The sequence below is a fragment of the Prinia subflava genome, chromosome Z (assembly GCF_021018805.1).
Source record: "Prinia subflava isolate CZ2003 ecotype Zambia chromosome Z, Cam_Psub_1.2, whole genome shotgun sequence".
In the NCBI taxonomy this organism is placed as follows: domain Eukaryota; kingdom Metazoa; phylum Chordata; class Aves; order Passeriformes; family Cisticolidae; genus Prinia; species Prinia subflava.
In genome coordinates this window covers 56,618,086-56,690,174 of record NC_086283.1, presented here as the reverse complement: position 1 = coordinate 56,690,174, position 72,089 = coordinate 56,618,086, and the positions used below count along the sequence as shown (strand labels likewise).

Genomic DNA, 72,089 nt, shown 5'->3' with positions numbered 1-72,089 from the left:
TGCATTCTGGCAGAAATTTTGAAGCAAATTTTAAAACAAATTTTGCTAGACAGAAAGCCCAATGGACTCACTGAAACAAAAGGGTAAAATAAAGGTCTGAGCCATGGCATTGAATACAACAGCCTTTCAATTCAAGCTCAATCTTACCTGCAGCAATGTCTGCTGAGAGGATGGTTGTCTGAGGGTGAGCAAAATTGAAATAAACTTACCCTTTAGCATCCTGCATATGATAGAGGAAACAGCTGAGGGTAAACTTAGATAAAACACAAAATAATAATCAGTGAATTAAGCTGATGCAGCTGGGTAAAAACAGAAAAAAATTGGAGAATAAAACATGAGAAATAAATGGGCTGCTGCAGGGGTTGCTGTGTTTTCTTTTGCTGGATTGACATGCAGCTGGGTACATGAAGAGCAAAGAGAATATTTTGATGGTTTTAGCAAGTGTTCAATACCATGAATGCTGGAAACAACGACAAGGACTCTACTTTAGGAGGCACAGACAGGTACAGACGGTCACTTCTGCTTCACTTGTGTGCCTACTGCTGGCTGCAGGCCAGAACCATTTAAATGCATTAGCTCAGAGCTGTACATGTGCTGAATGAGACTATTCAGTTCCTGGAAGAGGGCTGGTTTGTGTCTTGCCATCAGCAAGGGCAGACATAGCAAAGATGTATCTGCCTACACCATTTGTGTAGGTGCAGCTGAAAACAGCATTGAGACCCTCAAAGAGAATTTATGGCTTGGTTTTACAAATAGATCTTTTTACACAGATTGATGCTTTTTGACTTTTTCTGACTGTTTCTCTCACAAATTAAGTCTCCTCAGGCGACTCTTGGTTCTGACAAAGAACATGATAATCTAGTCCAGTCAAGAGTAGCCACAAAAATTTGGCACAAACATAACTGTGTTACAGTACCTACCAAAGCTATGCAATAAATGTCTCCTTGGAACTCTCTCCTTTATCTGTATCTCCTTGGAACTCAAATGCTCCCAGTATCGTGGTGATAATAACTACATTAGTTTAGAAAAAAGCAGTCAGTGCACATATTTGAACAAGACTAAGGCTTGCTGAGTGGAAAGAGAATCAACTAAGAGACAGCAAAAGAAAGAAATGTTAAATAGCATACCGCATAAAAGAAATGTATTTGGCCTAGGTAAAAAATGTATCTATATGAAGGAAGTACTCTACCTAACCTCCCTTCAAACCACGTCCTGCTCTTTGTACATTTTCAAGAGCAAAGAAAGAAAGGAAAAAACAAGGCATGGTTTGTGGGAGAAAAAGAATGGTAATATCTGTTACTAAAGCAACTGAAAAAGTTGAAAAAATACATAAGCTTTCAAGAATATTAGGACTTCTTTAACATTTTCATTATTTTATTTCCTGAAATAAATCTATATGGCAACAGAGTTTATTTCAAGGCTGATAGCACAAAGATAGATAAAATTATGCTGTGACATTTTGTCTGAAGTACCACCCTCTATAGACAAAAATCTCAGACTTCACAGGGAATGGAATTTTGCAGGTCAACCTTTATCTGTAGAATATAGGTCTGGACTTGCACTGGGAAAGAACAAAACCTACAGAGCCCTCAAAGTCATCAGTGGGCTTCTATTAAATAAGACAGTCTGAAATCTATTCATTTTCCTCCTGCACAGCCAAATTTATAAGTCAAATGAGCACAAGCTACTCCAGTTGAAGATCTCAGAGGATATATTCTGTTCTGACTTACATGATGATCACCTCTGAAAAAGCATTCCATTGCTTCCCAGTATCATTCATTACACTTTCTCCAGACTGAACTGGAACCATAAAGGGTAGAGATGCAGAGATAAACAACGAGACCATCGTACCATATCCACAGCTGGCTGTGGTAAGAATTTGGCCACTACCATTCCTAATAGAAGTAAGCACTGTCTTATTTCAGGGAGTCAGGGAATTGGTCTGGCAAAATATCTGTAGCAAATAATATGTACAGAAACTTGCACAATCCAAAAGAAAAGACCCATTTCAATGGGCCTGCATAAATGAAAGATGCCTACTGTTTATTTTTGGCAGCTGGCAGCTGCTGTTGCCAGACTCATGAAAGTTCTTGACAGCTGCCACCCCTGTGGATCAAGTAGCTGTGCTTCAATGCACTGGGCTGGGACTTTCTTGGGCAGCAGCAGTGGGTTTTGGTCTTGCAGCCTAGGTTGATAGGGTTAAAGAGGTTTCTGCTCTTGGAATGGCAATGGTGTAGGATAGATAGGCATTGTGTATTCATACTGCAAGGAAAATATACAATGGTTATTGAACTGTGTTAAAAAAATATTATCTTTCTGCTGCTATCATGATACCAACTTTGTCCCAGAATGAAAAATTACGGATAAGGAAAGTAATCTGCCCTGCACTGCCTGAGGTGATTTCTCACAGTGCCCTGGCAGCACCAAGTGTTTGTTCCATTCACAACCTTCACAATCAAATCCCATGCTGCAACATGGTCTTCAAAGTACCCAGAAAATTGTTGTCACTTTTTAAATAACCAAGGTAGAGTGGTCACTGCCTCAGTACTGTCTGTGTGAAAGAGAATCCCTCCAGCAGCATGATAGTCAAAACTCGAGCTTGCATTTGGAGCTTAGGTTTGAAAGATAAGCTTAGGTAGGAAGGCTGGGCTTCATATCTGGATGCCTACCTCCTAGTGGTGTCACTTCATTTTGGATGGCTAAATGATTGGCAAAGGCAATGCTAGATCTCTGTGGCAGAGTAGGCATTCTTTCCTCAACATTAGATCTCCTGGGATAGTTACATTCCCAATGTCAGTTATTAACAAAGCCTGACAAAGATTATTGCCACAGTATATTCTGACAACCATCTCCACTTGACTTTCATTGAAAACTTTCATTTTTCAGCTGTACCCTAGGTATAAGGTGTTATATGACCTGGTGCACCTCTGTAGAAGTCCTATGCATATGGGACTCCTCATTTGAGAACATGGAGTTTGCTTCTTGTGTCAGCAACTCTGCCACCCAAATATCATATAATCATGGAACCATAAAATTATTTGAGTTGGAAAAGACCTTAAAGATCACCTGATTTCAGCTCCACTGCCACAAGCAGGGACACCTTCTACTACACCAGGTTTCTCAAAACCCCTGGCTTTGAGCACTGCCAGAGATGGTGCATCCACAGATTTCCTGGGAAACCTGTTATCCCCCACGGTAAAGGATTATTTTCCTAATGTCTAATCTTAACCTACACTCTTTCAGTTTAAAGCCATTTCCCTTGTAAAAAGTCCTTCTGTTTTCCTGTTGACATACTGAAAGGCTGCTGTAAAGTGTACCTGGAGCCTTCTGTTCACCAGGCTGAACAACCCCAACCCTCTCAGCCTGTCTCTGTAGGAGAGAAGATATGCTCCATGATCATCTTCATGGTCTCCTCTGGACTCACTCCAGCAGTTCCATGCCCTTCCTGTGCTGGGACCCCAGAGCTGGATGCAGGGTTCCAGGTGGGGTCTCAGCAGAGCAGAGGGGCAGAATCCCCTCCCTCCCCTGCTGCCCACGCTGCTCTGGATGCAGCCAGGACACGTTTGGCTTTCTGAGCTGGGAGTGCCCATGGCTGGGTCATGTCCAGCCTCTCACCCACCAGCACCCCAAGTTCTTCTCCCCAGGGCTGCTCTCAATATAATCATCCCCCAGCCTGCAACATGAAAATATGAGACAGGGATTATCTCCTTTTTCAAAGGAAACTGAAGTAAGTGTCCTGGTCAAGTTTTCAGAGGAAGCTTGAGATCAAATAGGAGCTTCAGCCATCTATATAGTGGTTCAAGTCCTTAAACCATGGATTGATTTTTATCAAAGTGTTTGCCTCCTTAAGGTCCTCAATGTAAAAGACCGAACTGTTTGGGGGTTTGTTTTGGGTTTTTTCTGCATACCTAAAGATGTTATGTACATGACTCTGTCAAGACATGTTATTTTACATGGTGATCTGTTTTCAGTAGTGTCTACTGTCAGCTACAAAAGCAACTGAGTGTCATTACCTATTCTTCTAAGCACTATTAGAATGAAAAGCTAGGACATCTGCAGAGAAAGGTTTTATTTTTTTTAATCTGTGTGCTATTCTAATTCATGTGTTTTTGCAAACGTATAGGAAACTGACTCAGACATTTTTTTATAAATATGCACATATGGCAAATAATATGTTGCTTGAAATGAGAGGAATAACTATCTGCAGAAGCATGTTTGTATTGTCATCAATGTTACCTCATCTTTTGAGAAACAAACAAAATTATCATAATTGTTCATTCCTTTCATACCTTACCATTTTCCATTACCATCACTGTCGCTATTCACCTAAATGTTAATGATCTCATCTGGTTTTGGCTCATTGCAAGCCTCCTCTGGTTGAAAAACAAAATCTACTCTTCAAAATTTTTCAAATACTCTGCCTGAAATGTCATTTTATGCTGCTCAGCATCATGCAAATTATATTGGAGATCTTTTCATACAGTGGATTATGCAGGCTTGTCACACTGCAAGTGTCAGTGAGAGGGAAAGTTTGCCTTAAGAACAAGGAGAAAATATTTATCTTGATAGAGGAAGACAAAAGAACCGTTTGTTTAAGAAAAGCTTTGTCAGAAAGGTTTCGTAATGAAGCTAGATTTGTACAATTGTAGTCAGAATAAAAATAAAGTAAAACAGTTTGGCATGTCTTTAACTTTTCACCATCCTTGATGAATATTATCAGTGCTTTTATTTGGGCAATTCATGAATCTTGGTCTAAGTGAATATCCTTGCCTGTTATTCATCATGTTTGCCTTCTGAATAAAACCAGTTTAAAATATCCTGGGACTTTTTCAACAGCATGATCTATTCTCTTAAGAATGTGACATTAACGTCAGCCAGAATGTATCTTTTTTGTTTATTTTTGTATAATCAGGAGTTCCCTTCTTGCATGTTGGATGTTTTGAGAGGCCTGGCTGGCCCTGCTGATCTGCCATTGAAGCAAGTGTGAATGCTAAGAGAAATTTGCATTCCTTGAGGAATATACCATGGTTCTACAGAACAGAGGCTTCCAGTAGTGGAAGCTGGAGCTGATATTGATAGAAAAACTGCAACCATATGTCCTGGTTGCAGAGAAAAGGGAGTGGAGCTTTTATGGCTTTTTATTGTCATACCACCTCTTTTGTCGGTGGGGACAAGGTTTCAGCAGGAAGAGCCAAGTGTCAGAAATTCACTATCTTGCCTGGATCTCTCCAGAGAGAAGGTGCTGGGATCAGCTGGCAGCCCCAGCTCCCTCTCTACCATCACTCCTCCCTCCATCCTTCAAATCCAGCAGAATATGTGCTCCCAGGGCTGAGCCAAGCTGGGAGAGCACTGCTGAGCACAGCCAAGCACACTGGTCCAGAAGAATAGCAGGCAGCACAACACGGATGATCTAGCTCCCAAGGGAGTTGTTTTATCCAAGCTCGTTGTGGTTTGTTTGGGGTTTTTTTCAGACTTGGGGTCAAGGAAGCATTTTAAGCCATGAGAGCTCTTCTCAATGTACTGCCTTTGTCTGGAAACCACGTGGGCAGCACTGCTTTTGGGAAGCCCTTTCTTCTGTTCCCAGTGGTGAGTAACTTTTTGTGGGTTCCTCTCTCTTTTATGTACTTTTTTGCCATTAATACTGCACCGGCTATCACAAATTTACTAAGTTGTTATTCCAATTTATATTTTCTCCTCATTGTTCCTCCATCATTGGAATGGGTGGGGCAAAAGAGTGGGGCTTGTTTGAAATATACTTCCCTGCTAGTTGTTAAAACCAGCACACCATAGTAAGCGCTGCAAGGAAATTAAGGGTAAATTCAGCACCTCACTTTACACAAATACCATCTGTTAAAACTGGGACATCTTCAAAGCAGCATTATTGTCAGCGTCTCTGAACATCCCATGGCTATCATTTGCTACTTTTAATTTAACTGATGGGGATGTTAAGATGGCAAGATGGAACTGCCTCAAGAATGTCGTTCTGGTTTGCCTTATTAAAAAAGTTTAAATATCAAATTTGATCCTGGTGATTTTTTCCCTTCTTATCCCCTTATATGTCATAACTTGGCTTAATGAATTGGATGAAAGTTTATGCCACTATGTCATGTTGTTAATATCACCTTGCTGAAATATACAGACCACAGTAAGGCTTGGCAAGCAAGGAATAATTCTATTTTCTTGACCTACAGGCATTTCCTAAAAGATCATCAGGCTAACATGAGTAGATGCAATACAAAAATATCAAAAGACAGAAACAAAACTTCCAAAAAGGGAAAATGCAAGTTTAACCATCAAATTTCAAAGTTACACTTTAATGCATAAATTCTTTTCTTCCAAATGAGTTGCATCTCAGATTATTACACAGTTTGTTGAGAGGAAAGTGTTCTCCTCTCATTTTCCTAGTAGTCAAAGAAGTTGAGAAATGTTCAAACTGAGTCATCAAAATTCTGACCACACCTTTTTTTGAGGCTTTGCTCTGCATTTTAAGGACTACGTCATATTGAACCATGATAGGCAAGAGGTGACAAATCATAGTAGGGAAAACATTATATGCAATAATATTTACCTATTTTTCATTTGCAGCTGCCACCTTATTATTCAAGATATGATCATGCAGAGCTGGAAAGGAGGGTACAGACCTCCAGGATTACAGTTGCCATTCCCTGTGGCCTAGCACACTGAAGGTACATCTGAAAGCAGATGGAACATATATGAGAGCTCTCTTGAGCAGGGAATAATACCTACAGACAGGGAAACAAAACAAGCTAGGGGAAACACACTGTGCGTACCCAGGGTTATCATGTGTACTGATATACTACCAACTTCAACATAACATTAAGAACAGTGATTTTTCTCCTGTGCTTTACATTTCCCTGATAAGACACAGGTTGTGAAAGGAGTGTTGCTTCTTTTATGGCACCAATTATTCCTGGTGTACAGATTTTTTGAGTTGTTCAAACTCTATTGATGGCACCAGCTTTGAACAGACACCACAGTTAGGTGTGTACACATATAAGGGAGTCACTTCTATTAGCCAATGTGTGGGAAATCAAGTTTGTGAGGCTTCCATGCTGGAGCTATGAATTCAGGTGGTGAGGAGAGAGGAGACAACAGGAGGATAGAAATAGAGTGAGTCTAAACAAATACAAAAATATTTTTGTAAAGGGCTCTCCTCTTTTAAAATATTACAACTGTCCAGCAATTAAATCACAGAAACATAGAATATGTTGAGTTGGAAGGGGCCATCAAGGATCATTGAATCCAGCTCTGCACTGGAGCATCGTCCCCAAGAATCAAATTGTGTGCCCAAGAGTATTGTTCAAATGCTTCTTGAACTCTGTCAGACCAACAGAACTTGAATTCTGTCAGGAACCCCTCAGACCAACTTCTCTGTGGGGCCTGTTACAGTGCCCAGCCACCCTTTGGGTGAAAAACCTTTTTCTAACATCCAGCCCACACCTCCCCTGACACAACTCCAAGCCATTGTCTTAGGTGCCATCACTGGTCACCACAGGGAAGAGATCAGTGCCTGTCCCCCCTCTTCCCTTCATGAGGAAGTTGTAACTGCAATGAGGCATCCTCGCAGTCTCCTCTCCTCCAGCCTGAACAGGTGACCTCGGCCACTCCTCCTTAGGTCCCTTGAAAATCTTGGTTGCTCTCCTTTGGACACTCTCTAATAGCTTAATGTCTTTGTGATAAAACAGCCCCCAGCACTCGAGGTGAGGCTGCCTCAGTGCAGAGCAGAGTGGGACAATCCCCTCTCTTGCCTGGCTGGTGATGCTGTGCCTGATGCACCCCAGGACAGGGTTGGCCCTCCTGGCTGCCAGGACACTGCTGGCCCATGTTCACCTTGCCCTTGATCAGGCCCCTTTCCATGGCACTTCTCTCCATTTTCTCATTCCCAGACAGTCCCTACACCCAGGGTTGCCCCATCCCAGATGCAGAATCTGGCACTTTTCCTTGCTGAACTTCATACAGGTGGTGATTGCCCAGCCCTGTAATTTATGAAGGTCTCTCTGCAGGGCCCCCTTTCCTTTAAGGGAGTCAGTGGCTTCTCCCAGTTCTGTATCATCTGCAAACTTGCTTAGTACCCCTTCCAGTCCTGTGTCCAGGTCATTTATGAAGACGCTGAAGAGCAGAGGGCTAAGGATGAACCCTGTGGAACCCCACAAGGGACAGGTCACCAGTCTGATGCCACCCCATTCACTGTAGGCCTTTGTGCCTGACCCATGAGCCAGCTGCTCACCCACCACAGGATGTGTTTATCCAGCTGTGGGCTGGACATTTTCTCCAGAAGGGTCCTGAGAGAGACAGTATCGAAACCTTTATGAAATCAAAAAAGACTGCATTAACTGGCTTCTGCTGATCAGCTGAGTGTGTCACTCTTCCTAGAGGGAAATTAGGTTTGATAAGTAGGATTTTCCCCTCATGAAGCCATGCTGGTTGTGACCAATTACTCTGTTGTCTTTCAGGTGTTTTTCAATACCTACCAGAATAATCTCATTAATTTTACCAGACACCAAGGTGAGACTGGCAGTCCTGTAGTTTCTGGCGTCCTCTTTCTTGCCCTTCTTGAAAATCGTGACCACATTCACCAGCTTCCAGTTAGCTAGGATTTCCACAGATTCCCAAGATCTTTAAAAAACCAGGGGGTGAGGTTTTGTGATGACTTCAGCCAGCTCTTTAGGATTTTAGGATCAATCTCCTCGGGCCCTGTAGATTGGTAGAGCTGGAGCAGCAGATCCTGCACAATATCACAGTCAACTGAGAGTTGATCATTCTCACAGTCATGGTCCTCCAGCTGACGCCCCCTTCGTCTGTCACCTGTGTTGAAGATAGACAAAAAAAACCCCACATTAAACACCTCTGTTTTGTCCATGTCCCTGTTTGTGAGAGGACCATCCTCCTCCTGTAAGGGGACAATGTTATTTTTACACTGTCTTTAGCTATTAATATCTTTGTAAAAAACTCTTTTTATTGTCCCTCACAGTTCTGGCCAGCTTCAAATCCAGTTGAGTTTTGGCCACACAGATTTTCTCCCTACAGTGCTGAGCAGCATATCCGTATTTTTCTCATGTCACCAGACCTTTCTTCCACTGGGCCTACACCTTCCTTTTTGCCTTATCCAAGACACTGGATCACTTTTAATTATGAAGAAAGTAATTTCTAAATCTTAGTCTCAGGATCCTCAACTTCTCCTGTTGGTGTTTTACACAAGCTTTCTCATTATGCAATGAAGACCAAAAAAAAAATTGTTGTTGTTTTTTTAATTAGAGGTAGCGCCTAATTCTATTTACAGTTTTTGGCACTGACTTGAACACCTTCAAGGAAATAATGGTCTATTTACTGACAGAAAGAGGGGCTTTTATACAAGCAAAATTTCTTCAATCAATATAAAAGTGTGGCCAGGCTTTTAATCCAGTATCATTAAAAAAGCACTTGCAAATGTTATAGCTGCCATTTAAAGATGTTTAACTGGATATTGGTGCTCTTTTTCTCTGCGCTGCTCTTGTGTTTGTCTCCTTAGGGCTTGGTGCATGCACGAGCATTTGTCTTTCCAAAAGAGAAAATTCAAAAATATAAACAACAGGGCCTAAGGATATTTATGTTTGGAATAAAAGGGTTTGTGGCACAGTTTCTACTTATGTAACTCAGCAGCTGGCAGGAGTTCAGCAATAAGATGAATTCCCAGTTCTCTTGAAATCACTTGCTTTTTCAGGCTAGGTACCTTAGTGGAATTGGACCTGAATCCAATAGCCGCACCATATGGTTTTGTCATAAAGATCTGTCAATGTTTGATAATAAAACACATAAGGATTACACTATTTTACCTAGCATCTCATTGATCTGAATGGGAGCTATGTATTTAAATATCTTTGAACCTCTGAACCTAGACACCAGCCTCAATCATAATATGTTGTTACAAGTGTTGAGTCACAGTGAGATGGCTGCATTTCGGTAAATCATGTTCTCCAAGGGCTTGCAGGGAATGTTTTATCAATTTTAGAATCAATTACAGTTCCTCTGATATAGTTCAGGTTCCATTCAATGCCTGTAAAACAAACAACATCTATGTGAAACATGGGGCTGGTTAGACATCCTTTTTACAGTCCTCGAAGGTGGCAGTTTGTCTTCCCTATAGTGTATAGGAGAAAAATCTAACTACAGCAATTTCCTGGCAGGATCTTAGCACCATCAGCCCACCTCCTAAGCATGTCAGCAAACCCTAGGAAATACATAACCATCATCCCTTTGGATTAGGCAAATATGGTAATATAGGAACTTTCTTTATTCTCTCCAAGAGACTGAACAACCATTTCTTAAAGTGAGAAAGTGTTGACCTCTCTCAGAAGGAGTACAGTTTCTTTTTGAACTCCATTCTGTAGGGACCCAAATTTGCCATTCCCTCCCACCTGGAAAAGAAGCTGGTGGTGCACGACTACCGTTTGAACAGAGATGCCTGAAAAGGGGAGGTTAAGCCAAAACAGTGAACAGATGAATCCAGGACTGCTCCTCTGGCAGCTCCAATGGCACCATTCTCATTCTGCCAGCTTTTCTGGAGGCTGGCAGGAAGGACTGCACCAAGCCAGGCCATCAGGGTTTTGTGCCTGGCCTACTGGTAGCATACCTCCGTGCTGGTGTCATGACCCACCAGGCCATGCAGGAATGACATGCCTTGAAATCCAGATATAACAAGTCCAGCAAAGATCTCTGAAGCTTTCTAATAGAAACAGAGACACAGTTGGTAAGTAGAGAACCTGGGATTCAGACAAAGCTGTACTGCTACAGGTCGACAAATTATATGCTACCTGAACAGTTGAAAAGGAGCTGTGTGCACTTCTGGTGTGCACAAAAAGGGGATAAAATAAGCCAAAATATATCAAGTTTTCAGGGGGTGTCCATACCCATTCACTAACCATGGCCCGGTGCTTCTTGCACTAGATTTTCATCTACAGTTGCATCACTGCAGACTTAAGCACTTAGGAAGACAGCTGTGTTCAGAAGGATTTGTCTGTGAGCTTTTGGGAAGTGCTCCTGATACCTCTGTGTGCACAGTACATTCCTAGGTACAGGATAGCAGAGGATAACTTGGGAGAAGCAGGGATGCTTCTGGAATCTATGCCCCTGTCAGTACGAAATATATGTGTAATAGACCATCTGGGCTTACGAGCAACCAGAAAGAAAAAAAACAAGCCAGACAAACCACAAGGGAAAGCTCTTGCACAGGTAAAAGAATGAAAACCACTGGGTTGAAGACCAAAATGAATACTGCAGATTTCAGTGGTTGTAATGCTTTAATATAATACAACAGCAAAACTGCCAGGAAATGCACTCATATTTTGGCAATGAACCAGGCGCTCACGCACTATTTCATATGCTGTCAGTACAGAAAGAACTACTCTCAGTCAAAGGGCTAATTGCAAGCAAAACCTGACCAGAGAAGGGGCAGGGTACCAGTTAGCAGTAGGTATCTGGCTGCAAGAAGACAAGTTATGATATTCTCCTGTTTGCCCTCTTTCAACAGAAAGGAACTGAAGCTTTGAAGAGGAAAGACAATCAATCTAAAAGTGATGGGAAAGAAGTGTCTCCCCATACTGCACTTCATTAACCTGTGGAATTAGCTGCTGAAAAATCTCTCTTAAGCTGACCAGAAAGACACATTAAATATGATAAAAAATCTGAAATATTTCTACATCTAATTAAAAAAAATACATAATTACATGAGAGAGGACAAAAATTATTTATGAAAATAATAAAATCACTTCTGCCTTGGCATATAAACTGACATTCTAAGTAAGAGACAGAAATTTCTTTTTATGTTTAGTCATTGTTTACTGTGAGGTTTCTTGCACCTTTAGCTGAAGAACATCGCTAGATCACAGTCAGACACAAAATTTTGGGCTAAAAATAATATTAATACCAGCAATTCAGTCTGATCTTCATCTGTCTCACTGAGTTGATCCTTCAATACAAAAATTCTAAAAAGGTAAAAATACTACTCACAATTTCCTCAGGGCTAAGCATTTCTTCCTAAGAGAGCAAACAAGCATAGTCAGCTCAAGTCAGCATTAAGGCAATAGGTGCTTTTTTAATTTATAGTCACCTTAAATTTCCTAGAAGAAGGGAAGAGAATGATACCTTAATGTTTCCTTAAAAGACATATATAATCCTAAAATAAGGATCGTCTGCTCAGCGTCTACATAAAAAGTAGTTTAACTCAGAAAGTTTGAGCATGCTATATCTGTACCAGTTCTTATTGTGCTTGCAGAGGCCATCTATTAGCTGAACTGTCTAAATAAACAAGGAAAATTAATATGATTACAAACCTAACATTAAATCGCTTGTGGTTGCCAATTGATACCAGCAACTGCAGAGTTGTATCTTCTCAGCTGAGATGTTGTTGAACTGAGTCAGCCAACCTACATCTTCTTCGCCTTTTGAACTTTGAAGTAATATGTCAGTTTATGACTGCATGGTTATTACAATCATAAAGTAAGAAGCACATGGCTCAGCCAAAATATGATTACAGGGCTTCAGGTTTCAGAAGTGCTGATTTTCAATTAGCTCTGTCTAACAGGGGAATAAAGTTTTCCTGTGATACGTTGATAAACACCTCAAGCATAAGACAGATGAAGTTTTTCTTCCTTAGAATGAGAAGATTATGGAAAAGTTGCATGCCTTAATCTGCTAGCTATTTTCTTTTGAGGCAGCCCAGGCACACTTGGTTCTCCTTGTTACAAGGGCACACAGCAGGCTCATGTCCAACTGTCCACCTGGACCCTGCTTGTGCTAAACCTCCTTGGTAAGCACGAGCGTATTATTCTAAACTGTTAGTGCTGAGCATTCTTACCCGTAGTCCCATTTGGGCAACTAAAATGGCAACCATCTGTGTCACCAAAAACAAAAGAAATTGAGGACAGTAGGAAAAATGAAAAGGTGATACACTGAAATAGCTGCCAGATTCAGTCAGTAATTCTACAACATGGAGTTCAGACAGACCAATGGCAGATTAGGCACCTGCTATGCAAGTGGTCAAATTGTAGAGATTTCCTTCTTATTCTGGAAAGCAGAATGGGTATGTGGGAGGATGTATTTCATTTCAGCCCAACTGCAAGAGAACTACAGAAAGATGTGAAAGGAAATATAGTCTCCTGCCAGCCTGGAATGTCATGTTGCAGAACAGCTAAACTGGTCAGAGGAGTTGTGTCCTATTTCTATCTGGAAAGGAAGACTTGACAAATAGATCAAGGCAGTGTGTTTGTTTTTCCTGACATTTTTCTTGGGATAATTTGAACACAACCAGGTGAAGTGGAGCTGCTGGTCCAGTCCAGCTGGGAGGATCTCAGAAGCTGCCCAATCTCAGTTGAACAAGACTGAACCCAGAACTGACCCCTGAGGAACCCCACCAGCTACAGGCCTCCAGATGCACCCTGTGCCACTGGTCACAGCATCTGAGCTCTGTCATTCAGTTCCCAATTCCCCTCACTGTCCTCTCAGCTAACCCCCAACTCCTGAGCTACCATGAGCATGAAGGGGAAAGAGTGTCAAAAGCCTTGCTGAAGTCAAGATGTCCCCACTGTTCCCTTCTCCCCTGTCTGTGCAAACCATATGTAGTTCTGACAAAGCCTTCATTCAGAGACTTTTTTTCCAGTTTGAAATCAAATTGGATAAAGCTTATGAGAAACATATGGAATTGTTTGATAGCTGTTTTTATATTGCACATTTCTATTCCTGTCCAGCTCTGTTCTGCTCCAAAGGCTTTCTCATGCCTTGATCTGTACAGATTTTCAGGTCACAAGCTATGTCCTGCTTTTGCCATTCTCTGTTGTGAAATACATCACTTTTCTGGAGAAAATTACATTCAGATGGTGCCACAGTACCTACCTTGGTGAAAGCAATGCATCAACATGTTATTGTTGTTGTTGTTGTTGCTGCTGCTGCTGCTGCTGTTGTTGTTGTGCCCAACATGTATTTATAGTTCTTACAATTAATAACAATAAATAATTGCTACTAACAGCTGCTTACCAAGTTGGTTCGCTTTGGATTTGCATGGAAGGGAGATCTTAACCCACGCCTAGTCCTTGACTACGAATATTCACTCCAGTCTGCAGCATGACAAGTCACCATTTGCAAGGTGGAAATTTCTTGGCTGGCAAGTGAGGAAGTGGGCTAGAAGAATGTGCTACACGTGTGAGAGGAATACACAACCTGCTCACAGGAGAGTGACCAAAGCCTCATGAGATCAAAATGAACTAGTGCACGGGGAGTTGTTGATTCCTGCCCCCAAACTACAGTAGACTAAGGTCTTCCACAATCCCAAACTGCACCCCAGAGTAAAAAAGCCTGCACATGGTACTGTATGTCTGCAGAGGCTACACAATCTGAAATGTGAAAGCAGGCATATGCAAGCCCCACTGCTTTATGTGTTCCTCATACGAGGAAAAGAAAAAATACATGACCATTTCAAACAGCTTAATATTTTTAGACAATCAAGTTTTTCCTTCAAGGTTCAATTAGAATTCTACTCTGTACATTACAGCAGCTTTTATCTGACACTTCTGTTAAACTCCAAAGACAGCCAAGAATAATTTCAGCTTCTGAGTTACATACATTTTCTCTGCACAGTAGAGCAATGAATCAAAGTATTTAAATTCAGACGGCTGTGATATTTCACAGTCCTGCCAGGAACAGAAACACAGTAGCCAAGCTTTAAACCGCCCTGTTTCCTTGCAGTCATGTTAAACGTCATGCAAGATCTTAACATCTCTCTTTAGCATTGGAGCCCATAGAACAAACTATAGATGTTAACCTAAGTTGTGCATAAGCATTTTCAGGAGTGAAATTTGGTGATTCAACTTCAAAAGTGCATGTATTTTAGGCGAGTTCTTGAGCATCATGAAGCAGCAATTCTTTGAAGGTATTTTTCCTTCAAAGGAAAATAAAGGTCCGCTTTATTTTTCCTTTTTTCTCCCTTTTTTTTAAAACAAAACAAAGAAGATACAGCAACACCAGACTGTTTGGAAATCTAGGCCAGGAAAATCTATTGGACAGCTTAGCTGCTTTCTGAATTGGACTTCTTCAGTTTATTATTATTATTATTATTATTATTATTATTATTACTATTTACTATAGGCAGGTAGCCAAATAGGGATCTTCACAAGTTAATTTTCAAATATTCTCAAGAGCACAGATCGCTCATGGAATATTTTTATCCTGCAAATGAAAACTATTACTGATCAATTTTACTTCACTGTAACACAAGTTACAGAAAAAATATAACAGAAAACTTTGCCTGAAAAATGTAATTATAGTCTTTGTTTGAGAAGAAAATGTTTTTTATATCACCTACCTGAAGTTCTGCTACTGCTCACACTCCAGTGTGCCTTACCCATGGATAGAAACACATCTCTGTGTAACAGAATATGGCTTGATTAAACTCTACCTACCTGCAGATAAGTAGTTAGGTCTTCCCACAAGCAGTCTTCATTCTCTGACTTGATATCTGCATGAAAAACAATATTATTCTTCATCTCATCTGTGCTTTCAGAAGAGCATAGCCTACTATTACTTTCAGCCCTATTCATCCCTGCAGCAACTTCCCCTCTCCAGTCTCAGGCAGTACCAGGTTGTGTCTGAACCATGAATGTTTACTTACAAAGACCTCTAGATGTTTGCAGTGTCATGAGCACCATGCCCAGTTTGAGTTCTGCACTGCAGACCAGCCAGAAATTGTTTAGTTTCAGTCTAATCAGTTGCATTATCAGTCTCACACACGCGTCATTATGACTCAAAAGTGTCTCCCACTCAGAACCAAAACTCCTTTAGAAGAAACACAGGAAAAAAAAAAAACCAACCATGATCTAAACAAATCTGAACAAGCATCTCTCTGCATATATTAGGGAAATCCATTAAAAAAAAGGTATGTCACACTTCCATGTGAAAGCTGAGCAAAACAGCTTCTAGCAAGACCTCCAGCATGGATCCACAGCATATGTTAGGAATCCTTTTCATCTCAGCAAAACAGGCTGATTTTGCAGGTAAAGTTTTCAGCTGACATTTTTCCCACTCAAGATGTAAAAAAAGCTACATTATTTTGCTACAGTGTCTGCCAGTCTCAGAATATTTTCTCATTTTTTTGTTTTGAATCCTCCTGAAATTTTGAATGTTTTTAACTAGACAAATTGCAGGTCCTTTTTAAAACTATAACCCGGTAATAATCATTCTCTAAATAGGCCTTCTCATGGAATTTTGCAGTACTGCTGTGAGAATGACATAAGAGTTGACAGGTGAGTATGATTAGTTTATGTGAATCAGCTTAAATTGGATTTCCCCATTGCATTGTTGGTCCAGTAACATTCGTGGGAGAAGATACTTTATACCAGGCTCAATTGAGGCTGACCAGCATCCTGAGCGCTGTGGCTGCGTCCAAACATCTAAAAAAAAAAAAAGGCATTAACATTAAACTAGGAGTGGAAGGCACTTTCCTTCCAAAGTGACATGATTAGACATCTGCCTTCCTTTTGTGGTTTTTCTCAAATCCCTTAAAGCCCCATGAATGGAGCACAGTAAAAAAGCACCCCAGGCAGCTATCTAGCCATGCCAGTTTCATCATGGTCCCATGCTCACATGGCTCTGCTGTTTGGAGAACTATAGGGATGTGAATTAGTGCATTGTGGAATTGCATTTTATGGAAATGGTTTGCTCTGGCTCACCCCTGGGAAGTGTATGGTTTATCTCAAGTCTGTACCCTCCCTGCAGTATCATGTATCTGTAATATCTCTATTGGTTAAAGAATCTTACTGCGCCTACTTTGAAACTCCCTGTTAAGAGTGCAGGGGAAAGTAGGCTTCTCCTCTTTGCCCAGGAGGTCTCCAGAGACTCCCCTTCCCTCTCTCCCCTTCCCTCTCTCCCTTTCCCTTCCCCCTCTCCCTCAGTGACCATGCTGCCTTCCCAGGGTAAGACTCCGAATAAACCCTCATCCCATCAGCACCCCACCAGCATCTAGAGTCTCTTTACCTGCCAGCATGCGAACACCCACGACCCTAGAGCCCACGGGGCTCCTGGGAAACCTTCCCCAGGGACCCCCCTTAAATCTAAACCACAAGTGTATCTGCACTGTTTATCCACCTTGAAGAAATGACATGATGGAAAAGCAAGAAAAATCTTGGTGTATGGTATGTCTTTGCCAAGGGATCACCCCTCATGTCAAGAAGTATGAAACAGGTTAAGTGACCACATTTTCACCCTAAATACTCTTTGAGGGTGGGAGTTGGGATCATAGAATCACAAAATTATTTGGATTGGAACGGACCTTGAAAATCATCTAGTTCCAGCATCCCTGGCAGGAGCAGGGAGAGCTTCCACTAGATCAAGCTGGTCAGGTTCTATTCCATACAGTGGCAAAATGGTTTGACTAAAGCACAGACTAACCTGTCATGAAGAGCAGAATTGCTAGCACCAGGTCTATGTAGGAACAGGTGGATGGAGTGCTTTTTTGGAGAGTGTAAGAGGAAATGATTAAGCATCACAGCTCTTGATTGTTAATAGGAGATGGAGGGAAAAAAAGGCAGATTGGCATAATGAGGGAGAACACTTTTGCCCTCAAGAACCCTACAAATGGAGGAAACAGCTTGGACCTAGATTCAACATGACCAGGACAGCAGACATAACAGTTCTCTTTCTTAATACCTTTAGAAGTTCAGTTTAATCTTATTTTCTCATGATTTCCTGCTCATGATCCTACTACCAGTTAGGTACACCTCTGACCCAGTAAAATAGTATCGGTATTGCAGAGATATTTAAGAAACATGTTGTTCTTTCTTCTCAGGTTTAGGCTGATTGTTAAAATTTCCTCTAAACAAAATGTAAATTTACCCTGCAGCATTTTTCAGGACACTTGGTCTGTTTAGTAAAATACAGTCAGATTCTTTTCACTCTGTTTAAGTGTGGATAAACTGCATTCTCTCTGCAAAATTCCCAGTAGGTGCTAGGAACTAGGATTTGTTCCCCTCCCTGTGGACAGTGATGGACACTGCACCTATTATTTTTGCAGGGCAGAAGTATGTCTTTTGGTGAATAACAAACCCAAAAAGAATCCCATCTGTTCATTTTTTAAAATCCATCTCTCTATTAATAGCACTAAAGGAAACACTTTCCTGGTGGTTATGAAAAGAGGTTTAAAACTTTACAGGGAACAAAAAATAGCTCCGTTTCACTTTCCAGAAAACAGAAAGCATTTCAAATTCTAAGCTCACTGGGTTTGTCAGTCATCTCTTTTCTGCTCTTTGAGTCTGCATGCATTGACATGGACAGCAGTATCTCCCTGTTAGTCTCCTCTTCCTTGTCTCCCTGTGTGCCAAGGGTTGACTGGAGCCAGAAAACAGGGTTCAAGAATGCAACCTGGTCCTTTGGTGCCAGCATGGCTCTGAAAATACAAAAGAAGACCCTGATACAAGTGTCTTAATGTGTGCAGCATATGTATTGCCAAGGAAACAGTCAAGTCCCATGGGAATAACTACGAACAAGAACAGAGTCTGGCCTAATTTATGTCAATCTATGCACGAATGCTTTGCTCCAAGAACAACAAGAGCAAGACAGCAAATCTTTCAAGCAGTTGCACCAACTCCCTGCAATAATGTAAAGATCTGTGCTGTAGTTACAACATAAGAGCCCAACAGAAAACTCACTGCTAGATCCACCCCCTACTAAGAAATAGGCTCTCTTGACATCTACACATCTCTCTGGGACAAGATAAAGAAAGGAAGAACTTTTAATTCACCAGGTCAGCTATCTCCTTGGAAACATCAGGACACACTACTATCACAGACGGAAGATTCACCCTGCAAATGCAGGATGAAGACTTTGGTACTCTCTGCTGCTGCTGCAGAGATGAAGTGTATGAGCTCAATCCCATGAAAATCCTTACCACCACCAGGAGAGGCAGCCACACATGCTGCACCCCACTGCAATCCAGCAGACTTTCCCTGTGCTAGGTGAAGGACACACACGGTTTACAATAGCTCAAGTCTGACAGTTTTTGAGTATGTTTTTTAAGGATACATTTCAGCTGATATGTTTTTAGGCCTGGCTGACTGTTTTGTTGCACAAATGTTTATGCCAGCAGAAGAGTGGGAACTGGATACTAGGATAGGAGTTTCCCTATGAGCACCAGTGTAGGCATATAAAATTTTAAAGTGACAGAAAACCACAAGGTTTTGGGGTTGTTAGGAAAAGCAACACATAGAAAAGAAGACATCTTAATATATATGACCTTGAAAATCAGACCATGTCCCTGAGGTTCCTAAATGTAAGCTAAGTTCTTTGGAAAACCACTTCCCTTTTCTTTTCCATTCTCTTCCCTCTAGTAAGCTTAACAACAGAACAAAGCAAGACCAAAGCTGAGTCCTTGGCAGCTGGGCAACATTACAGCAGAATACAAAACTGAATAATGCAAATTACAGCCTTGTTGTCTCTATAACTGTGATCCTTGTCGGTGGCTTAAAAGTCTGAGTGCCAGATTTCTGAGGGTTTTAAAGATAAAAAATGAAGTGCAGCAAAGAAGTAAACATGCAATGAGGAAGAGCTGTTATGAGTGAAATTTTACTGGATGAATTAGCATAATTAAGAAAATTTATCCCTACCCCTTCTGAAAATACATTTATATAAGTATGCCACTATTCTGTACTGCTGCCTGACAAAAAATGTCTGGATAAGGTAGCTGGGATGTGCCTGCCTAAAGGAAAGAAATTTTCTGTAAATCTTTCTTTCTTCTTTGGGTAATGGCAAAGTCTCGCTCTTTCCTGTAAGATCCTAACTTGATTTTGCTAGCTTATTCCCCCAAATCCTCAACCAAAAATTTGAGTTTATGATTCCAATTTTCCTTATTGAACAATGCATGTAGAACCTGTTGCTGGCAGCTGTGGGCCTCCGTGGGGTCTCAGTGAAAAGTTCATGCAGTGGTTTTTGGATAGAGAGGGACTGAGACTCCAAAGGTGAGTACAGATAAAAACATCCCTGCATTTAACAAAGTTCTTCTTTTAAATAAATTCTCATTCACAGTTTTTGCTTTGGTTCCCATCTAGCTCTTAGGTGCAGGAGAAGGTGATCACATGTACTTGTTGAGATTCTATTTCTTCAAGTTCCCCCAAACCTCAGCTTCACTCTTTGCTGGACTACCTGTCTAGTTTAGCCTTTCCAGAAAGCTTTATCTGTCAATGAATCCCAGAACAGACCTCTGCAGTTCCCTGACCCATCAGACAGCCCCCAATCCACTTATCAACATATTATTACCTTTAGTTTCTTGATAGAAGTATTTTATACAGTCAGAATACACTAAAAAGTGGCAAAAAGCTCTATCTTCTGGAATATAGAGAAAATAGAGTTTATCTGTAAATGCATCTGTGAGCTATTGTGCACTTTTCATTGCTGGCACACATTTTGTATAAAACCTACATGCCATGTCTATGCTTGGCCACATGGATATAAACACACTGATCTTTTAAGGTTTTGTGTGTGTTATTTTCTGGACTTCACAGCATAACTATTGCATTTAATGCACAGTCTCTGGACTCTTCATAGCGAGTGGAAAATACCGGGTTTTCATCTACCTTAAAATATTTGCAAACCCTTAGAGCAGACAGCTTGAGATGATCAGACAGCAGTAATATCCTTGTATGGAGACTTGATCATCTCAACTGCCAATGACAGAATTCTGCAAATCAGTGACAGCCTTAGACATCATTAGACATATATTATATTTTCTTTTTTTCCTTTTACAAGTCCAGGGGGCTTTCTTGAGCCAGTCTGAAGACTCAACTCAGGGGAAGCTCCCTGTTATTTTCAAGAGATTGTTTTCCCCATGATGAAACAGACATGTCCAAAGATTGCTGCTCCCATTTCCAATATTTTTGGATTCATTCAACTGAGTTATCCTGAGCTGCTCTTGTGTACACATCTGAGGAAATAATTACATTTCTAGCACCTTCAGCTGTAAAAATTTGTTTAGGTGTTTTTTTAATTCTGTTGTGAGAAGCTGACTTTATTTGAGTGCCACCAGACTTACGTTGAGATCAACAACCATTTTTGTATGGATTTCTTCTCCCGTGCTCATTTCATTTTCTTGAAAAAACAATTCAAAGACTGGAATGTAAAGCACGTAAGAAGAGTCAAGTTGGATCACACCAAAGACCCATGTGGTCCTGATTCCCACCAATGTACAAAACCACATACTTTAGAATCCAGGCAAGGTTAGGATAGAACAGAAGGTTTACTGCTCCAGAATATCATCACAGTTAAGTTTTATGGCTCTGGAAACATCATAAGCCACAAGCATCTATGAATCAATCACCCTCCAGGTGGAACAGGACAAATTGTTTTCCATGAGTTTGTCCTGTCTCCTTCTGAATCCAGGCAAAATTAAACCCCCAAAATTTTTGGAGGAAGGAGGCCCACGGCTCACCTACGTATTATGTGAGGAGCCATGTCCTTTACATTGTTATAAACGTGCTATCCCTTGGCCTAATTTGGAGTCCCCTAATTCTTGTAGTGTGAGAAATATTAATTTCCTTTTTTACTTTCTCTGTTCCTCTCAGGATAGGCCTCAATCATGTTCCTTTCAGTCACCTATCTGCTTAAACAATCCTGCTTTTTTCCAGACCATCAAAATCCCAGTGTCATGCTCATACAAAGAACCACAGGCCCCTAATACCAGTTAGAGGTTCTTAAAGCTACAATAGTACAAATGCCACAGATAGAAAAATTGACAAAAATCAAAAGGAAAACTGACAAAATAAAATCTAACATTGTCCAAAAATAATATTACAAATAACTGAAGAAAGAAAAAAAAATATGAAGAGCACATATTTCTGTAACCTTCCCTTCAATGCAAGGCAAAGATCACAGTTTCCATTTGCATTTTGAAAGATTTACTTTCAGAGAAATGTGTGGGGATGGCTGCAGATCAGAGAAGACATTAACATTTTTCTATTTTATCAAAACCCCTGGTCATTGTGACAAAAAGTCACCTATGTACAGCTAAGCTTCAATAGAAAAGCTGACACTGTTCTAGGCTGAACACATCAGCCTTAAGTGTCCCACTTTTCCCTCTAGTATACTATGTGGGATTTGAAGCGCCTTGGAAACAGCAAAAAGTGAATCTCATTAATCATAAAATCCTCTTATGACTGGACTGACAGTTACCGTGAGAAATGTCAGCTTCACGCGACACAGACACAGAGAAGAAGCTTGTGATGGAAAATCTGCCTCATCTGTAACTAGAACATCATGAATTAGAGGCAATAATTGGCCTTACAAGTAGAGAATAATGTCATCATTATTCTTACTACTTGTCACTTTAAATCTTGGTATTAGGTGATGGCTCTAAAATGTTCACAGCTAAAAATTTCTGGCTTAAGTCCACGTGAACACATTATCCCTTGTCTATTTGAAGAAGAAACTGCAAATAGCTACCTCTATATAGGACCTCTGTCTGGAGTGCAACTTCACTGTGAAAAACTGGCATGCTCTAACTATGGCTAAGCATACTATGAAGTCAACGTGAAACTCTGTGCACTATGAGCTTTTGATCTTTAAAAGGATGATAGCCTTAATTTTCCAGTTAGATTTTTACATACTGAGAATAGGCCCTATTACCAGGAAGAACAGAAAATCTGTTACCCAGCCGAACAAAATTTTCTCTGTACGAGACCAACACTTCAAATAACTCAAATTCTCAACATGAGAAAAGAAAAAGTGAAGAAGAGTTTCCATTAAACTTTGTTTGCATCTCCGGTATCTCTGCTGTGGGAAGTCTTCTACATCTGTGGGACCTGAGCTGCTCCAAACTCTGTAAACGGAAGAAGCTCATGTTACATATATGTTACAATTTCTTAAAGGGAAGCAGTTAGCCACTGGAATAAGGACAACATGACAGGATTTAATGTCTCTAATAGTAATTTTTTCATTTCATTAGAACATATACAAGTGATACAGAAACTGTTGAGAGAACTCACAAGGCCTGTTTACACCAGAATTCATATTACACGAGCATACGTTCCTTCTCGCCTAGGAATCTGCTCTCTAATTTGGTGCAGCAAGGACTTCAGCATGGATATGAAACACACCAGAAAATATCTGCTTTTGGCAGATGTACACAGCAAACAGCAGGACCTCTAGAGTAAACATAACTCACTTCTGCAGAAAACGGCTTAAACTCCTGATATTAACTAAGAATTTGGCTACAGCAACCAGTCAAATGTTTGCCTCTTGTACAATACTGGACTTTGACCTGATATCATCCTCACTTTAAAACTCACTCTTCTAAACTCTCTGGCTATGCCACTGATATTAGTGTATTTTTTTGGGGGGAAGCCCCTCATTAATGTGGCTCTGGAAAAACTATCCAAATACAATTTTTCATCCTGAGAAGAGTCCAGACCCACACAGAGACAGCCGGGATACATTTAAATTAGCAAAAAAAAAAAAAAAAAAAAAAAAAAAAAAAAAAATTAACAATGTAATCTGACCAGAACAATGGAAAGTTAATTTGGAATAAATTTAGGTGGTCAGGACTAAGGTATCACTTACCAAATGTTTGCTATGATGCTTGGATAAATCCTATTTGTCCAGTGGGTGCAAACTATTTTTTTCTCTATCCCTCTTACCATCCTTTTTTTTGGCCAGGCCCAAATCACTTCAGTTCTTTAACCATTTCCTACCTTGTCAGTTTTCAAATACTTTGGAAATAGATGTCATCTCTTAGAAAGAGGTCTGTGTCTGTCATCTTCCTTAGAATCTAAAGCCAGTGAACTGAATCATCATGATTTTCCTGGAATTGCCAGGTACAGAGGAGATAGATAATTCCTTGAACCACCTGCAGGAATCATGCAGTGTGAATTTGCAAACCAAGAAAACTATCTTCCATCCTCATCTGATAGCGTCATTCTTCTTTTTTCTGACAGGAAATAAAACCTATTTTTACCAAATGGATTATTACTTGACAATCTACTCTCCTTAGTTCAGATGAAGTTTTCCAGTGTCCTGAAGAAGACCAAACAGCACCTATTTTTTTCAAACCAAGTGATCTTCTTTTAGTAGTGAAATAGCTGAAATCCAAGCAAGTCTGTACATAAGGAACTGAGAATGTATTCTAAAAGTAGATGAGGGGCTTCAATAACAGTCAGCATCATAGTTATCAAAGAATGAATTCTTTTAAAATCTAATTGTCTTCCATGTAAAAATAGGGAATCAAAAATGGGTTTATGTAACTTCCATGCTTTTTTAATTCAATAGTTTTCCTCACCAAAAAAAAAAGGACTCCAAATCTGATGAAATGTAATTAACCACAAAGAAAATGTGGTTTTTTTCAAATTCCAGAGAGTTCCACTTAAGGGAAAAAAAAAAAGAAAAATAAAAGCCTTCTGGCTAGCATTAAAATGAACTTCATTAAAATCAAAGCAAGATAGAATTGCACTGCACTGTGCTAAGAGACCTCATCTCCAAGAGGAGCTCTGGGCTAGTGTCGTGGTTGCAAGGGAGGTGAATTTTTTTTCCAGGGGGATGTGGGCAGTCCAATCAGTGATCAGCTTTTCTGCTGGCACCTAGATTGGTCACTCGGAGGTTTGGACACGCCTCTGAGGACACAAAGAGTTAAAAGCAGGAGTCTGAGGGGCTCGGCCTCTTTTTCAGATCCCGGTTTCAGCAGAGAGACGTCTCAGGCCTCCTTCCCCTGCCCGGGCCACGAGGCTGGGTGGGGGAGGGGAAACACGTGGTCGGCTCAGGTAAGCCGGAGCCCCCGGGGGGGGGGGGGGGGGGGGGAGAAGAGAGGGGACAGGACTGGAACTGAGCTGCCCCGTCCAGGATGGAGGGGTGGAAAACTGTCGAAGTGCTTTCTGTGTGTGCTCACCCCCCTCCACCCCCAAACTCCGGGAGAAGGTGCCCAGCCACGTGGGAGTTGCCGAGCCTGGGAGTGCCTGAGCCTGCACCCTGCCGAGAAAAAACTGTTAACCCTTGTGTAGCAGAAAGAAACTTTTCTTAGACATTGACTCTCATGACTGGTGGTTTCGGAGAGAGGGAAGCGGCCTGAGACTGAGATGATAAAGCATGATTGGAAGGAACCCGATGGAAGAATGAGAGGAGTAGCCTTCTGAGCTGGACTTCTCTTGCATAATGTCAGCCATGGACTGAACTTGAGTCTCTTTTGAACATAAACTGCATTTTTGGGTGGATGCAGCTGCCCTTGCTTTTGCTACAGTGACTGGCACTTGAAGAGTGGAGCGAGCAGAGAAAAGAGGGGGAGGGTGAGGTGGCGCCCTCTGCCCTCAGGGCAGACCTGCTCCTGGAACCCCGGCCCCTGGGTGAAAAGGGGAGAGCTCGGCATGCAGCATCCTTAAAAAGCCCTGTATGTAGTTTTGGCCTATGAGACAGCGGTGAGAGCGCTGGACATAGGAAAAAGAGAGAGTCACCCTGGCAGAATTCTCTGGGCGGTGCCACGGGTGACATGGGAACACATAAGGAGTAGACCTGTGTGTTCTGGAGAACAGTCTGTGGTGCCAGAGAGACTTCTCTCTCCCTTGCTGAATTGAAGATTAGTTTTTTTGAGTGGTGATTGTTTGATCTAAAACCCAAAGGTTGGTCTGTGAAAAGTGATGGGTGGGGAGGTAGAAACTGGGAGAAGAAATGTTCTAAGAAGTTTTTATTTCTGTCTCTGTGTGTGTTTAAGAGTATTTCTGTCCCTGTTCTTATGTAATTAATAAAGTTTTGGTGGGTTTTTTTTTTTGTTTTCAAGATTTAAGCCTGCTCTGCTCTGTTCCTGATCACATCCCACAGGAGTTGTTAGAGAAAAAACATATATTCATGGGTGCATTAACATCTGGCCAGTGCCAACCCATGACAGCTAGCCAACAACAAATACAGATAAAAGGTTTTTGCTGGAAGAAAGAGAAAATGTCACTGGCCAGGCACGCTTGTTAAAGCAATCTAAGAGGAGACAGTGGCAGGACAGGCAGCACCATGAAACTTTCAGTCTGCTCCACCAACTTCTCTTAAACACTTTACAAAACAGTGACTTTAATCCACAGTGCATCCTCCTGTAGCAATGATTGGTGTGTACCCCAGAAAAGAGACAAAAAGTTATTAATAAAGTAAATTTTTTGTTGTGTTTCCTTTTATCTAAACAGTGTCTACAGTGGGTCAGACACTATGTAAACTAGGCCTGCAAGCAAATACTTCTTTCACTCTGGGAGAATTTGTGGTGTGATAAAAAGGTGGGAGTTGGGGCACCCAGTTACTGTAGGCTCCTTTGGAAGCCAAGATTGTCAAACCTGAATTCCTGAGATAGCATTACTATCCATATAGTTAAAAGAAGAGTAATTTGTCCCATATCTGAAAGCCTTGCCATTTCAGATTGCATAACTGCAAACTGGAAAAATAAATCAATTTCCCAGATGAAAAGACATTCTCCAAATTCCTTACTGAATGCATTTCCTTTAATGAAATTGTATTTTACAGCCAAAGTATAAACATCATTTCAAACAGAGGAGACAAAGTTAGAAGGTTTGGTCCTTGAAAGTACAGTCTATAATGTAAGGAACCAAGGAAATGCCAAAACCCAGTCTGCCTCAGCGTTTTGAGGAATTAGGCCACCTGGAGAAAAATTACTCTTCAGAATGCAGGATGAGACATGAAAAAAGCTGAAATACAGACTCACAACTTGACTCTGTTGTAGCCATGCACAAAAATGTAGCCGTGGACAGGGACAGGGACAGTGACAGTTCAACATCAGAGCATTTTCTTTCTATAAGCTTTTGACTGTTTTTCTCACCTGAAAAAGTTCCAACTAGGGCAACAGGTAACATAAGTAAAAGAGGTGCCTTTTATAATGGCTGCCTTCACATTGTGCTGCTTTGCTGGTGATTTTGTAAAAGGCTGAGGATATTCTGCTGTAATGGCCTTGTCAGAAAAGCTATGGGAAACCCAATCATGGACAGCACAGCGGTTTGTGGAAAAAAAGAGCTCTTTGCTAGCATTCTTGAAAGAACATGCACATTACTGTCACTGAAAATAGTCTACCCTTCTCTTCACCTTCCTCTGTGGGCTCCCATCTCTTTGTAAAGCTAAATATAAGCTGCCTGGCTTTGCTTTTTGCACACTTCTCAAAGCCTGCTCATGCCCTAGTATTTACCTCATGAAGTACTTTGGGAGCTGTGACAGCTTCTCAGGACCCCTAAAAAATTCCTTGTAGCATGATTTCCAAGGATTTTTAAGACAGAGACTAGTCCCACCTGCAATAATTAACATCTACATAACTACCACACTGTTCTCAGCACTCCATTTTGTTCAGGTTCTTCCCAAATTGAACTGCAGGGGTTACACAGCAGTATTTGCCACATGAATGAAGTTGTCCCCTTGATTTGTGTCATCTTCTGGCTTGTCTGCCTATCCCTTGTGCCTAACACTCAAACTGGATGTCTTCTGGAGCACAATGCTTTATTTTGGGGTGTCAATAGATAACCATACAGCAGCGACATAGGCAAGGTTCTTAACCACAACATCCAGCAACTCTATAATAGCAGGTATGAATTTCAAATGTGGTTGGTGGTAGGTCTGATTCTCTTCAATCCTGGGATCAAATGAGATGTGCAAATGGGGAAAAGGGGTCTTGCAAAAGCACTTGCACACACACACATACACATACACACATACACACACACAAATCTATGTACTGATGATGTGCTAAAGGCAGGTAGCTAACAACCCTAAATGTGCAGTGGATCTGTTTCCTGTCTCATTTCTCCACAATCCAGCACATATACCCCTGTGAGACTCTGGGCAAATATTTCTAATCCAACTCTCCCCTTCCCTTATCCTTTCCTCTGAGCTTGGCTAGTGCTCTGAACCACTGTGTCCAGGTGCTGCCAGAGCACATGTCTGCTTGCAGCTGGAGAGGGGTCAGCAGGCACAGCTAGCTAGGGGCAGCACACCCTGCTTCCTCCTCCCTTGTCCAACAGCAGAGGTGTGTCCTGCTGTTTGCAAGGAGAGACACAGCAGCAGGTAGGGAACTGCCCATTTCTGGGCATCACAAACAAGGTAGGGAGGATATTCTGCAGGCTATGGGCTTCCATTTGTTTTGAAGTTCTGTTTGTGACCAGTGTGGAGACAGCCACAGGATTGATGGTGAGGCAAAGGGACCATTTTGCTCTGGGTGCCCTAGTTCTGAGAACCAAAGTAATAGCCACAAAGTGAGACACCATCCCTTAAGTCAGGCTGCAACTTCTGAAGTAGCTGGAGCATGGCAAGCAAGTCAGAGAGGGCTGTAGGGAAGTATTACAGATCTCCAAAACCTGTGTGAAGTTGATATGACCAGGAATAAGGAGGCCAAATCTATGAGTTGCAAGTGTTTTGTAACATGGATGAGGGTGTCTGTGGAGAGAAGACCCCAGCGGTGGCCAAGCCTCCCTGTTGTTGCAATTCAGTCAAGGAAGACTTCACCCAGGCTTTCAACCCTGACCACACCAGATCTCTTAGTGTCATTTTAACTTCCTTTCTACTCTGGAGACAAAAGGGCAAGGAAGAATCATGCATGTGACACACACTTGCATGATTTGAAGTCTCTTGAGAAGAACTGGAACACACAAATTAAATTTTTCTAGTTTGGACAAAACATTCAACAATCTAACGTTGTCTCTTGACAGTCTGTGGAAAGGAATCAAGATCTTCACAGCTCTCCTAAAAGTTTGAGCCAGTCAATACAGGCTCAGAATTGTTTTGGTTTGTGGGTTGACTTGTTTGTCTTTTTTCTGGTTTTGGTTTTGTATGTGCACAGTGCGCCCAGCCTACTCTGATGGATCAGAAACAGTCTTACATCTGTGGTAAAGATTGCCCGTAGAAAATGAAGAAAAAAAGGGTTCCAGTGAACATTTCTCATGGTATGAGGCTAAACTCTGAAGGTTCTGTTGTATCCTGAAAACCTTCTCTAAACTATTGTGGCTATTTTCTAATTTCTGGCTTTTCTCTAGAAGTGATTGAGTTTTGATTTTTCAGACTTCTAAATTCCTCAAAGGCATGCTCTGATATCAAACAAAATAAAAACTTTAACAATTGCCAGTAATGAATGGAAGTCTTGAATTAGAACTGGCTTTTTTAATATATAAGCCAATCTGCAGTCAAGGGCAGATTTCCTGCTTTGTCTTTGTTAATTTTATGGAGAAGGTTATAGCTGAAGGCATAATTAATAATTAATAATTCTAGAATTCTAGAAGTGCAATCAGAGTTCCTGCTGCAGTTAGAGAACACTTGGGTTTTCATTAGCAAGAATTCAAAAGCAGAACAAAAAAGAGACAGAGATTCAGTTATTGAAAATATTGATGATTATGCAAAGTCTGCATTTAAAAGATCAAAGATACAAGTTTATTAATAATTCTGGGGATTTATTTTCATGCAACTAAGCAGTTGCATGAGTGAAACTAAACTACTCCTTGCAACAGATATAAATTATAAACATTCTGCATTTTTGCAGATTTGCCTTACTAAACAAGCAACAGTATTTTCTGGACTCATTGATATTGCTTATTTCACATAGTTAAACAGGCTTTTCTTAACACTGTCAAGATAGTGCTATAGCAGTAGAAAGTTGTTAGTAATATATTGATGTTGTAAATACAGAGTATGTTTTCATTACCAGAGTAAATTCCCTCAGGTGTACAGCAACAGTATGGTGAATTCAGCATTAGAAAAATGTGTAAGAAAGAGGTTTGGGCGCTTTCACTAAATATCCTTTACAAAGCTGGTTTTGATTTTCCATTAGGTTTGCCTAGTATCTTGGTTTACAGAGCAGCAGAGCTGGTGGAGTGGTTACACCAATACCAGAGGCCCGTGGTTTGACCTTCTGCATGTTGCTAGGATGTTGTTAGGGATGTGACAGTGCCTAGATACTGTGCAGATGCCATTTCGCAAGTGAAATCTGTGCATTAGTGAAAGAGGAAGTTAAACAATGAAGGACAGAAAGATGATATGTGCGCTCAAAATTTGGAGATGCAAAGAAAGCAGAACACATTGGACTTCCATGTGGTAACATTAGGGTGCATCACCATGCCCTAGGCATAGTAAGAATGACTACAGGCTAGCTGGAAACTCACTCGGTACCCTATGCCACTGCTAGAAGTCAAATTGTAAATCTGAAAAAAAAAAATGATTACAGACACAGGAGACATGAAGTAATTTAGTCTAATGGTAGCTCTCTTTTAAGAAATAAAACAGTGAAGCTGTGGACAACTAAAACATGGACCTCAGCTGGTGTAACAAATTCTCTCTTGTCTCCAAGTCTTAAAGACACTAAAAAACCATCTTTAATCACCAATAATTTCATGTTAAATTAAAATTTTCTAGGATGTAAGAAAAACCCCATTCATAAAGAAAAGCATAATGTAAACAAGCAGTTCCAACTTAAAGTTTAAAAAAAGGGAAAACCTGTAAAGTGCTACTTGACTTAAGCAGTCAAAAGTTGAAAATGTTGTGAGTTTAAAAGTGTACAGAAATAGGAGCACTTTATTGCTATAGTCCAGCATGCAAAGATCTGCATGTTGTTGCAGAGAATATTATTTGTGATGAAAGTGACTTCCCGAAGTGTATCATTAGACAAGTGAGATGCTGGAGCTGTAAAGCAAGTGGTTGTTTAGCATTCTGGCCTACAGAGCTGGCACTGCTGGAGTGGTTAGACTATAATCAGAGGCCCATAGCCTGGCCTTCTTCATGTTGCTAAGTACTTGTTAGGGAGGCATGACTGCTTAGATAAAGCACAATTAGGCAGGTGTTATGAAAAAACCCACAGCTATTGGCAAAAAAGCAGCACGTCTAAACTGATTGCAGAATATTTACTCGATGACTCACCACGCTCATCACTGAAGAGTATGTTGGAGAGGTCCATGGGCCGAGGAAGTGCCAACAGCCTGGGAGGTGTACTCCCGTTCCACCTCTGCCCAGGAGAGAGGAGGGTGGCTGCTCTGGGGGACACCTGGCAATGGGTGACCTGCAGGGACACCGGGGACCAAGCCCTCTTGGCCAGAGCACTCAGCACCCTGCCCCTCTTGCCTGCTGAGAGCTCTGCTCCCTGCTGTCTGCAGGAGAGGTGGGTTACAGATTACTGCTTTTGCCTGGCTTCCTAGTGTCCTTTGCAGTGTTAGCTAGTGTTTCACACAGGCACTGAACACCCAAACTGTTTTTCCAGCTATGGAGTACTAATGACATTGAGCACTTTATCTGTCCTATCCGTGACACTACATTTGGAGCATCTTACACAGGAGCAACATTGTTGTATGAAGCAGCAGATTAAAAAAATCACATTCTTGTTTCTTGGGTAATATAGATAACACTCTGTTACTACATAGAACTATGTCAATTGTTGGACAATGCTCAGTGTTATAATTTACAATGGACTTCCCTTAAAATTTATAATTTCTGGATTTTTTGTTTTTTGTTTTGTTTTTTGTTTGTTTGTTTGTTTGTTGTTTGTTTTTTGATTTTTGTTTTTTGTTTTGGATTTATGTGACCTCAACTTTGAATCTGAGAGGCATGCAAAGCAGTCAAGCGGGATGAGTATTTAAAACCTTATCTTTTAGCACTAGGTATGAAGGCAAAGATTATTCAAGTGACTTATCCAGGGTCACAGAGACAGTCTACGAAGCTGATGCTAAATCTTCTGAAACATTGGACTGGTTCCTAGGTTGCCTCTGAATCCTCTTTTTTTTTCACTTGCTTCATGTTCCACTTTCTTGCAAAGAGATTTTCATAAAACTGTGCCACAAAACTGGTCTAGTTGGGGCAGGATCTGTCACTGCTCTAACATCTTAACTTGCAGATTATTCATCACAATTTAACTTTCAAAGCCAAAACAAGTGAGAGACATTAAACCTACACTGACCTTTTGGACCTTTGTATTTAACAAAGTAACTAGCATGCAGACAGACTGTTGTGGCTCTCATATGTATTGTTGTTTCTGTTGCCTTGAAAAAATATGTGTATGTTTTCCCGCAAATATTTGGAAAGGTCATTTAGACAATGCAAACCTCTGCATCTTCTGTTCACAAGCTGTGTTTAACTTCCTCAGACCACTCCCGTCTGCAAATAATTGCATATATAAAAATATGGGAAGATAATTTAAATATTTCTCTAGGTATTTGTATATGCACGTCTGACAGATACACCACAATCTGGTATTGTCTCTCCATCCTCATGTGTAAAATGATATCAACAATTATTCACATATGTTTTTGAAGGAATCCCATTCCCTTGGAATGAAAAATATAGGTGACTACATTGTGGCATTATGCTTAAATCCATCCATGGAGAAGGCCAAAGCACAACATGCTTTAATTGCAGCAGAAAGTTTCAGATTACTCCAAGTGGGAGCTGTATGCCTATCTCCTCTGGTCTCTTTTGAAGAGCCCAGCCTAAAAGGTTCTATCTAAACCAGTCTGCTGTAATACAAAATCCTTCCAAGAATAATTCTCTCTTCCCAGCTAGGCATTTGTAGTCTTTTTTTCCTGTGCAAGTTAGCCGGTCACTTCTGCTTTCACATGTGTTTGGTTTGGAAATCAGACAACTTAATTCCATGGCTTTTCACATAGAGATTTCTCAACAGATATTGCTAAGACTAAGAACTAAGAAACCTTAGTTCTTCACAGCTGGGCTTCACAGTGTTCCTACTGTGATCAGAGTTCCAAATAAAAAGTAGCAAATAAAGATACATCTCATGTATAAGTTGTACAGCCTTTCCATAATGCTGAATACTTCTTAGGAAAGAAAGCATCCTGCAATATCCAGAGAATATGAAACAAAATATTTCCCAAAACTAAGTTCCTCAAAATCAGTAGTAATGAAAAAATAGTGAGTAACAAAACCTGGGGACAAAATAAAGTCTGTTCAGGTGATTGCTCTTCACTCTGACCACAGCCTAAACCCTTTTCCATGCCTTGATTTCCTTTTCTCTCTCATGTTTAGCTGCTGAGCCCTGCAGTGCAGGGATGCACAATTATCTAAGCACAACGGGGTCAGGACCACTCTCTGGGATTCTCACAGTTTTTGCAGTAGTGTTTTCTTCCTTTCTAGTAGAATTGTGTAAACTGTGGGGGGGAGGAGCAGGGTTAAACTTGAAGCTTTAGGGTTTTGATGTCTGTTGCCATTGATAATCCTCAGAAGGACCTGCTGGCCTTTTTCTGTGCAGCAGACACTGTTCCCTTTTTACTACATATGCATGGGCGGTGGAATTCATAATTAGATTTATCCCACTGTCAACCTTTATCTATAAAGAAAATGGAGCCTGGACTCTGGAAGAACACAGAATGATGTGTACATTATTGCTTCACTCCTCTAGAGGGAACTCTTACTTTAAATCCCTTCATGCCTTTCTCTGTAAATGCAGTGGGTTGATCAAGATGAGGGAAGACCTTCAACCTCTTTTTGCCAGAGTTAAACTTGGCAGAAACCAGCAGTGGCTGTCTTCAGGTACAATGATTTTCAGTTTTGCTCCTTTCTTAGCATGGCCTCACAATTCCATACCCAAGAAAGATGCAGGACACCATGAAGGATGCCCCAGAGATCTGGATTTGGACATTTTCCAGTCCTGACACTGTGTGTGCTACATCAGTTCTTCAGGCTGATAGGAGAAACTTGAATTCTGTTGTTTGTGTATCTGTCTCAGACAACAGAAAACTTTGTCCTGGGAGTTTAATGTAAGAGATTGCCTGGGGGCATGGGGAGAGGACTGGGGAGAAGTGCAGGGTGCAGCAATTGTAATACAAACTTTTCTAACCCACACCATCCATTTGTGAAGCTGCCCTATTAGCTGCAAAGGCTGAGGCCCATTTTCAGACCTGAGCAGGTTTCAAGATCCATGGCTTGCAAACAAAAAAGAAGAGGACTTCTCTGTGGGAGGAACAACTTCTGTGTTCAGAGGAGTGTGGAGAGTAGTCTTGTGGATATCATGAGGTCTCTGTTTTGGGCTCAGCTGTTCACAGTGGATGAGTGCAGTCCTGTCACAGGATCTCAGAAGAGTGACTGGATAATAGGGCAGGCTTCCTCTGACTACCCACTCCAGATCTGTGCCTTTCCCAAAGACCAGTGTCAATCTGCCAGCTTCTCTCATTACCCTTATATGGAAAAGTAATAAATCACCACTTCTGCTCATACTGCTTTGGTACAGTGCCAGCCTTCCTACACTCCCCAGATGTCTTTATAGGGAACAAGCCATGACAGAGTGCAGATGCAAACCCATCAGTGCAACATTGACTAGCTTACTTCTAGAAAAAGGGACAGCCATGAATATAGAAGAACTTTGGTCTGATTCAGCATCCTCAACAGCTGGAAATTATAAGAAGCAAGTTGGAGAAAAGTGGATAAGTCTGTTAGCACTTCATGCCTTGTCTGCATTTTGCAGAATTCTTCAGTCCACTAACTTGGCTCTCTGGTGTGAACTACTTCCAAAATTCCCTGAGAAATAAAGCACATAACTTCAGTTATGAGCAGTTTGTAATCCCCCACTTGACTGGATAGATCAAGTGTGCTGGAACACGAAAGGAGAATAATAATAAAACCGCAGCATTTTGTTCTTTTCGGGTCTTTTGGGTAAGAAAAGATGTGCTATGGGCAGGAATCTCTAATTTACCAGCATTGGTTCATTAAGGAATGGCATCAAAAAAAGTTATCTGGGCAAGAAAAATATGACAGATCAAAGAAAAATTGCCCATGTTCCTTGTTGTTAGGCTGTGAGGACAGATACATGCTGGTACCACCAAGTGGTCTAGGTAAGCGATAAATTAAATTGTAATAACAAAAGTAATCACAGGAACTAATCTGATCTCATGAACCCTTCAGCTGAATGAAGTGAATGATCAGGAAGTGGTAAAGGTTATTCTAAGTGGCATTTATAGCATGCCTAACACCTCAAATTTTCTACCTTCTGATTCCCAGATTGTGTCTCATTTTTTTCTGTTGTGTGGGTCCCTGAAGACCTTGTGCATGTATCAGAGGGTGAAGAGCTCTCTCATAGTGCTGAATCTTCTTCTACTCTGCTTCATTGCTCTGAGACAATCCATGACAAATAAATAAATGCCAGAGGAGTATGCTCTTCTCAAGGAGCAAAAATGGATTAACAGAACAGAGGTGTACCAGAAAATTGACAGTCCAGGGGAAAAGCTGCTTTGACTACTTCCCTTCTTCTGCCTTAAACTGGTTCTGTTCCTACTGCCTTTACAAACAAGGACAGGACATGAACCCCAAACCAATCCCTAGCTGGTGTAGATTCAGTATTTTCTGTGTAATAGTTTCATTTGCAACATATATTGAGAGCTTATCCTTGGGGCTTTTCAAGAAACTGTTTTGTTATTTCTACCATATTAGTTCTGGGACAGTCATTCCTTTTCTGTGGGAAGAAGGCTCTTTTTTCAGATCACCATGACAATGCCATACTGTCAGGTAAGTACATTTGAGGGGGAAGCAAGAGGCATTTCAGCATGCAAGTCCTGCTGAGACAAAGCTGAAGGAGTCTCAGGTATGTGCAGTGCAGTACAATGAAGTAAACACAATTTAGAACAAACTGTGCTCTCAACAGTTTATTTCCAGAGAGAAATCCAGCAGCTACATCAGATGTATGCAACAGGATCTGGGAGGGCTTGAGCCCAGGAGTGAAATGGGGACAGACAGAGCAGAACATTTGAGTATACACAAGCTATTAAACAGGCATTAACATATATTTGCTTTTCTATGTCAGAGGGCAGCTGGCTTGTCTTTTTGCAATTGCGAGTTCTCTGGAAAGCCTTGCAGAAGCAGGTGGCACCGTGAGGCACATGTTTCGCAGCAGTACACACAGCAGTCACAAGTGTCATTTCTGGTTTGGTGCAATTAAGCAGTCCTGCTTGCATGGATGTGCTTTCCTAAAGTTTACAGGCTATCTCTACTCATAGTCCTTCAATGAGGACTGCTAATCATGAGCACGGCTGGCTGTTGTCCTTGCCTAGTTAGGAGAAAAACAGAGGGGGGAAGTCCTGTCATTCTTCTGTTTGGGAACGCCAGAATGCAACGTGCAGAATGGAGAAGATTCATGCTCTCAGAATTTACATTCTTCTGACACAACACCATATCCATCTTCAGAGCACCTTCCTTCTCTAGCACAGGGGAAGAAGAACCCAGAAACACAGAATAATCTCAGAAACCTAAGGAAAGAGAAAGATACTGGATTGTGAATCCCAGGTTATCATGTGGCCTGCTACTAGGCTTCTGTCCAGAATATTATCCCTAGACCTTCACAGTCCAGCAGCTCTGCCTGCTGGAATGAGAGGAGAAGAGGACATCTCTACCATAACAGCATCTGTTACTTGGCACTAAGGAGAAGTCTAAATGTACAATCCTTGGGACGTAGAGATCAGTCTTCCAGAAATACAGTACCATTGCCTTAGGAGCAATATTCCCTCAGCAGGGAAGAAATGAGTAAATTTTTCATGAGCTGAGAAATAATGAAAAACCCACCAATTGTGAGGACCTTCCTAAACTGCTAATTAACCTCTGTCTGTCTCATCACTGTCTTGAAATCTGAGATCCCATTAATACTCAGTTACCCAGAAAGATATTTGGGCTGTGTCTCCACTGTCAGACAGTGTGGCTCTCACAGGGAATCTCGTCACACCAAATTGCATTGTAGGACCAAGAGAGAGAAAACCAGCAAATATCCATTTTAAACCTCAGCTTAAAATCTAACTCACTCAACATGTTAACAAATGAACATTCAAGGACTGTGTACCTTGGCCTTCAGTATAAACAGTTTAGCAAGAGGTGGTATCATTTAACATACTTTGTACCTGCATACAGTTGATGTATACACTTAGATACAAAAATTTTACTTCAGTTTAACCAGAAGCCTTAATTTTTTTAACTGAAATCCTCACTCTCACTACTGAGAATTTTGAGTATCTGTTTGAACAAAAAGTATTTACCTTGTTAGAACAGAAAATCAAAGTTATTATTTGTGTATCTACCCTCTGCGAAATCTCAGGTTTTAAACAAAGAAAAGAAAAAAAAATCAAAGGGCTCACCTACCATACTCTTCTAAGCCAAATGAGCAGAGAAAACTTACACACTTACAATTGATTTTAACCAACTCCTTAGGGTAAACCTAAGAACCAAGGCATTAAATAAACTTTGTTGAAGTGTACTAGAATTTCTCTAATTTGAAAGGTGAATAATATGTAAAGAGGACTATTGGCTAGAATATATGAGAATGTCTAGACGAGACTACAGTTTTACCAACTGCTAATCCTTCTCTGAGAGTGATAAGACCAAGCACCTGCAGAACAAAACAAATGTAACTAAGTTTCTACAAGATGATTTCCCAGCCTGCAGTCATAAGATTCCCAGATATTTCCAGTGCTATAGGCACTATTGCTGTGCATGACAGGCCTAGACAGACTTTTCTTCAGAAGTGATACCTGATAATTTCTGAGCCACATAGTCTTTTGACATCTAAAATTCTTGTGTCAAGGCATCCCACCTTTAGACCACATTTTCTGTGAAACACATCCCTTATTTTGTCTTTGGATTTTGGTTATACCACAGATACATGGCTGTCATCATCTGGACTGTAGCTGTGGGGAGGGAAAGTTCCCATGGGTATCCTCAGCACACCAGAGTACATTCCAAACTTGGTGAACCTGCTACATTTGCTGGCTGCATGGCATGAGTGTTGTGTATTGTAGAAAGTAGGATCAGAATAATACATCTATTTTTCTTGAGAGTGTGCTGAAACATTTTCCAGACGGAGCTCCTCACATAGCAGCAGCATGGCTGGTAATGAGACTGGGCAAAGGCATATATAAAGAACTTGTAGAACCTTTTCCCTACTCCCTAGGACTGCTGTGATACTCTTGAGATCCAAGGTCTGACTGCAGAGCTGCTGACCTGAAACAGTGGACCACAAAGAAATAGGAAGACCCCCTGTCTAACAGTGAGATAACCAAAGCACCTGCCCAAGGATTAAGCCTAAATTTCAATCAGAAATTACCTCAAGACACTGTAGATATGGTCTTCTGCTCTCCTCAGTGCTGCAGGGTTCAGATTTTCAGACCCTATGTTGATGACTCTAGGAAATGATGGAGTCACTCAGAGTGAGAAAAATGGGAAAGACGGGTCTGTCAAACAAGGGCATTCGCCACTCTGTTCCCTTCCCTTCTCTTCTTTTCTCTTTCCTAGGACTCAACTTGCTCTTGAAAGTATGCTGGGTTTTTACCATTGTACCTTTATACAGTGATCCCATGTTTTTACACACACTGGGATCTGAGGCGACTGCAAAATTCCTTTCTCCTCCTAATTACATTTGAAGAGCCAGACAAGAAAGAGGCTAATGAATTAATGTTTATGAGCACTGAGAAACCTGCTTACAATTTCTGAACCATCCATGGTCTGTGTAGGTGAGTCATCTAATCTACCCCACTATCTCTGTTCTGCATTTCTAAAATATACTCTATTGAGAATAAAACTCATTAATATTGTTGGACATGCAAGCTTCAGGAGGGTGGAGGAAAAAAATGGAAATAATATGCCAATCCAAACCCATCTTAACTGGCAGTATCTTAGGAAAAAAAAGAAGTCTTTAAGCTCTGTCAAAAGTTCTTCTCTTAGCCTGTCTATGTCCATAGCCAAGACAATCTTTTCAGAAATGTTATTTCTGGAGTCAAGTGCTGAAAACAACCTAGCACCAAACTTTGTGTTCCCTCCTGCACAAGGAGCTGTCACATGCAAATAGCCATCCTGGCCCTGCAGCAGGAATTTGTCCAAAAGTAACCTTTCTCCATTGTTTAATTCCCTTCTCATGTTAGTCTCATGGTGGGATGCTTTACCGTGGCTGTCAGCCAGCACCTGTAACAAGTGAAAAGCTAAGCAGGAAAGGGAGTTTAGACCAGTCAGCATGCAAATACACATAAGTATGTACATGTATATTCTTATGGATCATATGCATATGTAGTGATTTTAGATGGGGTAGTACTGCAGGCTGCTGATCTCAGAGACTTCAAGCCTTGTTCTCCCCTGGAAGCAAAGGAAAGTTTGATTTCCATGTGGGAAGAGATTGTCATGGGCACTTTGACAGGTATTTGTAGATCTTACTCTTTATTCTTCCCTGGTTTTCCCCATGTGCCTCATTCTGGGAAGGCTTCTGCAGAAAAGAAACTGCTAGCCTGAAGATGTAAGTGAGTTGGATTGAGATCACAGAGGATAGAGAGGTCAGGAAGGCACTGGAAAAAGCTAAAGATTTATTTGTACGCTGGGCACGGGGGACAGGATATATTTGGGAAGGTGGGTAACATGACAAGGATATAGTGAGTAACTCCTCACTGCCCACTCATTCCATTTGCATACCATTCCTTTCTAGCCTATATTGCTTTCAAATTGCTGTCTCTTCCAAAGCCATAGGTTGCCCAGTTTGCCTGCTGGTGTTAGCTGCTCCATGCCTACCCACACCAGAAGGAAAAGGACATATCTGCAGAGGCTGTGGTTTTCCTAGTGTTGGCAGATACCACTGCCACTGTCAAAAAGAGCAATACTTTAGCTACTTCTACAGTTCTCAGATTGCTCTAGATCCATTATTCGAGAATTTCCCCCCCTTCTAGCTCTCACCAACTTATCTCCTCACCATGCGGGCCTCTGAAAGGGACAAACAAGTCTCCAGGAACTGATAATGTGTAAGGGTCATTTTCAACATATGGTAAGAGGGAGACATGAAGCCTACCTACAGCTCTGTGGAAATACCCCAGGCTCAGAGCCTCTTTTCTTCCTGTAAGAAAAGTACAAAGGAGGTCTTCTAGGAAGCAGTAGTCAATGATTGATCTCTCCAGGAGAAGTAAAAGCTTCTAGACCTGTCCACCTGATCCTGCCATTTACCAAGAGAGCAGAAATTGCTCAAAATATTTGAAGCAACCTGCTATCAGCTCTGTACAACATGAAGAGCTTGTGCAGAGCTGCTGGAAGTTTTTTTGCCTATAGCTCTCAGGAAATTTAAAAACGTGTGTGTATGGATGTACACATGTGTGTACATTGCCATACCCAATTACCGTATAGTAATTGAGCAGAGACGTGATAACCAGTCCAGCAAAGGAGACTGGCAATCCATTCTTCTCATACCAGCAGGACCTTAAACCTCCACAGGGATGTTACAATGCCAGACCACTGGCCTACCTGCAGGGCTGCCAGTGTATATCTCTGGGAATGTTCTTGGAAATGCTGTAAAAGGGACATTTTCACCTCCGGTTTTATTCTGAGGCATTTTTCAGTCAAACATAAAAACCCTCTGATTCTAGATACACTGCCTGTCAATTGAAACGAAATGTGAAAAAAAAAAAAAAGAGAGAGAGAGAGAGAGAGAAAAGGACCAGATTTCTGAGTTTACTGTTGTATTGTTCATACTTCTGAAGAAAATCAGGATTTCCTCATACTTCCTGAGGGAGAAGAGGAAGATCTGGGGTTAGTAGCAGTCCAGTATAATTTGTCTGGTAAGGGATTTGGTAAGGAGCTGAGGAACTCTGATCTAGCTGTGCTGTGACTGAGTAAGAACAACACTGCCTCAGTGTGTACTTCACAAGGCTGGGAGGGTTAGTACGCATGGTATCCCTGCACAGCAGTGACCACCTTATCTTCAGCATCCAGTCTTCAGGGTAGTGACTTACTAGGAAAGCTTTCTTACCCACCCCCTCCCCCCCTTCCTCTCTCTTTCCCTCACTGTTTTTCAACAAGTGTGAAAGGTGTTGATAAATACTGCAAGTGAATGATACAGTATTTCCTTGTTTACTCTCCCCTTCATTTGTGAATTTGTCTCAACATTGTTAAAGAGCAAGGATCATTCTTTCACTGCTTTTGCACATAACCGTGTCTGAAGCCCAAATATTGATCAGGGTCATCTTCTCCTCTCTCTTAACTCTTGTTGTTTCCAGCTGCTCAGAGTTTTACACTGGACTTACATTTCTTTATGGAAGATTTATTCTGAGAATTGTACTCTGTAGTTAATTCATCAGAGGCAGCAGGAACATAGCCATGTTTCTAGCCAGCCTGCATGTACTAAAGAGCTCTGTGCCTGGCTACTCTGCTTTACTACACCTCACACCTCTGTACCTGCTGGCAATAGAATTGACAGTTTTTCTTCTATGGGAGAATATGGCATGAAATTGAAGTTACAAAATCAATTAAAATGCTTAGGTAAAGACAACAGAAATATTGTTCACAAAATTTCCTTGTGATGTGCTCTACTGTGTCAATCCTTAACAGAAGTATGTGGTTACTCATGGTCCTGGATCCCAAGTATTCCTTTCTAAGTTTTGCATCCACAAAATGTTTTCTGACATAGCTACTGTCACTTTGCAGTCATCTTGCCTTGAGGCAGAAAGCTGTACAATGCTTTCCCCAAAGCAGCACCTGCAATCCCTGTGTTGAGTGCTGCATCAGGGATTTAGGTGTTCCCACATGCCAAGACATTTCACTTGCTCATGACTGATTGAAGATGCAAAGGTTGTACAGCCTTAGCTTCAGTGACGTGGTTGAATTCAGGATCCTGCATGGAAAAAGCAAAGCAACAAGCAGGACTAGAACCCTAAATTTCTGGAGAGCTAACTTTGACCTCTTCAAGGACCTATGTGGAAGGATCACATCAGCTACAGATCTAGAACAGAACAGGGTCCAAGAGAACTGGTCAATGTTTAAGCATCATTTCCTCCAAGCTCAAGACTGATGAATCCCCAAGAGCAAGAAATCAAGCAAAGGAAGCAGGAGAACTGCATGCATGAGCAGGGAGCTCCCAGCAAATATCAAATGGAAGAAAGAAATTTATAGGATGTGGAAAAAGGGACAGGCCATGCAAAAGGGCTGCAGGTACATCTTCAGAGTACACAGGGATGTGGCAAGGAAGGCCAAGGCCTGCTTGGAATTTAGTCTGGCAAGGGATATCGAGGACAACAAGAAGGTTTTCTACAAGTCAACAGCAAAAGGAAGAATAGACAAAACGTGTGGATGTGGCTGTTGCTGGATCATATGGGTGTCCTCATGTAAGACACAGAGAAGGTAGAATTATTGAATGCCTTCTCTGCCACAGTTTTTACTGCTGAGAACAGCCCTCAGGAATCCTAGACCTCAGGAGTATGAGAAAAAGATTGGAGAATGGAAGACTTGTTTGTAGATGGTTGGGTTAGAGATCAACTAGGCAGATTAAACACCCATAAAATCTACATGGGCTGCACCCACATGTGCTGAGGGAGCTGGCAAATGTTGCTAAGCCAGTCTCCATTACCTTTGAAAAATCACAGAGTGGGAGATATGCCTAATAGCTAAAGGAAAGCCAAGTTTGCTCCCATCTTCCAAAGGGCAAGAAGAAGGATTAGGAAGCTACCAGCCAGTCAGCCTCACCTCCATCCCTGGAAAAGTGATGGAACAGATCATTCTGGAGGTCATCACCAAGCATGTAAAAGGAATTAAGTTCATCCTTACTCAGCTTGTTTATCAACAACTCAGATGAAGGGATAGCATGAACCCCAAGCCAGTTTGCAGATGATACAAAACTGGGGGAGTGGCTGACACACCTGAAGGCTTTGCTGCCACTCAGAGGGACTTTGATAGGCTGCAAAGAAACCCAGTGGGGTTCAACAAGGGCAGGTTTAGAGTCCTGCACCTGGGGAGGAACAACCCCAGGCTCCAGCACAGGCTGGGGTGACCTGCTGGAAAGCAGCTCTGTGGAGAAGAACCTGGGGGCCCTGGTGGATGAGAAGCTGTCCACGAGGCAGGAGTGCCCTTGCAGCCAGGAGGGCTAGAGGGATCCTGGGACATCAGGAAGAGTGTGGGCAGCAGGTCAAGGGAGGGGATTGTCCCCCTCTGCTCCAGTCCAGTAAGGAACACCTGGAGTGCTGTGTCCAGGTCTGGGATCTTCAGGGTGAGAAACACAAGGAGCTGCTGGAGAGGGTCCAGGGCAGGCCACAGAGGTGATTTGGGGTCTGGAGCACCTCTGTTATGATGAGAGACTGAAGGAACTGGGCCTGTTTATTCTGGAGAAGACAGAGAGGGGATCACAGCAATCCATGTAAATATCTCCAAGGTGGTGCCCAGAGAATGGTGCCAGACTATTTTCAGTGGTGCCTTGGCAGGGGGCTTGGACTAAATAACCTCCAGAGGTCCTTTTCAACCCTGTTCCTTGATTCTGTGACATGTACATTAACCAAGAGATGGGAGTAAGGGGTATTACCTGTCTCTGCTTTCATGTGATGGCCCCTCATTGCCTGCTTGTATTGATTCTTTCAAAGTCAAAATACGTAGAAAATGTCAAAAGGACTTGCATCATATTTAAAAAAAAAAAAAAAAAAAAAAAAAAAAAAAAAAAAAAAAAAGTGTTCAGAAAAAATATTTCTGAAGTAGTATTTGGCTCAAATGCATCATTCTCCAAGCCTGACCTGTAGGGAGCTCACAATTAATCCTCTTCTCCTGCAGTCAAACATGTTTTAATATAGTTTTGGGGATTTATTCATTAAATCCCTGTTCCAAATATTCAAGCATTTCTTCCACAAACAGTTGAATTTATTTCCATTCACCATTAGTTTATATAATGTAAGAAAGTCTGGTCTGGTAAAATAGGAAACTTAATATAATGTTTATTCTGTGGACAGTCTTTCCTGCAGTCCAATATAGAGTATGCTACTTAATTGAATGAGGAAAGTGTTTCTCTTTTAATGTAGGATTTAACGTTCTTTGTCTAATTTCTAACATTAAAGACAGAATTCAAGCACATTTATATAAAAGATATATTTTGGGGTTTTTTCTTGCTAACACTAGGCAAGCATGTAAAATGGAATCCTCCCAGCAACACACACACACACAAAGCACCGTAGAGAGAATTGTGTTCCTGCTTAACAACACTTTGTGTACATCAGCAATGAATACCATAGAAAACAAGACATGGAATAAAGATTAATATTTCTACAAGATACAAATCCAAAGTCTTCAAGACGTTATCATGGCACAGAGGAAAGTCCAAACAGGAGATTTCTGCTATTTCTTTAAATGGACATACACTGCAATTGAGAAGACAGTTGTATAGCCAGGTCCATTTATTCTGATCGGTTTCTGGAGGACTTTCAAACACTTATTTTTTAGATGGGGTTAAATGGAACCCAACAGAAAAGGAAAAAAATGTTGTAGGATCCTTAGAGAAGTAGCTGGTGCAGGCTGGTCTCCTATCTGGGCGGAGGCAGGGTAGTCTTGCAAAGAGTTAACACACGAATTTACCAAGGTCGTATGCAGTCATGGGACAGGGAGTACAGGGGTGTTGGTAGGAGGAAGGATGCTGAATTCTGCAAACTTTGCCAAAAGAGAAATGAAAGGAGAAATGGAAAACAGGATTCAGCAGCAAGCTAGGATAAGTTTGGAGAGAAGGTCACAGAGACTTAGTCATACCTACACAAAGATGTCCAAGCATCTGGTCTAAGCCTGGTAAGAAAATACAAGTTTTCATCTCTGGTTATGTAAAAGCTACTTGTCAGAGCTCTTTGCCAACTTAATTACACTTTGTCTGGAAGAAAATGCTCCCATATAACTGCACTTATCCCTCCCCCTAAGATGCCCAAGGAAGTCTTGAAGGCAATGGGATAGCACCTTGACAGCTAAAGGAGTGCCTTCATAGAGATCCTGTCAGAAAATGACTGAAAACAGAATAATGGTCAGACTAAGTACCTGGAATGTCTCAGAGAAGGTTGCTAAAACACTGACATGAAGCCCCAAAAAACCTAGTATAGAAGTCCTGGCCTCTTTTCCTCTCCTGATGTCTCCCATGCAAATTCAAAATTATGCTTTCAAATTCAGGGGAGAAAGAGGGACATGACACCCAGTTTTGAACATGACTGAGTGCTTCAGCCTTTCATTAAAAAATATCCAGCCATGAAAATGCAGGGTTTTTTTTAGTTTTACACAAAGCACGTGAGTAAAATTGCTGTCAAAAGAATGTTCCCCAGCATTTCCCTGATTTCTCCCTAGGGTCTTTAAATTTGCTGATGTTAAGAGAAAAAACAAAGAACTACAAAAACACACATGAACACAGCTCTATAAATAAAAATGGGGTGGGGGGGAAGCAAGCATTTTTTTGTGTTTTTGAACCAGCCATTGTGTAGGCATTTGCTTACTCCATCACTGCTCTGTGCTCAGGACATTAAGAGAAGACTGATAATTGGAAGGAGTCTTTCTATTGCATTTAGTCTGACCTGAATTTCCTTTCTGAGGCCTGGGAAATAAAATTGAAGAAATAAGATCTACTTTTTACCCTTGTACTGAAAAACTTCACTAGCAAAGGGCAAAATTTTTCCAAGATAAACAAAAAATTTGGCTTAATTCTGTGTCTGGGTTATAAATACATTAGAAAGGGAGAAAATTAGTCATATGAGCATATAAATAATACCTCAATTACATTCAAGAATATGTGGGTGGGTGTCCTGGGTGGAATAATTTGCTAAAGCAGAGTTCTTCTTCCTTGCTTTCCCTCTTCCTCTTAATTTATTCCTCTTTCTGAATATGTTCTTCTTCTTTTTAACCTTTATTTATATCTTGCTTTTTGTCCTTTAATCTCGGTGATATTTCTGTAATGGGTCTGTACACATTTTTCTTTAGGATTGGTTTGTTATGGACTAAGTATTTTTAATGGATGCCAACACAGTGTAAAGCGCTTAAGTGTATACCTAGCCTCTGGTGCACACTTCTGTTTTCCTGATGTCAAGAAAATGTGTATTTAAAATCAAAGGAATGCTTAACAGCTCTGTTGTGCAAGTCTTGGTATAGTTGTTTTCACCATATTACAGTACAGTACTGTACAACCTACAGCAACATCAAAGACCCCTCCTTCCTTCTTGCCTTTTCTTAGACATTTCAGCTCTTGCTTTTTACTTCTTGTTTTGATTTTGTTTTGATTTCACTCAAAAGTGATGCTGAGACATAATAAAATTCAACATTTAGATTTCTGTCAAGCCTCCTGGCTGCTCAAGGCTGTCAGGCTGATCAGCCCCCTGATTCAGATACTGGAGCCAACCACTCCAGCTACGCTGTTTCTTTTTGTGCACCTTGGCAGCAGTGAGGAATTTAAGTATCAGTGTAACTATGGCTGGCTTCAGAGCAAGACTCAGGAAGGATATGGAAGGAGTAAACCACCAGAGACATGTGGTTAGTGCAGCACACAGAGCAGTGAGCTGGAGCTATGGGAGAGCATCCCCGAGATGGCTCCCACTGCCCATGCATGCCTGCAAAAAGGGCAAGGGAAACAGTGGAATGGGATTGTCTTGGTCTCATACCTTCCTAGATGACAAACGAGGTACTTTGTGCATGTCTTTCTCTCAGGTTGTTTTTTCTGTTAGCTGATCTGCTTTAATTTTTATTGGGTGCTATTTACATCACTGCAATTATGTGGTTTGCTCTGATGTCTCATAAATATGAATGCTTTTACTGCTAAAGATGCTGGCAATATTTGTGAGAGGTCATCCAGAGCCGATATTTCACCTAGTGACATGATATGCACTCAGTTTGGAAACACTGTGTAAGAGTATCAAAGACAAGGATGTTGGAGCTGTGCTTTCATTTTAAACCTGGGATCTTGTGCCAGGTGTTAGGAAAGCATTTAAAATTCCATAATATCAACAAAAAGATTTTTCCTAGCCTCAGTGGAGTTTTGATTGTGTCTCTCACTGAAGGCAGGACTGGCCCTTTCAGCAGAAGCATAGACTGGTAGCCTCCTCCTTACATACACAGTTACCCATGGGAGAAGTTTCTAATCTAGAAGTGACTCCAAAGGTAGTTTAGTGCAGCAGCAATTTCTCAAGCTGTGGGAGCAAAGCTCAAAATCTCCTGAATGAAGCTTGCCAGAGGAAAAAAACAAAGGCTGACCAAAGCCTGAGGACTTGGCAAGCAAAATTTCAGAAGTCTTTGGTTTTTTCAGTGTTTCTTCTGGAAAAGTGTGAATATTCTTAGCATCATTTAAATTTGTTCTAGCATTGGAATCTGTTCCTACTGCTCCTAATTTCCATATTTGGAGTGTCCTTTCACTGCTTAGAACATTGCAGGTTTATAGCTAATTGTGGGTAAAAAAGCCTTTGGTAGGTGGAACAATATGAGACATGCCCTCACTTCCTGGCTCTTTTGAGGACAGTAACCCATGACCAGGCAGGCCTTCTTACTTCTCACTGAATGGTCCTACACAGTGGGGTGATGCACAGCAGCAGATACTCTCCAGTGTCATTGGCAAGAAGTGGGACTGGTGATATTGGGTCACTTCCCACAGGAAGAGCCTACAATGAAAAACATGGTGTTTATCTGAGATGAACGGCTGGGAGATTATGTCATTGAAAATACACTGCACCCCCACACTAACACCTGCTACATCCAAAGTGGTCCCCATTCAGCATCTGCATTTCTGATGCGGATGCATTGTTCTGTCTGAGTTAATGTGAGCTCTTTGAGGGAAGCACTCTCAGTGTTGCTGAGCGGAGATAGCACCACACACGGATATAAAAGCATTGTTAAGACAAGCTTTATATGGGATGTTCTGCCAAATAGTTCCCTTCCCTTCCTCTTCTCATTTCCTTGTTCTCCTTCAGCTACTGGAGGATGCTTTATTCGCTTATACGTAAACTGGTGACTTTCCAGACCTGCCACAAAAGACATTTGACTAGATGACTTTTCTGGAAGGATGCAGCAGAGGAGATGAAAATGCCTTTCCTGAGGATTTTAATACTGCTGTTCTTGCATTGACTGTCATAATATGGAGAACCTTGCACTGACAGCTGTAAATAAAAAGGAAAATACTACAGTGAGTTTCATTCTTCCCTCTTACATAAACTTTTTTTTCAATGTCTGTTTTTGACCTTTTGTCGTGGTTTGAAGGGAAGTGAGTTTTTTTGGAAGTAGTGGTCAAACCAATCAGTCCTTAGGTCTGAGTATTGGCACCTTTGTTGGCCACTAAGAGGTTGGACACGCCTCTGAGGACACGAGGGGTTAAAAGCCGGATTTCCCAGCAGGACTCCCTCTTTCTCTGCTCTGCTTTCCGAGAGGGAGCGTCTTCTCTTCTCCCCTGCCCAGGCCTGGCTAGGCCGGGTGGGGGAGGGGAGCAAGGTGGGCCTGGCTGAGCAAGGTGGGCCTCGGGGTGGGGAACAGAGGGAGCTGGAGTGGAGCTGGTCCAGCTTCCATCTAGAATGGAGGGGTGGAGGGAGAACTTTGGAGGTGCCTTCCGCATCCCCCTCCCTGTCCCATCCCGTTCCCTCCCCTTCCCCCCCCGGTCCCGTCTCTCTCCTCCCCCCACAGAGAGAAGGTGCCGAGCTGGAGCTGCTTGTGAGAGCTGCAGTGTCTGCGATCGCCTGTGCCTGACCTTGGTGGTGGGAGATAAAAGCTTTTAACTCTTTCTAAGGCAGAAGAGAGTTATCCCTGGACGCTGAATTCTCATAGTTGGTGGTTTTAGAAGAGAGAGGACAGCCTGGGACCGAGAGGGTAATGTGAGATGAAAAGAAGCCCCTTCGATTGCCAGAATGAAGAGGAGTAGCCTATTAGGCCGGACTTTTCCCGCATAATGATAGCCATAGACGGACCCTGGACCCTCCTGACTATAAATAAGACTGTGTTTGGGTGGATGTTTTTGGCTCAAACCCAGAGACGTTCTGGCCTGCTTCTTGGAGCCCCCGGCCCCAGGGGTAAATGGGGGGGACCTGAGTCCCAAAATGAGAAGATGGCTGGTTTTTGGTACTTGGCCAAAACATCCCTAAAAAGAGCCCTGTTGCAGTTCAGGTCCATGGACGGCAGTGAGAGTGCTGGACATGGAAAGGAGGGTGTCACCCTGGCAGACCCCTCGAGGCAGTGCCATGGGTGACGTGGGAACACGGGATGGTGGACCTGTTTCCTGTGGGGGGGGGTCTGTGGTGCGAGAGAGACTCCTCTCGTCCTGGATGGAATGTGGATTGTCTGAATTTTAAAGGATGATGATTTGGATTAGGAACCCAGGGTTGTTGAGGGATTAAGCAAGTAGATGAAAGTAATGTGCTGGAGTCAACTGAGTGAGCATGTATGGAATGGAAATTGGGGGGAGGAGAAGCAGTGTTTTTGGGAAGGTTTCTCTTCTGCTTTTGGGTGGCTGGGTTTTTCTTTCCTTTTCTATTGTCCATTGTTATGTAGTATAATAAATTGTCTGTCTGTTTCAAGTATTAGGCCTGCTCTGCTCTGTTCTTGACCACATCTCACAGTAGTTCATTGGGTAAAATATACCCTCATGGGTGCATTGGCATTTTGTCTAATGTCAACCCATGACACCTTTAGAAACAACACATGCACAAAGTCTTGCTCATCCCAAGCAGCAAGCTTTGACATTTTGTTCTTAACACACAAAAGAGCAGACTGTACACAACTATATCTGAATGGAGAAGGTACGGAGACACCTATGGAAAGCTAAGATATTTCTGGTTCCAAAAATTTCTCAGAATTAAATATGAAAATGAAAATCTAGGCATTAGAAACTTGAGTCAGGATTTCCTCATCTTGCAGGTACACTGGCTAAAATATTTTTTCTTCACTCTTTCCTTCCAGCCAAGAATGTCTCTTTCTGTCTGTCCACCCACTGGTTGACCGCTGGGCAGCCTATTCCCACAGCCCATTCCGGAGACAGTTGGCAGGGTGAGCAGGGATCATCACCTTTTCTGATGTGGCTGGGCATGAACAACATGCAAGAGTAAAGGGGCTCGGGATTGGCTCTAATGCCTCACAGGGGGCACCTGGATTCTTGTCCCTCCTGCAAAAACATTTTCTCTGCTTTACCTAAGAACACATTTAATGTATTTGGGCTGCTGTGATAGTAAAAGAACAGTTATACCACGGTGTTTTTAGGAGATACTATCCCAGGCCATGTCTTGTTAACTGCAGGAGTCCTTCTAGTCCCCTAACCCAGACATTGATACAGGGGATGGGCCGTGTCCTTAGAACTCCTCATTTGCATGCATTACAGTCTGCAGATTGGATTCTTCTGTCTTCCCTTCCCTTCCCCTCCCCTCCAGTTCTTCTTTCATCCCTCCCTCCAGTCATCCTCTTCAAATATCCATTTTTCCATGGCATAGCTTCCCTCTGCCTTCACAAGAAATTAAGCTCTGCTCTTGTCAAAGAGCAGTCATCCTTCACCAAGGAAGACTGTTGGAAGCAGAGTTCCCCAAGCCATCCAGAAACTGCTCTAATCACCCCTAATGTGATCCCTCCCATCTGTGTGTCACTAAAATTCTCCTTAATTCCAGCAACCCCCCTCCACGGCCTGGGTGGAACTTTGCTGTGTATGACAGAGCAAACTGTTCAGGTGACAACCATTCTTGAGCTCAGCTGCACTTGTAACACATGGCTGAAAGCGATTTTTCCCTGCTACTTCCTAAAGCAGTGGGCTGGTAAGGGACTAGAGCTTTCCTCCTGCACCCACAGAGTTAGAACATGCCCATTTTGGTAAAACATGGAGCAGAAGCATAGTTCTGACACCTGCCAAAAAAAAAAAAAAAGGGGGGGGAAATGAGCTTTTCAAAATAAGGACAGTTCTTGGACTGTTCTTAAAAGGTTCTGAAACTTGAAACCAACAAACTTCAGGTGAAAAGCTACATCTTTTATGATGTGGGATCTTTCTTTCATACAGTGACTCCTTGATGTCTTAAAACATGAGCTTTCCATTTCCCAAAACGAAATGGGGGAGAGCAGGGCAGAAATCACATTGCCTTTTTTTCTAATTTCTCATTCCATCTTTTCAGCCCAGAATTCAAGGACAGGCTCTGGCCTTCACATAAAAGGTATACAGCAGATGGCTTCATCAAAAGGAAAGTAGTGACTTCAGATTCAGTTTGAGAATTTTATTAAAACCATAGGTTTCTGTTCTATACAAAACTGAGGAGATTTCTAAAAAAAAGATGTATTAATGACATAGGAAACAATGCAAGGTAAGTGGCTTGTTGATAAAAATCTCTGAAAGCTATATACAGGATTAACACTACATGACTGTATTAATGTAGAGACAGTCAGCAACTCTGGCAATATATACAAACTACCTTTACACTCATAAATATCTTATTTACAGCTAATAAATAACATCCAAAGCTAAATCATGTTTCCTTATGAAAAGAACCTTCACTGTTTTGTATCCAAATTCTAAATGCGTTGGTATTTATTCCTGTATTAAGACCACAATTGTCCAGATATTTTGCTGAAGAATTTTACTTTTAAGAGAAAATTGCAACAAAATGTGGAATCTATAGGGAATAAATCACTGTATTTATTTTTAGAGTCTCAAATGCAGTGGCTCAACACTCAACCCCACCCTCAGTGACTCATCACATCTCCGCTGTAGTTTAATCAAATGTGAAATCAAATGTGAGCAAATTCAGAGCTATTAATATTCCAACATATTGCACTGTTTAAGACTTTTATCCCCAAATATACTAGCAGCTACAGTTGGAAATAGGAAACAAATTGTGCACATAAACATACATTTTTTTTCCTTTGCTTTTAAGACAGGATGATGTTGAAGAAATCACCATCTCCATGCTGTCTTGCACTTGCAGGAAAAAATTACAACACCCAGCATCAACAGTTAACATTACACTTTTCCAAACGTCCACCTTCAAGCCCTTGTACCTCCCAGCATTTTGTTTACCCTCTAGAAAGTTAAGAGGGCTATTCCACCTTTCAGCACACTAGAAAAATATATGTTACTTAAAAATGGGGAAGCAGACTGCCTTCAATATACCTACTTTTTAAAAACTTGCAGCATTGCTAATTTGGGTGAATTTCAGAGCGCTCCTTCTTGAGGAGCACACAACCAGGCTGCTTTTTATTGGCTCAGCTCCTGCTTTTGGCTGAATTCCACCTCATGGCAGAAAACTAAGCAGCTCCTAGCACTGTATCACAGCCAAGAAAAAAACTGAGGTGGATCACTGGCAGTCACAATTCCATTACAGGGAAGTACGAGCATCTTTGTCAGCTATCAAGTGGATTCACTTGCACTGAAAATTGCACACAGCAGCCACTCAGCTGCACGGCTGACACTCGGTGTCAAAGAGCAGAGAAACTGTGACAGTTTTGGCATACGTGACGCAAGCAAGCAGGGAGAGGGTGGAAGGCGGGGGAAACAGATCTGTTTCCTGCATTTTCTGGTAGCTCAATTCTTCTGCACTTCCATTTTCACAGTGTTGAAGGCTAGACGGTTTCATTTGCAATAACTGAAGGCATAGATGAAATATTAAATCTCTGCATAAGACACTGGCATTGCTACCTTCTCCTACAGCTGTTATTTATTCCAGGGTAAGCAGCATAGAAGCATATATCTTAACAGATCATACCTATTGCTAAGCAGCACTGGCATCTACCCCCAATTAAATACATTCATAACCACAAACTAAAAAATTCATCCCCATATTAAGTCAGTCCCTGACACCTTCTAGTATTACACACAGCAAAGGTGTATTTTTTCACATGGGAAACCTACTTATTTGCTAAACACACACTTGAAAACAATGAACTCTCTCCACTGAACTGCCTGAAAATTCAGTTAGCCAAGACAGAAAAAAATCTATTTTCAAATGACTCTTGAAAAGAACAAAACTAACCAAAAAAACCCCAAAACCCAAATCATACAAAAACAACAACAAGAAATAAAACCAAGTACAGAGCTTTGTTTCTTTTCAATAAATATTAAAAAATTGCTATATTGGATCAGATGTCAAGAAACCTTGTCACAAGGCACCATGATTAAGCAAAATTACCTATAACTTTTCAGCAGTCCAAACTTTGGCAAGTTGTTTTGCAGGTTTCTTTTTAACTATTTGGATAATGTATCTTTATGGTTAGTAACTTCATACGCTGAGACTTTTTTACAAGAAGTCTCTAAAATAGCTAGGAATAGCAGGCAAAAATCCAGCAGCAGATAAATATTTCTATATATTTGGTTCTGAACATCCAGTCCACAGGGATGCACAGACTCTTCTCCTCCCCAGTGTGAAAAATCTTTGTTCTTGTCACTTAAGCAGATTCATGAGCTGAATTTTCTTTCGAGGCTTTCTTGGTACTATGGAGAAAAAATAAAACATAAAGGTGATGGGGAAGATGTAAGATACTTGTTCCCTCTTGTCTTATTTTTGAGAATTAAGATTTTAAAACTCCCTACTTCACAGGAAGACAAATTACGTGCTTGGTCTTCTCCTGGCCTCTGCTTGATTTTATGTCAGATACTCACACAGAGGTCTCAAGGCCAGTCCAGGTCATTGCCCCAGGGTAATGGTCAGCACATGTGCATTTTTATGCAGAGCTAGATCTCAGTCCAGAAGTGTCCCCATGAGACCATTCACACACAGCAATTGAACTAAAATAAACATAACCACTTCTCTATCTCCAGCTTTAGTGGGTAAAGTCCAAAGACTGTCCCCACATCTAACCTGGGTCAGGAAAATGATTGATAAAATTATTAAAGTTCACTAAGGGGCTATTAAACAAAGGCAGAAGATCTGATCTATAGAGATGAAAACCTCAGGAATTCACTCACCTGATGGCTGCCATCAGAAAACAGTGTGCTAAGAACAGCACCTTCATATGCCATTCCTGTACCAGCCTCCAAATCTGCTGCTGGCTAGTAAGGAGGGAGGGCTCTGAGCTGTATGGAAGTTTGAATGTTCTGCAGCTAAGGGTAAGTGTAGGGAACCTTGAGACAGAGACATGCTTTCTTCTTTGTGCTAGTGCCTTCTCTGTAACCCTCTCTTAAGAGTCCCTCATACCTGGCTACCAAGTGAATGTGAGAGACAGTGACCAGCACTTTCTTCTCAGACATGCAATAACCAAACAAGGTTGCTTCTAGCAGAGAAGCAAGCTAAGAGCTTATGAGCTGCTAAACTGGCCATAAGCAAACCTCTGGTTAGTCTGAGCTGTGAGACTTCTGAAGCCTTGAGAAGGCTAGTGCACAGGTCAGTTAAAGGGAAAGTTTTGTTACCACTCAAGTGATTATAAAACGATCTAAAACCAATAGTGATTACTCATACCCTCCTCTCTTCCTGCTGACAGGCTGCTCCGAGCACTTCACAAAAATTGCTGCTTCCTCTCCCTTACCAAGACGCGAGGTGCCATCTCGAGAACAGAACACCACTCTGTGGAATAAATGTTAGAAAAATCACATGACTGAGCCAAACATCCCTTTTTAATCTTAGAAAGAAGACTGGTGCTTGGAACAAGCCTTTATACTTTTTCACGTGGAGCACTGCTACTTTGCAGGCCTGTGAGAAACTTATTTTTAAAAGAGAATTCCGTAACAAAAGAAACGCTGTGCAAGAACTGCTAAATGCATTATACACGGGCATCAAAGCATAGCCATAACTTTCACTGATCCTTTGAAAAAAATCTTCTTCTGGCTAAGACAGCAGAAGTCCTATCCCTAAGTCTCTTGGATCTTTATTTACACCAGTCTTTACGTGAGACTTTCGTCAGGTGAATGAACTTGGAAGAAAGCCATACTCCCTCAAATGTTTGCAAACGAAGTAGGTTGCAATTTCCAGAAAACATGAGCACTTGCTTTTCTATTTATCAGTACTTTCCCCACCCCTGTATTTGTTCAGCTCTGATAACTGCTCTTTGATCAAGCGACTGACCTGTTTATTCAAAGAAGGAACTTATTATTATTTACTATACTACACATAGGACACACACGGGCCCGTGTTCTGCAAACAGATCTCACGTTTAGGGAATATGAGTATTTCAAAAGATTCATGTCAAAGCACTTCTATTCAGACTTTGATGTTTCAACATTCACGCATTAGCAATGTCCTGCAACAGTCATGTGTCTCATTTTCAGCCACCATTCGGGCATTCAACCCCTAAGAAAATCCAGCTTAACCAAGCAATAATTTCTCGTGCAAACCCACTTATGGAAGGATTTGTAAAAATTTCCATCTGAGCATGCTCTTTGTGACAAAACCTATGCAAACACCCAGCATGAAAAAGGAGGACAGAAATGGCACACACAGTCACTGATGCTGGTTCATGGAGATACTCTCCTGCTTATTATAACTAACCTTAAGTAGATACTATAGTGGGATACAAATTAATTACATGGGAGTGACACTACAAACTGCAGATCCCAGTGGAAGTAAACGACTGCACCAGGCTGATATAAGTGGTGGTTTGATACCACTGAAGCCCTGATTATCGTTATGCTGCACCTATTTGTAACTGCTTAACGTGTTTGTCCCAGCCTGAGAGACACCAGAAATCAGGAAGCACTATCAAGTAGAGCTAATACAGCTTACAACAATCAAAACAAGTTACTTTTTCTGAGTTTCTCCTGACTTCACTCTGATTCGCTGGATGTCAAATGTAAAAGGAGTCCACCAGTCTGACCAGCTGAAGAAAGTGTCTTTTTCCCACTGCAGCTTCAGCATAAGCAGGTCTCCAATATCCACTTCTGTGTAAATCAGGAAGGAGAAGGTCTTGTTTGAGGAGACTTCAGGCCTGTGGGGAGGAGAATAAGTAAAAAAAAAATTTAAAAAAACAATCAAACAAAAAACCAACCAACCAAACAAAAAAATCCTCACAAAATAAAACCAGCTGAAACTCTTGGACACACAAAGAAAATTAAGGAGCAACAGAACCTGTAATTTTTGTACTCCAGAGAAGGAAGCAACCTTCTGCATAGTTATGATGGATGAAGTAAGGAAAAAAACCCCTCTACCTTTTGTAGAGAAAAAAGGAACATCCTTCTGTAGGAAGGCTGTAAAATCCTAGGACAGTCTGCCAGGCAAGAGCTGTCCTCTCCTGTGGTGGTGACTCTCAGAAAAGCCAGATAACCACCACCCAAAACCAGTTTACATTCCTCAGAATAGCAAACAGGCTTTGGTGTTTTCCAGTTCCATTCCCTGCCAGCCAGTCTAGGGATGCACACACAAACTTCTGCTTATTTGCAGAGCTGTGAAAGCAAATCCCAAGTCTCCCTCAGCTTCTGCACTGAGACCTTCAGATGCATAGGTTTACTTTCAAGAAAATTTAACATGTTATAAAGACACTAAGAAGAAAATAAGAAAGCACTGGAAAAACTCTTATTGGGGTGAGTCACAGGTCAGACTTCACGTTCCCGTATTTCAGATGTCTTATCAAGAAGAGCTCCTGTAGGGTTTGGTTCATTAGCTTCAGAAGTGAATGTATCTCCTTGATCAAAGGACAAGAGCAGATTCTGGGACCCTGTAGGATTACTGTAGCTGGAGCTGGAACAAGTTTTTCAGTTGAGACTTTAACAAATTAAGGCAAACTCAACAATATTTTGCAGTTGTTTCTGTAGCTACTTACAGTGTGAAAGCAATGTTCTCACTCTCATCTAGAGTGCCATACAGAGAGATCAGGAATGGCTGGTTTGTCTTGGTCATGTTAGTCTTTCCAAAGAAATGGATCTTGACCTGGTAATGAAAGACTGAAAGAATACAAAAGAAAATGCCATTAGGAAAACTCACCCTCCAAAGAGACTCCACTCTGCCTCACCTCTGAAAATCTTGGGCTGAAATATGCTGACTTCACTAAAATGAGTTTATTTCCCTGCAGGTGTCCAGGGAACTTTTTTTGTGAGAATGTAAATATTAGCAAGCAAGGCAATCACCATTAAAGAACACCTCTGTAGTTCTTGCAGCTAAACTCGGCACACAACCTGCCACTATAATAACCCTAGGGTACGGAACATCACCTTCAAACCTGTTATAGAACATGTAAAGCTTGCTATACTTGACTTGAAACAAATGAGCTGTGCCCTTCTCTTGCAGGAGGCTTGGTAAAAGAGGAAAAAAAATCAGCCCACTGACACTGCAGATTAAGCACCAAATTATGTACCTTTTGGTTGCTGATCCACCACACAATGCACACTATAAGCATACCATGGGGTACAGGCAAAGCAAAGGAGGAAAATAAAGTAGTAAAATCCAATGCTCTTTTCCTAGCTGAAAGCCTCCCAGTTCTCTGTAGCATTGTCCTTCTCAGACCTCCCACAGCAGCAACTGGCATCAAGAAGTGCTGTGATATTCTAATGAGGGCTGGTGCTCCTCCAGCAAGTGTAATACCAAAGGCACAAATCTGAAGCTTGCATGTCTTTAAATAAGGTGCTCACCAGACTGAGTTCTGCTGATTATTTCCCCAGGAGAAGAAAGTAATCATTTGGATAATAAACACTGAAACATTTCCAAGTGATAAGACAGTGGAGGAAGTCTAACTTTTGCTACTTGGGAACTTGTTACAAAATACCTTTCTTTTTGTACTCTACCCCACACCTCGAGCAAGACAACACTTTTCTCTGAGACTTGTATTCAATGGCAAAGTACAGGCCAGCTTCACCCCTGCTCACCACTGGCACCAAAGCACCGACATCTTCATCTGCAGCACATGTCCACCATGACACACAGCTGAGCACAAGTACCAGTCTTGCTCACCAATAAGCAAGGAGTACCTACCTTTATAAGGCATCTGAGCACGGGTTTTCAGATACATTTTGGTGTTCCTCTTTGTTCTCACTCTGTTGACCTTGTAACCCAGATTGTTGCAGCGGTTCTTGCGGCAGCTCAGGCAGAGGCCCTTCTCAAAGGCCTCCTTCGTGTTGCAGCGGTAGGCCATGCTGGGCTTTTCCTCATTGAGGAGAGAGTCAATGAAGAGGTGGATGGATCTTTCATGGGAGCACTTCACCAGCTGATCCACATCTTGAAAGAATGAAAATGTGTCATATGTATGCACACATACATGGGATGCATATACACATGCATATAATGATATAAACCCCTAAGAAATGCTCCCAACAAACATGCTCCACTACGGCAGAGCTGGGCTTTACAGGATGACTTTTAAACGCACTTGCAAGAACATATTCCTGTGCCTCTCAGAGATCTTTCCTTGCAAGATACCTTGCAGGGCTTTTCAGGTTTCCCTCAGAATGCTATACTGTTTGCTCCAGAGCAACCTCACCTCCAAAGCCTTTCTCGGCAATCAGACGCAGTGCTTCTCCCAGATTGCAACCTGGCTGGAAACCTCCACCATTGGGATAAATATCGATGTGTCCAACAGGCTTCTGGATGCCAATGCTGCGGTCTGGAGAGCCTCGCGTGTAGGTGTGCAGCACATCCACAAACTCAGCGTCATCCGGGGAGAGCCGGGTCAGCTCATCAGCATACTCAAAGGTAGGACCAGCAGGATCCAGGCCTTATGCAGCAAACCATAAAGAAAAACTGCTATTACTGTCTGTCAGATACTGACATGGATAACAAATGCCAAACTCATGGCTGCCACACTGGACTCATTTGGAATATTGAGTTTTCCAGCAGACATTACAGATGGATCATTTAAAATACATTCATGTATACAGGAGAATCAAATGCACTACCTTGAAATGCTGTCACTGATTAAAAAAATAAAAATGTATGCAAATGCGTGGAAGAAAGCCCAGCTAACTTCCTCAGAGGTGTAGCATTTCCAGTGGATGGAAGAAACAAGCTCATAAGTGTTTTCTCAATGTCTTACTCTCTTGTCAAGAACTGTAGAACTTGTATCTGACGTGTCTGAAGTATGGAAAAGTCTTGTTGGCAACTCCATGCCAGGGGAACAAGTGGGAAACATAAATGAGGGCTTCACTGTCTACATACCTAAGGGGAAGGGGATTATTATGGTAAACTGTCAAGCTGCAGCGACACTAACATCAAAAAAAAAACCCCAGAACTATTCTGGCAGTGAACAGACATCTCTGTTCAGACAACTGTTCAGACAACTACCTGAGAGGTGGCTGAAGGGACCATGTCTTTTCTGCAGCCCTCAGGTGGGGACAGGCACCTGTGCTGTTCACCCAGTTAGCTCCACGCGGTCTGAGCTGCCTCCCCCCCAGCTGTGAGGACTTCAGGGGCCACATTACATTGCTCCCTGTGCTTTTCCCAGGGAAGGATTAATCCTCAACACCAAGAGCAACTGTGGAGGCATAACAGAGGGCTACTGACACGTCAGTGATTTGGCAGCCTCAGTGAAAGCAGCAAAGCTGCAAGTTAGAGAAAGGAAAGGCAGAGGGACCAGTGCTTTGGCCTTCTGACTTTAATGTGCCACCTTCTCAAGACTCGACGTTTCCAGATGTGACTGCTGCCTAGCCGAACTCTCAGCATGCTTGTGGATCTGGGATCACAGCCAGGCTCAGGTGAAAGAGTAAAGGGTGTAAGGAGCTAGGCTCCCTTCTGAATGGTGCTCCAAATCTCTCAGCAACAAAGACACCACAGATGAGCAATTCTTAGCCTCATTTGCTGATGCTGGCAGTTTCTTTGTCATTGAGATCAGTGCTAGGGGCTCAGCTCTCCAGGTGCTGAGTTGTAAACCAGCCCCAGAGCGGCCATGCACTCTGCATTGTCTAGCAGATTTCTCAGCCTCCAAAAGTCACCTTAAACAGACATAGCAACAGGGCAAGTATATGTCTTCCCCAAATTCTCACAGTATTATTTACAGCCTAGAGTATTTATCGAGCCTGTTATGATTAACTTGGTAATAATCCACTCTGGATATCTTCTGATTATCTGCCTTTGAACCCATATAAACTTCTTGCATCTGCATCATCCCATGGCAAAGAGTACTAAACCTGCTGCAGCAGAATTTATTTCCTGTTCTGTTTCAATGGCTCCCATCAGCTGCAAGGAACAATTGACTGGATAAAGACAACCCACTGAATTTCTCATGCTGCAAGAGATACTGTGAGTTTTTCCAAACCATGATTTGATCAGTCCCCACCACAACCCCCCATACTACTCTTTTATCAGGGCCTACTCACTCATTTCTTGTAAAGAAGCAAATAATGGCTTCTCACTCACCACCTTTGCTGTTATTTTCTGAATCTTATTCCAGTTCTACCTCAGAAATATCAGCTCTGCTGCTTCATTAATCATGAATACATAACCAAAGTACTGTCAACAAGCAACAATTATTCTGATTTTTCAGTGGAACATAATAGAAGAGATGCAACTCTCCACTCTACAATCACAGGTTTTCTTACCAGTAATTCTGTTCACCTTCTTTTTGGTCAGGTTCCCAGCAATCCCAGCAGCATGGGCACCTAGACTATACCCCAGCAAGTGGAGATTGTTGAGTGGATAATTGAATTCCTCCTGCAGAAGAGAACAATTCATTTAAAGTTCAAAACCAAACACATAAACATTAGAAGACACAAAATAAAATGTTTTATTAATACTGGGACTTTTGTTTGAGCCATGAATAATAGAAGAAACACTATACAGTTATCATAACTTTGTGGTATTGTAGGTTTCTTGATCTAACTAATTTATAGCCAAAATCTAAACTGAGAGGAATGCAAAATAAAGGACAGACCACAGGGCTGTTTATTTTAGAAAAGTTTTCAGCCATTCTCTCCCCACCAGTTTCTGGATCTCCTAAGGCAGAGCACATTTCCCATTCCCAAGGGCTGGCTGCTGTATAATATATAGGAACTTGTCTTTCATAGAAGGCTCTCACAGAGCCCTCAGAAATACTCTGGGCCCACAGACCACAAGGTAAAGTTTCTGGAATGCAGTACAAAAGGCCTCTGTGTAGGAGATAGCCAGTAAACCAAAACTGGAATTTTACCAGTCCAGCAAAATTACTGTCTGCAAAGAGTTTAACTCCATCTACCCAACAGGAGATGACTAACACAGCTGCACCATTGCTATTTTGTCTCCTATGACATTACACAGAATGTGAGACATGTCTCCACGTCTTACCTCCATCCAGTCAATAAAGGTAGCCACATCCTTTCCCACCAGCCTGGTGTACGCAGCAGACACCGGATAGTGCTGCTGAGCTCGAACTAGCCAGTCCACCACAATGACGTTTGAGTCAGGCTCCCTCTTGTACAGAGCATCCACCAGCTTCGGGACCCAGCTTTCATACATCCCTGTCACCTGTTGGTTTTGGTGATTTTAATTAAAACCGGAGATACAGTAATATACCTGTGAGACACTTCTGCAGAGCTTATTGGAAGTGTGGTTAAAAGGGAGACTCCTCCCACTTCATCTTACCGTCCACCCGTGGATCACCACAAAGGTTTTACTGGTGTGATTGAAGTTGCACTGTGCCAGGCTGTTCACCTGCCCAGGAACCAGGTAGCAGACATCCTCATCAGGATCTGCAGGCGTCCGTAAAGAAAACTTGCTCTCGATTCCCTGAAAATTGTTTTCGCTTTCTGCTGTAAGAGCAGAGAAAAACATATAGCAGCGTTTTAGGAGTACTAGGACAAAGTTAGAAGGCATAGGTACAATGTTGTAGAGATATCTGGAACAGTCAAGAAATGGGACGCATGGTTTTCATTTCCTACAGCACTCAACGGACACACAACAGCCATGTAAAGAGGAAATCAGTGGGTGAAAATTGCTCCCTTCCAAAGTCCTGCTAAAACAGTAAGAATCTGCTGAGCTGTCCGAGAGGTATGAACCCATTTTAAGAGTCAGTATTGTCCCCATAACATTAAGCAGGAAACCTCTTAAGTATAACAAGAGTACAGAAAACTGCACAGAACAGTCACAGACAGTCATCCAGGACCGCAGAGAGTTACTGCCATACTACTGCATATTTTGGAGGTGTGTCTTCCACATCACCTCACCAATAATCACTGCCTAACAAGGCCTTTCATAACACTGTATAGTTGTAGTGCATTAAAAGCTGTGAAGTCACCACTGTTTAACAAAACACTAGTTTTAAGTTTTTACCAACAAACAGGAGATGAGAAGATCAGAAACCCATTAGAGAAACCAAACTAGCACACCAGCAGTCTATTCTGGAGCACATTTTCAGATCATCTGATAATGTACGGAAAAATAAGCTGCAGAAAAATATCTTCTGCTGCCTGAAGCAGAGGGAAGGAGGGTGGGGAAGAAGGTGCAGATCATGTACTGGTAGTAACAAAATATTTTGTAGCCTGCAAAAATCACTCCCTCCAACTTCCAGCTTCAAAATGTAACTACTCCTTTTCCTGGCAAGACAGGGAAGTGACTTTAAGCTTCATACTTGCTATTTCCTTTGGGAAGAAACTTAAATGTCTCCTCTTTTTATGTCTGATTCAACTCTTAAATGCCTCTATGTACAGCACACTCTGTAATTAACTTTTCAAAACCCAGGCCCCAGTTTGGCAACCTGAGTTAGGCAAATATTGACTGCCTGTTTTTCAAGTGCAGCTGAACTTACGCCAACTGTGTCCTGCTCAGCATTGTCTTTCCTGGCATCAAGACCACCAACCTTTCACAAACTCCTAAACACACATTAATGAATGACTCTGAGCCACCATAGGGAATACAAATGGACAAGGTAAGGACCTTATGCTAGGCATGCAAAACAGATTTCCACTCCTTTTTCCCATTGCAAAAGATGTTTTCTGTGATAACCAGTAGATTTGCATTTCCTGCATAAAGTTGTGCTGCATCATTCAGGTGATTAATAACTAACAATTCACTTTTTTTCTAAAATAGTTTTTCTGGTTTCTCATTCAAGCTACCATACACAGTAGGGCACTGACTTATGCCTGACCTCACCTCAGGGTGCTCTATAAAGTCTGGGAAGCTCTTGCTGTGCTTGGGGGAGTCACAAGAAATCAGGGTCTAACCTTTTGCATTAGGTCTAAAACCAGGACAGAGCCTTGCAACAAATGCTTACGTAGCAGTCTCAGAGAAACCTGTCAGCCATAATCAATGGCTTAACGTTTGCCCAAGTTCAGCAGGATTTCTCACCTGTCAAAGCACATGCAGGAAAGCAAGAACCGTTCACTAAACAGAGGCAGTACTCAGCTTTAGGTTTTGACCTTGACTGTGCTAGGCTGGCTAGCTAATCCAGGATAATTACACTGAGGGCCCCCTTCCTGCCTCCTTCCTCCTAAAGAAAGGTGTTTTTCATAGACCTTACCCTTCCTCTACCAGTAGAAGTATTCGCATAATGGTAAATATAAGATTTTACCCAGTAATGAAAGCTATATTTACCAAACTAATCAAATGTTTTCACCTTTTCTACATTTTTCCATGTTCAAAATTTCTTTGTCACCAACTGACAGTATAAAACACTTTCTTGGAACAAATCTTTAGACCTATATTATTTACCTTTTAGCCAGAAAAAGAAAAGTCCCAAAGGCTGCTTGGTTAAATATCAGCTATAACTTTTCACTCAGCTGTGAATCAGTAAAACCTTGAAAGGAACAAGAACAGCTTTCAACTGTAAGGCATACAACGCTATGACTTTCAATTATGTATATTCCCTCACAGTACAGGAAGGCAAACAAGAATAATCCACCTGCTCACTAGCTAATAGTGCTTCCTTTCATACCTAGATATCATTTCCCTTCTGGATTAAATTTATCTGATAATCACCCAAAATCTAAATTACATTGATATCCTGTCTTGTAGTGTGTTTTCAATTACAAACACATGCTAGAATTTGCATGTAAGTTCAGACCACAGCTCTTTTGAAAACAAGCTCATAGGAAATTTACAATTCAAAGTGTACTATATTTAAGGGTATACTTGGAAAAGTGTACCAAGCTTAGAAAGATTGCAGTACAGTGGCACCTGTCACTGAAGATGTGCTAAGTGCTTCACACATATTTGCGTCTTTTAATCTAAAAATCTTTGATGGGGATTTGAGAACACAAAATCACTGAGATACAGTCACCACCAGGAAAGCAGCAGCTGGAAGGCAACAGCCCATGAGTTAGGGAAATGGCAGGCAGCCACTTTTCTCATTTAACTATGTTGTATGAGGAATTAGAAAGTCAGAAGAAATTACTGTTATCATCTTATGCCCACAAAAAGTGTCACGTTATCTTATGTCCACATATGGTCAGTTTCCAGCAGGCAAGACACCCTCCGGATGAGGGAAGCGTGCGTGTAGTGGAGTTACTACAGACTTCTTCACAGTGTGCTTCCCAAGAACCTTCCTCGGAATTTGCCTGAGTTTGGCTTTGCAAATTCTGTACAGCTCAGAGCAGAAGATATCTTGTCTATACCTAATTGTTGTGCTGCACACATGCTGCAGTACCACCTCACATCCCAGGTTGTGCAGAATACAGGTACACATAGTCTGTACCCACAACACCTACATGGACCATACTTTAAACCTGAAGCAGAGAAGTTACACAGCACGTCACTTCAGAAAACTAGGATTTCCCACTTCTGCTTTCATACCTCATCGTGTTTCTTGGTCCATTTAAAAAAATTATTCAGAACCAAACTTCGTCAATCATAGACATTTGTCACAGACCTTTTCCTCACAGATTTAAAGGGTGAAGTCTCCTTGAATCATGTCCTGAGCCAGTGAACCATTGGGCCTCATTCTTACATTCTTACACAAAGCAGTGCAGAGACAGCCAATGTACGCACTCACCACTGTTTAGGTAATAAGATGTTTTAACTTAAGCTAATTAAACAATGGAAAACCCCAAAATAGGTAGTTTTCAGCATGTTTCTAAAAAGTGGACAGAAATTTATCTGAAGTAGCTTTTCATGACAAGAATGCAAGTCCCATTTCTAAACAAGGCCTTTGAATGAAACAGGAAGTAAACACATGCAGACAAAAAGGAAATCCATGCTTTTGCTAAAAACTATGCTTTCACAGACACAGTTCAGCAAAGGTACATGTGTTGTGTACTGCCAAAGCTTCTAGGCACACAGTTACAAATACAAGCACCTGTTGCAAAACAAAGTTTTCTGTCTACTGCAAAGTGCTCACAGTTAACATGACCTAAAAAGGAATTATTTAGGGAACTGAAGCAGAATTAAGGCAGCAGAATTAAGAATTAAGTTACCAATTCAAGATGGAAGTTGGCTTTTCAGGCTGCATTGCCAAAACTTCACTATTTTGTCATGCTATATAAAGTTTTCTGATGCTTTTCTTACACCCCTACTTCCACAATATGAATTTCCACATTTTTTTTTTTAAATTAAAAGCTGTCTTGTGCAGCAAGGTATCAAGAACCTCAAAAAAATTAAGGGGGGGGGAAGCTTACTAACTGGGAAGTCAGTATTTTTGTTTTTCCTGTCCAAAGTTTGTGACACTTTGGACTTGCAACTTGAGAAATTCCGTTCAGTTAGGGACTCCTATCAATTATCAATTTTGAAAGCATCCCACTGCCTTTAGGCATTCTGACACACTAATCAAGAGAATTCAGTTTCAAGTTTCTTTCACAAGAAGCCCAGGGCAACTTGGCAAATTATTTTGACTGTGAAACTGTTTACCACTGATCAGCTGGGCGGAGGATGTAAGTCTTCAGGAAGTAACCACATCTGGAATATTAATCAAAAGTTACACTGCCCACATCACACAGGTTGCCAAAATATGATAACAATGCATTTGCCAGAATGAGTGCACCTAAGCTATGGTTTTAAAAAGGGAATCTTTGATAAACAACAATTTCCTAGCATTATGCACTCAGAAATGGAAATACTATTAACTAGGTGCAAAGATCCTTAGAAATTGTACTGCTAGACTGTGTCTACTATAACCCACAGAGACATGCATGCACACACATGCACAACAGCAAACACCTGCACATAACACAGAATATTTGCCAGCTGTAGTTAACTGGGCTAAATCTTCCTTCAGCTGACAATCAGCATTAGGATCACCCATCAATCATTCATACTGCATTCCTAAGATTTCTGAAGCAAACTCACAGGGAGTTGTAGTAAAGGGTTTATACCACAGAAATGGTTATCATTTAATTTGATCTACACTGTAAACTGAAAGCAGACCACTGTGTGTTGCAATCCCAGGAAACCTACCTCACAAATCAGGTTATTGTTTAACCTTGCTGCAAAAATATTACAACTTCAAGTTTATTTATGTATTCCTTAATGGCAGAGCCCTGAGAGTACGTTCTGCTTCACTTCCCAGGTGGGGCCAACGGAAAGAGCAACACCTACTGGGCACAAGTTCAGAAGACAAGCAAGAACCCCCCAGCTCAAGTTCTGCAGCTGGCAAACTGCTGTTCCTGCACTGTACACAGGGGTGCCCACCCCTCTCCATGCTACTCCCTGCCAAATCTTTACTCAGCTGCAGCTGGAACACTCGAAACTCAATCCAGCAGATATCTAGCCATCCATCAGTCCCTCTGGGATATCTGGAATTAGCCCAAAACACTTAAAATGCAACCACTGTCAGACTTTAGAGTAATATAGAGGTAAGGATGCATGAGAAAGTCTTATCATGCAAGTACTTCTGCACAGAGGAGATTCCAGCAAACTTTTAGGAGTGCTGGTGATCACGCTGATCTGCAGCACAACTTGATGCCTGAGAGCCTCACCTCCTTCTCAGAAATGCATTGTTCCTCAAAAAGGCCATGCCACAGCTGCCCTGGTATGTCCATCCCAAACACAAGCCATAGAAAAAGCCAGCACTCACATCACACAACAGTGTAAATATGCTGACTCTGGAATTACACTGGTAAAAATAACGACCTGACTGTATTCCTAGCAATGTTTTTATCTTTTCCTGGAACACCAACATTTTCCTCATCTAGAAAGTCTTTCTCTATGTTGTTTTTTTAAATACTCTGGATTCCTGGAGGGCCGGATCATGTGTTTTCCACGGTTTCAAAAACCTTTTAACTGGAGTGTGCATGGAAAAGTGTGGAACTAAAGACTTGAATTGCTTTGGGATGAACACGCAACCTGCTTTCATATAACCTGCTCCTAAAAAGAAATAATGAAACTATTAGTAAGTCTGTGGAAAATCGGTTCCTGCAGGGATGAAAGCTTTCTCAGGGAAGACAGTTGTTTTACTGTATAGAACTTGAATACTGTGATGAAAACTGGTTTTGATTGTCTTCAATGGCACAAGATTAGATTCAAGGCTAGAATACATTCCTTTCGCCGTACCCTAGCACCCCATCCTCTTACTTTTGAATACTTCCCTTCAGATTCCTTGTACACAAAGGCATCCACAGCAGAAAAAGCGGCAGTTTATATATTCTGGTTCAGAATCACAAAGCAGCTCTAGGAGCTACAGCCACCCTTTCTTCTAAGGCCAGAAACTTAAAGATGGATACTATGTGTGGGAGATCACTGTAAGAAAGCAGGCCTGTGACAGGGCACCGGTAACCACATTTTAAGAGGGTTTTTTCCGTTTTTAAGCTTGAGGAGTGGTGGTCTCCTAAAACTGGTCTCTTTGCTCATTGCAGCTCCAATTACATGGTGATTAATTGTGATTAACTTTACATTAGTGAAAATCTAGCACCTTTGCACATCTTTCGCTCCCTCTAGCCTGGTCTATGCACAAGTGCAGGTACAACAGGCAGAGTGCAAACACAGCCAATGAGTGAACCCAGAGTGAGTAAATAACTGTTCACTCTTCCCCGAGTGGATTCTGCGCATTACAGGCTTAACTACAGCTCGAACACATTACCACGACAACGACGAAATTCAGCCTTGCCTTGTCTAGGATCAAGAACTTTACGAAGTTGGGACGCTGGGATGGATGGAGGAAGCCGAGGGACCTTACCGTGGAGCTACTGCTGTGCAAATCCCTTGCTGGGGCAGGGGACTCTCGGAAGCCACCTTGTCTCTGGGAAACAAAACACATCCCAAACCTCAACAGGTCGCGCCATCCGCCCGGCAGGTTGTGCCTGAGTTTCGGCTGGGGAACAGGCTCCAGGTCTCTCCTAATAGGATGGAGGTTCCCCCCAGTGTCGCTCTCCAGCGCCTTGCAAGCCCCACTCCGCGACACCTGGGTCCCGCAGCATCCCAAGCACCCCGGGACAGCTTCATAAAGGAGAGACTGCCGACTCCCCTTTCCCGCCACGCCGGCAGCGCTTCCCCCAGCTCCCCTTCCCCAAGGGCCAGGGCAGGCCCGCAGCCCCCGTGTTCCCGGGACTCACCGCCGAGGGCCGGCGCCCAGCGCAGGCAGAGGCACACGGCGGCCACCAACGCCTTCCTCCACATCTCGCCCTTGCCGCCGCACCAAGTTTCGGCGCGAAAAGAAAAATAAATTTAAAAAATAAATAATAATAAGTAAGGTTGGGTTTTTTGCTTTAAAAAGTTGTGATAACTAAACAGAAGTGCGGCGCAGAAGCGCAGCGATGGACGGGGCAGCCCCGGGAGCGCCCAGCACCGGCGGCGCCGCGCCCGCCCGCCCTTATGTCCCGGGCAATATGCAAATATACAAATTAAAATATGCAAATATGCAAATGTACGCCGTGCCCATTGGGCGAGCGCCGCGGGCGGGCGGGGCGGGGCCGGCGCTGCCCGGGCCGGGCGGGGAGGGGCGGGTTCGGGCTCGGGTTCGGGTTCGGGTTCGGCTCTCCCGCGGGATGGAGCGCGGCGGAACGGGACGGGATGGAGCGGCACGGCGTGCCTGGAGCCCTTGGCTCCGAGCCCTCCCTGGGCTTGGCTCTCACAGCCCTCCCATAGCCCCCCGGCCAGCCCTGTCCGCGCTGCCAGGATGCGGCCTCGGCGTTTCACCCCCATGGTCCTTCCTGCCTCTGGCGACCCAGCTCTGCTGTGCCTCTGGTGGGGTCTTCCTTCCCATTCCTGCTTTTGCACCAGTAAACAGCAGCTAACTGCATTTTCTGTACAGTGCTTGCAAGGGACCTTCTGGTCTTCCCATGAAAAATCTTCGCTGGGACCTTGTTTTGCCAGCACTCAAGGGGATACAAGTTCGGAGAAAAAAATAATTCGCTGGAGATTGCATCTGTGGTCCTGAGAAATAAAAAATTGGTTCCCTGAGCTCTTCAGCTCTCTCTGCCCTCCTCTTGGAAATGTGGCTTGCATTGAGACTTGCACTGGCAGACACTGGGTGAAAGATCAGTTATGTAAGGACATTAATTTAATAACAATACCAGTTCTCATTCCATTATGCAGTTTGTTGCCAGAGACCCAGCTTCATAAAGAAGCTTATGACCCAGGGAATGAGGACTCCCAGGGTTTTGCAATGTGAAGCAAATGGGATTCACTTCAGATCTTTCTCATACCAGACACCTTAGGAGACCAAAACATGTCAGGTTTATATGAGTGAGATTGTTCAGTAAGAGATTGCTGGAGTGTAGCAGAAGTACTGGGTCAACTTTCCAATTTTTGGTTCCACTAAAAGACCAGTAAGATCTCTAAGTGAGAATACATTTTTTCCCCAAGACACAACTAGAGTTTCCTCCAGCAGCTATCGCTATTTATATCCAGAAGGCATCAGAAGAATTTAGTGAGGGTACAAACTGTTCATGCTGAGACTTTTCCATTGAGACAACTGAGTGGCAGGAAGAGGAGGGGGCTAACACAGTGGGTGAGGCAGGGAGAGAGGCTGGAAATCTGAGCAGGAGATTGGAGGTGAAGAGGCAGGAGAGATCAGCCTTCCTCCCCAGAGGATGGTGGTGATGTGAGCAGGGAAAAAATATGGTTTGTGTTGCTGCTTGCTAAGTACTGAGCATATCCTCTGACACGCAGCATTTGAGACCCTCTTGTCAAAACAATAGCAAGAATTTTTTCATGTCTTTCTTTTCCCCAAGTGTGGACTAAACAATGCATTTCTCTTGATCTAATTTGGTTGAAACTCTATAGTGTAATTTCCCCCTCAGAAATCAGCCTGACTCTATCTAGGGTCAGACATCCTTCCTAGAAAATTTCATTCCCTGATGGCAGCAAAAGGCAAATGAAAAGAACAAACACTTTAAAGCAGGCTGCTGTTATGATGGAGACTGTCAGGTCACTCTAATCACAAGTGGTGCTACCTACCCATCAGAACAAAACAGAATATGAAGTCTCCTAATTTGCACAACTATATCCATGGCTACTGCAGGGAAAAAAAAAAAAAAAAAAAAAAAAAAAAAAAAAAAAAAAAAAAAAAAAAAAAAAAAGAAAAAAAGAAAAAAAAAAAAGTTTACAATATTACATATTACATTAATTTTGTGGGAAAAGAAGTGGTGTCATTTTAACTGCTTATAGGATCAGGTAGAAAGCTGCAGTGGCAATGCTTGGCACACCAGCCCTGGATAGATTGCTGGCCCTGTCTGTAAATCCAGACTTAATCAGGCTGGATTCACAGCTGTAATCAGACTTACAGTTAGCTCCTGATAAAGTTTGTGAAACCCATCAATAGCAAGGGCAGGCAGCAGATTAACACAGAATGAAATCGAATTTGCTACACTGAAGGTTTGTTTGCATACTTTTTTCTTCATGCCCATGCCTCATTTTAAGACATAGTTATGTATTTAAGAAAGAGTTATAGTATAGCAAAGTAGCCACTAAATTATGAGAAAAAAAGAAAACTAAAAGAAGGAAGACTAAAACCAAAATGCTAAAAAAACCCCTTTCAAATGATGAAAGATGGGGGAAGGGGATAATTCTGTTTTCTTGGATCTTGAACAAATTGCCTAAGTCTGTTGTAAACTTAGATGTAAAATAATCTGAAATAGATGGCACATTTTCCAACATTTGAAAACCATTTTCCCTTGCAGATAATCATGATTGGATGGGAAAAAAAGCTTCATGGCATCAACTCAAGGTGCTTCACTGCAATCATTAACTGGACTTGAGTTCCCCTTCCTCTGTGAAATACATAATCCTAGAGGGGAAAGCAAAGCTCTGTCTGTAAAACAGAGCCTGATTTATAGTATTCATGGACTCCAAAGTGGGTAGAAGGTACTACAGTGAGAGCTAAAATAAATTGCTTCAAATTAGGACTGGGGAAAGCCTGGACTTTGGAGAGACAACTTGCATAACTAGACGGGTGCTTGCACCCACAGACCATGTAGAAGGTTAAAGTGAAAACAAGCCCAGAAGTGTCTCCCACACAACATGGGCAGCGTTGTGGTGCAGCTGTGCTAAACCCCCAGCAAACTCACTGCCCTCACACAACGACAAGCAAGGGGAGAATCAACCAGAAAATTTCATTTCCACAACAATGCTCCAAAGAGAGCTTGAAGCACAGAGAGAACAGAAGGGAGGTGACAAGACATTGTGAATGTTTTCCTACTGCTTTAACATAAAAGATTTTATAACTGAGGGCGAGAAGTCTTCCAACAAAAGTATCTGCTTAGAAACAAGCAGAAAACATTCTGGTCTCCTTCTGACTAGGAAATAAAAGTAAAAAGTATTTTTTTTTCTTTCTGTAAATATTTCAATTTTTTGTTTCCCCACCCAGAAGAAAAATAATGAAAATAAAGCCAAAAAGTCAGTGTAAGCGTCCAGACGATTTCTGCACTAATAAGTTCAAAGAAACAAACAAAAAAGGATCCTTTTCTACTACTTTTAGTTTGTTCAAAGATATCAGTGAAATGTATTTCAAAAATGTATTTTTCTGAAAATCAGCCATTTTCAATGAAACTCTAGTTTGGAAATAAAAAAAATTACTCTTCTCTGCCTGGTTCAGTAACCACGGGGCTACAGCAATAACTTTACGTGGAGCAGAAGTCCTCTTGTCCTGGGCTGAGCCTCTTTGCTTCAAGTAAGGAGCAACACAAGATCAAGACACCCAGGGGCTTGAGGGTGGCTATTGAGCCTGTCCCATTACACTTATCAACAGGCCCTTTTTGTGCCCCAGGTTTTGCCTGCTTTTCCACACTGGCAGTGAGCAAGGACCACAGGCACCTTTCAGTAGGGGCAGGGACAGCCCAGTGACAGGCAGGTGTGCAGGCAGGTGAGAGCTACAGTCTCACCAAAGCCTGTGTGTGGTGGTTATCATCTTCCTAAATGGACACTAGTGGGAAAGGTGGCAGCAGGAACAACCTGGGTGTCTGCTTAGGAACATAACATGTGCACCTTCACTAGTACCTGTCAGTACCTGGAAGAGCCCGGCTGAAGACAGAGAAATGTGGGGAGCACTGCAGCAGCTGCGGCTCTAACTGCAGTAGACAGGACACCTGTTCCTCCTGCTAACTTTCCTGTTCCGCAGAGAGGTTCTTCCAGTCTTTGGTGTCACAAAGGAAACAAGAGAAGGCTTGTGTAAAGCAGCCTTTAGCTGTTGTGTCTTGCCTTATTTGTCCTTTCTATTGCTGCGATATCAATTGCTGTTCTGTTCCCAGGTTGTCTTATCTCACAGACAAGGTCCTCTAACTGATT

The 72,089-nt window shown here is 41.9% G+C and overlaps 1 protein-coding gene and 1 long non-coding RNA gene across 3 annotated transcripts; one reads left to right on the top strand and one right to left on the bottom strand.

Moving 5' to 3' along the window:
• The first annotated feature begins 47,932 nt into the window (after window positions 1–47,932).
• Window positions 47,933–49,229, top strand: LOC134564209 (uncharacterized). Its single transcript, XR_010083488.1, has 2 exons — window positions 47,933–48,169; window positions 48,340–49,229. It is a non-coding gene; the product is annotated as an uncharacterized LOC134564209 (long non-coding RNA).
• A 1,653-nt stretch (window positions 49,230–50,882) lies between these two features.
• Window positions 50,883–68,181, bottom strand: LPL (lipoprotein lipase). Of its 2 annotated transcripts, none has more exons than XM_063422059.1 (10): window positions 67,919–68,181; window positions 61,086–61,252; window positions 60,789–60,968; window positions 60,068–60,179; window positions 58,015–58,248; window positions 57,510–57,752; window positions 56,365–56,485; window positions 55,351–55,533; window positions 54,072–54,176; window positions 50,883–53,107 (listed from the first exon to the last, which is right to left on the bottom strand). In XM_063422059.1, the coding sequence occupies exons 1-10, from the start codon at window positions 67,980–67,982 to the stop codon at window positions 53,062–53,064; spliced, it is 1,455 nt and encodes a 484-aa protein (XP_063278129.1). In that variant the 5' UTR covers window positions 67,983–68,181; the 3' UTR covers window positions 50,883–53,061. The 2 variants fall into 2 exon arrangements, with proteins under 2 accessions (XP_063278129.1, XP_063278130.1); XM_063422060.1 differs by having other exon boundaries at window positions 61,086–61,249; window positions 67,919–68,180.
• Between the last annotated feature and the right edge of the window lie 3,908 nt (window positions 68,182–72,089).

Coding starts and splice junctions, on each gene's coding strand:
- LPL (XM_063422059.1), bottom strand. CDS start 67,982: ATGTGGAGGAAGGCGTTGGTGGCCGCCGTGTGCCTCTGCCTGCGCTGG. Junction 58,249..60,067: donor GAAGGTGAACAGAATTACTG/GTAAGAAAACCT, acceptor TTGCTGCATAAG/GCCTGGATCCTGCTGGTCCT. Junction 54,177..55,350: donor TCAGGAGAAACTCAGAAAAA/GTAACTTGTTTT, acceptor TTTATTCCACAG/AGTGGTGTTCTGTTCTCGAG.